Raw genomic sequence first — 72,089 nt, 5'->3', positions numbered from 1 at the left:
AAGGGATTCATTCAAGTTTAATCAAAATGAGACAGAACACAACACGATATCAAAACTACCACTCGGGGCAAACAATTTCCAATACTGGATCCTTTCAATTCCCATAATAAGTTTCAAGAAAACAAACTCATCAAAAGCTTACAATAACGTCAAATTACACAAAACAAGACTCGATTAACAACCCGAAAGTCGACCCAATAACGCACCTGATACACGCAATACGCGAGAATCAAGGTAAAGAACCAGGTGTATGAAACCCACTGTTGAACTGGTGAAAGAGGAAAAGAAAAACACCGACTGAAGGTTAGTGGCGGTCTGGTCGGAGGGTTTTCAGTGTTGGTTGAACGACTGCAAAGGTGGTGAACCGGAGATGGAAGGTGGAGGCGGGGGTGAGGGTGGTTTACGGTATAACGGTTACATGTATGGTGGTTTCTGGTGATGCGGATCGCGATGAAGGGTTTCGGGTGCGTGCAGGTGGTCGGAGGGTTAGAGTAGTGTTGGTTGCAGTTAGGGTTTTGCGAGTAGGCAGGTTTCGTGTGGTGGATGTAGGGTTAGGGAATGGTTGTGATGGTGGAGGGGAAAAAGATGACGGTGGTGGTTTGTAAGTTAAAAGGAGAGAAAGAGTGAGGAAAGAGATGGGGAGAGAGAATACAGATTGTTTTACACAATATTAAAACTGGGTTTTAATAATGATAAAAATAAACCTTTAATTAAAATAATTGACAAAATGACAAAAATACCCCTTGACTAACTGAGAAGTATGGATGAGGTTAAGCCAGTTGGACCAAAATGGCAACGATAAAACCTTTTTGGATCCAGATGCTAAAAATGAAACATTTAAACTAAACTGTCAAAATAACCCAAACCACAGGGACTAAATTGATATTTAACTCAAAAAATTGATAATTGTTTAGCGGTTAAAGAAAGAAAAGAAAATTAAAAGGTTAAAAAATACAAAAGGAAATTTGCAAGTTTAAGTTATAAGGTGAGAGAGAGTCAATGGTAAGTCAAAATCTCAATCATCATCGTTCTGTTCTGTTAGGGTTTTATCATCAGAAGTAATGAAGCTCGCATGGCTCCGATCTCTCGAAACTGCTCATCAAGACTGCGTCTGGGCTTGCACCTGGCTCCCTCCCACCGACAAATCTTCCGGCCTCCTCCTCACGGGATCTCTCGACGAGACCGTCAAGCTATGGAACCCGGAGGACCTCTCGCTCGTCCGTACAAACACCGGCCACTGCCTCGGCGTCGTCTCCGTCGCTGCTCATCCGTCTGGAAGAATCGCCGCCTCGGCTTCCTTGGATAGCTTCATCCGTGTGTTTGATGTTGAATCTAACAACACTATTGCTACTCTTGAGGCTCCTCCTTCTGAAGTCTGGCAAATGCAATTCGATCCTAGGGTAATAATAATAACAATATTCATCTTATTATTAATCTTTGCTTTTAGATTTGTTATCATTCATCTGTCTATTCAATATCCACTCCATGATAATTAACTGCCAAAACATGTCTTAGGTATCAAACAAGAACACAACTCGTTAAACTACTTTATATCATAATTGTATGTTTTATGTACGATAAATGTTGTAGCCTAGCCCTAGCCTCCTAAATTTGATTATTTAAAAAATATAAATGTACATAGTGTACTTTTTATTAAACCGGTTTAATCATGTCTTAAATATTAAATATGTCAGGAAAATACCATAATTTTTAGGTCTTAACTGGTTGCTTGTTGTTATACTTTTAATAATTTATAGTTCAGTTATGTGAGTTGTCATCATCATACTCACAGTAAATCCCATCAATAGCAAAGCTAAGGTAGGGTCTGAGGAGGGTAAGATGTAGACAGCGTTACCCCCCGTAGGAATAGACAGGCTGCTTCCAGTGAGACACCCGGCTCGATAGTAGTTTTGCATCAAGTCTTGGACACAAGGCACATAACTCTCAACAATCGAGAGTCGAGACAAAGGCCGATTAGTGCATGTACCCTTTTGTCTTTCGTCTATCAACGCCACCACATGATGCATGATTAACAATCCCCCTCTTTTAAAGTTATTTTCACGAAAGTAGTAAAATAACGTTAAAATTAGTGCACTTTAACTTTTGCCCCCTAAGCGTCTACACATATATACATTATATGTGCATACCGCAAGTAGGGCTAAGTTATGTGAGCTGTAATATATTTAAATGTGACTTCAGATTGCAGAATTGTTTGAATTCCTGCTTAGTTTGTTTACTATTGTGTTTTTTTGTAGATAAATGAGTGAACTTACTCAAATTCTTTAAATATGAGTGTAGATTTATCTAGATGATTACATATTTTTTTCGTATGAACGATGATCGCTTAGTTTTATTGTTAGCTTGATTATAATTGATTGGGTATGGCAGGGTACTACTCTTGCTGTTGCTGGGGGAAGTAGTGCTTCAGTGAAGCTATGGGATACTGCTGAGTGGAAACTGGTATCAACTTTATCAATTCCTCGACCCGAAGGGGCGAAGCCGTCTGATAAAGGCAACAGTAAGAAGTTTGTTCTTTCTGTTGCATGGAGCCCAAGTGGAAGACAGCTGGCGTGTGGGTCCATGGACGGTTCGATTTCTGTTTTTGATGTACAACGGGCTAAATTCCTTCACCAACTTGAAGGCCACACGATGCCTGTTCGGTCGCTTGCGTATTCGCCTCTAGACCCAAGAGTTCTTGTTTCAGGGTCAGATGATGAGTGCATCCACATGTACGATGCGGAAGGGAAGACACTATTTTCATCAATGTCGGGACATTCTAGTTGGGTTTTGAGTGTTGACGTGAGCCCAGATGGTGCGGCGATTGCATCAGGGTCTAGTGACAGAACAGTGAGGTTGTGGGATCCTAAGATGAGGGCAGCGGTTCAGACCATGACTAACCATACGGACCAGGTTTGGGGAGTGAAGTTTGAAGCTGTGGGTGGTGGAGCTAGGGGGAGTCTGCTTGCAAGTGTTTCAGATGATAAAAGCATCTCGTTGTACAATTATTCGTAACTTGCTGAGGCTTGTGTTTCTATATTTCACATTTGTTTTCCATTTGGTTTTCCTTATTTATTGTAAGCTTGGAACTGTTATTTGAGACTTGTTTATGAAAAAGGTCTGATTACGGTTGTTTTCTATGAATAATGTTAACTAACATATATCTTGAGAATTTATTTAGTACATACTATCATTGTTTATGCCAACCCCAACTGTGTATATACCTTATATGCTATGTGTGTGTGTAGATTTTAATGTCTGTGGTGACACTAGAAGACGGTTTATTTGTTTTTGTGATAATCCGAAATCTATCATATCGGGTTTGCATTTTACACATCAATGTATAGTGTGAATTGGTGGTAGATGTAAACAGTTACCATCTTCTTGCTATGTGAATAAGATACAGTGCAACTCAATATAAGTCTTCAACTTAGACTGCCATTAACTATGATAGGGCAAATCTCATCAAGACTCTGCAACTCAATACAAGTCTTCAACTTAAGACTGCCATTAACTATGATAGGGTAAATCTCATCAAGTACGATGAGCTTATTAGGGGGACGTTACAAAATAGTATCGGGTGTTATGAAAATCTTGCTTTTATTAAAGGACATGATAAATACTTGGTATATATTGAGCAACAACCCATCGCCCAGGGGCGGAACCAATGTAATGTTAGCCGTAGCACGGGCTACGGCTCAAGTTCATATTCCTAGTGTTTTTTTTTTATACAAACGATACCCCTAAAATAACACAAGTATACCCCTAACCGACCCACATTTATAAAATAAGGGAGCCCCAAAAAAAAAACACAACTACGTATGGCGGCAACCTGGAAGAAAACCAAGCGTCGCTCTGGCCTCTCACTCAGACGCAAACGCTGCATTCTTCGACCTTTGTTCTTGTTGTTTGCTGCTGCTGTTGCGATAATCTTGAGACTTGAATCATCATCATCTTCGTCCCTGCTGATTGTAGTTTGCTGCTGCCGTGCTGCGATAATCGTGACATCTTCATCCAATCGTGAATCGCCCCTGCTGTTTTGCTGTTGAAATCGGAAGGAAAATAGGAAATCACTGACTTGGTAAGTGGTAACTGGTTATGTAGATTAAATTTATTCATAACTCGTATTTAGCACCCCGCGTTGCGGTGGGGGCGAATCCAATGCCACACTACTGGCAGCGACCACCAACACTGAAGTTGCAGCGTGTTAATGCGAATAAATTAAACCGAAACGTAAAACATAGAATAGAATAATTAAGTCGATCTAGGACCCGCTCGGGATGAACCCACGTCTATTTTTTCCCGTTTGACAGGTTTATCGTAACGTGCGGGTCCTAGATCGACTTAGTTATTATTTTCTATATTTTACGGCTCGAAAAAAAGCTCGAATGAGCCGAGCTTAAACGAGCTCGAGCTCGAGCCGGCTCGCGAGCCTAAACGAGCTTTCTATTTATATATTTTTTATTAATATATTAAACATATATTTATATAATAATAATAATTACCATTTATATAAATATGAAAAAATAACTTAATTATATGTATAATAAGAATTATAATTAATATAAATTAATTAATAAATATTAAACGAGTCGAGCCCGAGCCGAGCTCGAGCTTGAAAAATTACCTTCGAGCCAAGCTCGAGCTTTATAAATAAAGCTCGAATTGTTTGCACCCCTACTCGGGATGAGTATTTTCAGAAACAAAGAAGATGGTTCTTTGACACTCTCTCAAGAGAAGTATATTGAGAAAGTGTTAGAAAGATTCAGCCTTAAAGATGCCAAAATTCGAAGCACACCTTTGGGAAGTCACTTTAAGCTTTCTAAAGTTCAGTCACCCAGATCAGATGAAGACAAAGCAGAAATGGCTAAAGTTCCGTATGCATCGGCAGTTGGTAGCCTCATGTATGCAATGGTATGCACGAGACCAGATATAGCTCATGCAGTGGGAGTTGTTAGTCGGTTTATGTCCAATCCAGGGAGAGAACATTGGGAAGCAGTTAAATGGCTGCTACGATATTTGAAGGGGACTTCAAAAGTGGCATTACAGTTTAAGGGGAAAGATGTTATTCTGAAGGGTTTTGCAAATGCTGACCTTGGTGATTGTAAAGAATCTTACAAAAGCACCACCGGATATGTCTTTACAGTGCAAAAAAAGTGTTGCTCTTTCAACCACAGAAGCAGAGTATATGGCAGCTGCTAAAGCAAGCAAAGAGCTTATATGGTTAAAGAATTTTCTCAAAGAGCTCGGCAAGGAACAAGTTGATTGTGCACTATTCTGTGACAATGAAAGTGCAATTCATCTTGCAAAGAATCCTGTCTTCCATTCGAAGACAAAGCACATACAGCTGAGATATCACTTCATCAGATAACAAGTTAGTGAGGGCACTCTAAAGTTGAAGAAGATCAAAGGAAGTGAAAATCCATCTGATATGTTGACTAAGGTTGTCAGCTTAGAGAAGTTGAAGCTTTGCATAGCTTCAACTGGCCTTCAGGATAATTGAAGAGAAGGTCGGGTAACTAGGAATGTATGAAGATCAAAGTTTTTACAGAGATACTGATGCACAGTTGAAGCACAGGTGAAGATTATTCCGTGGCTTCAAGTGGGAGATCGTTGAGTGTGAATCCACTAGAGCAAGTGAGCATCAGAAAATACTTTCTGATCAAAACAAGATAAGAAGATAAAAGGCTAAGATGATCAAATCTTCTCTGAAACCCATTTTTCACGGATCATGTTTTGGGACATTCTTCTCTTTCCTCAATCTTATATATATATATATATATATATATATGAGATTGTTATGTATCTATAAAATCGTACCAAGCTTAATAACAAATACTCCTAGTTACCGAGAGTGGATGTAGGTCTGAACCGGACTGAACCACTATAAATCTTTGTGTTCTTCATCAGAAAAGTGTGTGTGTGAGAGTTCTGTGTTCGTGTGTGTATTCTGATCTTAACATATACACCTGACAGTTGCGTATGTAAAACGGTATCTCACTTGTGAGGAAACTTCTTGTGGGCCTATACCAGTGGTGTGTCTATTAATCTTGTCTTGGCTCTTCTAACCGAGCCCTGAACGGACGACAAACATATAAATCTGTATACAAGATTATTTTATATAATTGTCCCAAGTTATAAAAGAATTTATGCCTCGTGCATCCAAACCAATTTTTATAAAAACACTTTTCAAAAGAGTCAGTTAATTGTATTTACCAGTGTAAACTGACGTATTTTTCAAAAAGATTAAAGTGCAGGTACTACACGTAATGAGCTGGAACTCCTGAGTATTAGATAAAGAGTCTTGCAAGCTCTTAATACTTAAAGTCTGTTGAACAATGTTTTACTTTCTGTTTTAGATCCGCCTGTGGATCCACTTACAACCATTGTGTAATATTTTATTATACTTTCAATTCGGTTTATATTATTACTTTAGACTTTCGCTGTGCATTAAACTGTGATTATTTGACTATGATGATATCAACTACGTCACGATACTCAATACTTGGCCCACTGATAATACGTGGAAATATCGGGGTGTGACACTCACTCACATTATACCATAAATAAATTAGTAACACAGAGAAAAGAAATCACCTTTGAAACCGTATATAAGTTATTTTTTAAATGAATTGTTGGTATAATAAAGAATTGTATATGAGTCCATACAATCAATCGGCACTAAAGTTAGTTTTTTCGACCAAGTAAGTTTGCCATATATATTGTTTGGTAATTGGTAATTCTATTAACAAAATTATTTTTAAAGAAACTATGAATAATTGGTTCAAATTTTTTAGATTTTTATTATAAAACTAGGTTAGAAACTCGTGTATTACACGGGTTATATAAAAATATATAAAATAGTTAGTAATGAAACTTTAGGTATACAATATTATTAAATTACCATAAATATATATGAACGCATTGTATAAAAATATATAAAACAGTTAGTAATGAAACTTTAGGTATACAATATTATTAAATTAAATTACCATAATAAATATGAAAGGTGAAATAAAAGAAGCTAGAAAAAAAAATGAGGCTTTCATACTTATAAATTATAACACTGACGCAATCAATTACCTATTTATCAGGTATATATTCAAAAATTGGTTTTCGGTAAAAAAAAAACAAAAAACAAAACGCCAAGAGTTTTTTTATATATATATAATTTTCATGTCTTTTGTAACACATGTAACATACGATGTGTTTATTGTTACACAAAGAAAATTTGATTAATAAAAAAAAAACATTCGGCGCCTTTTTAATATTTTTTGTTCAAAACGTTTGAAAACATGTTACATGCCCTAAAAGTAATAAGGGTCTGTTTGGTATGGCGTAATGGAATAGATAAGGGAATGGAATGGACGAGGTAATGGAATGGTCTAAGGAATGAAATAGATCATTACATTCCATAGTCTTGTTTGGTTACCATGCATGAAAGGAATAAATCATTACATTGTGTTGTTTGGTAGGTAAGAAAAGAGGAATGAATTAAATCGGTGATGGGAGGTGGCGGTGATCGGTGGCGGCTAGTGGCGGTGGCAGCGATGGGTGGCGGTGGTCGGTGGGTGACAGTTGTTAGCGGTGGCGGCGACGATGGTAGGGGTTGGCGGTGGTCTTCGGTGGCAGGTGGCGGCGATGGTGGTGGCGACGACGGTGGGTGGTGGTGGTTGACGGTAGCGGGTGGTGGCCACGGAGGATGGTGGTGGTGGTCGGCGGAGGGTGGCGGTCGTGGTCGGGGTGGCGGTTGTCGGTGGTTGCGGGTGGCGGCGATGGTGGTCGATGGTGATGGCGACGACGACGGTGGGTGGTGGTGGTCGACGGTAGCGGGAGGTGGCCGCGGAGGATGGTGGTGGTGGCCGGCAAAGGGTGGAGGCAGTTGTTGGGGTGACGGTGGTCGATGGTGGTGGCGACGGGTGGTGGTCGCGGCGACGACGATGGGTGGTGGTGGTCGACGGTAGCGGGTGGTGGCAGCGGAGGATGGTGGTGGTGGTCGGCGGAGGGTGGTGGTAGTTGTCGGGGTGGCGGTGGTTTGCGATGACGGGAGGCAGCAATGGTAGTCGATGGCGGCGGACGGCGGTGGCGGCGGAGGACGGTGGTGGTGGTCGGCGGAGGTTGGTGGCGGGTGGTGATGACGGTAGGTGGTTGTGGTAGATGGTGGAGGTGATGGGCGGTGTTTGTGACGTAGGCTGAGAGAGGGAATGGAATGGAAAAAAAAACAGGGGAAGTAGATGGAATGAATTTGAGGGAATGGAATGACTTATGTAATGGGTGATTCCATTACGTTGACCAACCAGACACATTTTTTTCATTCCCTCGCAATAGTTCATTCCATTCCACCATCCATTCCTTCATACCAAACACTACCTAAGAGTTTATTACATAAGACCATTCGGCGCCTTTTTAATTTTTTTTTTTTTGTTTATAGTCATTGTTTGTTCACAGTCTTGTGTTCATTGTTTGTTCATTAGGCTCACAGTCATGTGTCATTACTTGTTCTTTAGATTCACAGTCTTGGTTTGATTACTGAAGGGGTATGGTCCCAAAAAGTCGCGCAAACCTCCGCTCAGGTTGCGCGTGAGACCATACTCCTTATTCAGTAAACTTATTAATAAGACCCTCGTGCGGCATACACCACGTTCTGATCTACCCCGCGCGAGGCACGGCCCACAAGAGGCTCAGATATCAGCACTTAGCATAAAACAATGGAACAAATAAGCATACTAATCCCGCGAGAGTTAGTTTGCTGTCCAGCAAGAACCACACAGTAGGGAAGCGCACGGCTACCTACAGTGGTACACAAGGTACAAGTGGCAGTAAAAGGAGCCAATGAGCGTCCAGCAGGCTCTGGTCAATCGTGCGCCACGATCGCCTGACGAGAAGTACACAAGGACGTCTACGTGGCACCAATCAGAGGACGGAGACAACTGTCCCACGATCTCCACTTGTCTGCTGATGACAGAAGGACAACAAGGCCGACAACAATGACACGTGGCTCCAATCAAGGTGCGCCAGCACCGACGAACGTCTAGAAGCCACTAAGCGGTCGACGCCAGCGAGGCAAAGAGCATATCCGTTATGTTGTCCGTTTCCGGCCCAAGGCCCATCAGCCCATAACCTCTTACACCTCTTCGGCTATAAATAGAGACCTCATTCCACAGGTTAAACATTCTATCCCCTCTACTCTCACTCTTAGCACTTAATTATTCCCATAGCAGTTGCTTATTCTCACGCCGGAGCCTGGTTAAGAGGGAAACCCCCACATTCCCCTCTTAACGAGTAACGGTGTTCTGTTTTGCAGGATCGAACCATCAAGTCGGAGCTCAAATATCCATAAGAAGATTAACCACTATGATAGAAACATAAACCAATCTTAATTAAGTCCCTAATTAGATCAGTGTTTCTTCATTGGCGCCCACCGATTTTTTCTATAACCACCCTCATCTTCTTTTATTTGAGCCTTTGACATCTTTTTCATCCTTCGACTATGGCTGGTCAAGGAACCATTCCAGAGTTCGGCTTCGGAACCAAATCTAACACGGCGTTGGGTGAAGGAATCCAAAACTTCCAAGCCCAACAAATCGAAGAAATCGGCGAAGTTGAAATCACCAATACTGGGGGTCCGCGCGGGAGCATCACCCGCATCACCCAAGTGGTCACCCCAGGGAACAACGGAGAAGGACCTTCGAACACAGCGCCAGCTCAAAATGTATCGGCATTACTAGGCTTACCAGAAGGCGAAACCCCAGCCTCGTGGTATGCTAAGAACATCGCCACCATCAATGCAGCATACCAATCGCTGATCGCGCAGCAAGCAGTTTTGACGGCAGAACCGTCCTTGGTCACCCCTCAGAGTCAGGGGGTGCGCCAAGTGCCCCTGCCAGCCAATCTACAAGGCAGAATCAACAGGCCTCCCCCTACAAGACGTTTAAGTGTACAAGACACGCGCGATACAAGAGGGGAAACGGATAGTTACTACGACTATCCGTCGAACCTTCAACGAGGCCCTGTTCACAGCCGGCTCACGCCGCGCAACATGAACAACGAATGGGAAGAAACGGACCCGTATGATCCCACATGGGAAGGTGACGAGGAATCGTCAGTCTTTAATCGTTTACCCAAAAACCACGAGTACTACAAGCCAAGACAACACATCGGCTACACAGAAGAAGCTGAAAGAGATTTCCGCCTGGCATACCGACCAGCGGAAGCTGCGGAGCACTCCAAGTTCATCCCGAAAATCGCACTCGCGCCGCTTTCACGAGAGAAACTACCCCCGACTGTCGGGAAATTCAATGGATTGACTGATCCAGACGATCACGTCAGAACATTCACGAGTGTGGGCTGCATGGGAGGTTGGAACATGCCCATGTGGTGCCACTTATTTATCCAAACTCTTACCGGGGCGGCTCGCGCCTGGTTCGACAGCCTTCCGCCTGGGAAGATTAAATCATGGACAGATTTCAAGACGCAATTCTTGAGCTACTTTAGCCAACAACGTCGCTACCAGCGCGACACAGCCGAAGTAGAAGATATCTGGCGAAGAGATGGTGAAGGTCTTGAGGACTTCATCACCCGTTTTAACAAAGAATGTCTGGAAATAGGCGGCGTCAGTGAACAACTCATGCGTTGTCACTTCAAGAAGGCCATACGCTGCGATAGTCTCATTAGAACTATCACAGGTAAAGATGGAATGCCGAAGGAGTGGGATAAACTAATGGAGGCCGTAAAAATCGTCGCGCAAACTGAGGAGTCCCTTGCTGGTGGCAAGGGTTACTATTCTGAAGATCGATTCTCCAGAGGAAACACGCGCGACAACAACAACAAGCGTAACAAATACAAGAGTAATGACTGGAAGTCTGGGAGATCAAGAGGCCACGACGACAGGCCACGCTACAGAGAAGATGCGCGAGAAACAATTGACCGAATTGGTTACAAAAAAGCGGTCAGAGACTACAATCGTGACAAGCACTGGACTCCGCTCACAAAAACGCCAAAGGAGGTATTGATGACGGAGAATCACGATTTCAAGGCTCCCAGGCCAATGACAAACAAGAAAGGGCAAGACCCCAACTTGTACTGCGATTTTCACAAAGATTCAGGGCACCTGACCGACGACTGTTATAGCTTGCGCCAAGAAATCGAGAGAGCGCTCAAAAGCGGTAAGCTAAGCCATTTGGTGAAGAACGTACGCAAGGAAACCCGTCAACTCCAGCGCCACGATGAAGGGAACCACAAAAAGGTCCGACGACTAGAGACTCACATGGTCAACGGACCTAGGTATAGCGCGAAAGAGAAAGGCAAACGCCCCTATGAACCTTCTTGGCAAGAGCAGCAGGTCATATTTCCGGTAGTGCGCGGCGGACCTCGCGCCACACGTCCCGTCGTCATTACCGGTATAATCGGGCATTATGAAACTGAATACATATTCATCGACCCGGGAAGTACAGCCGACATCATTTACGAACAGTGTTTCAATCAGTTGGATGAAGAGGATAAAGCGAGACTCGAGCCAGTCGATTATCCTTTGTCTGGATTTTGCAACGAGATGGTTTTTCCACTCGGCCAGATCAGTTTCCCCGTCACGTTTTCTGACGGGAAACATTCAAGAACGACAAATGTGAATTTCATGGTGATGCCGGTAAAATCAAGGCATGATGTGCTAATTGGGAGGGAAACCCAGGGCGAGTTAAACATGGTAACCTCAACGCCCCATTCTGCGATAGGGTTCCCAACCAAAACAGGAGTGGCAATCATCTATGCGAAGAAGGAAGTGATGTCAACCGAAGAAATGCGCCCAACGAAAGCGGCGAAGGTCTCCACGACCGAGCCAGAGAAATGGGTTTTAAACCGCAGATACCCAGAGCAGACTGTGACAATTGGCCACGCCATTTCATCAGACATCCGAACGCGTTTAAAGCAATTATTGTTTCGAAACATGGATATATTTGCCTGGACCCCGGCAGACATGACCGGTGTCCCGCGCAACATCACCGAGCATTGCTTAAACACGTACCCCTCTGTCGAGCCAAAGGTCCAAAGAAGGCGCAGCCTAGGAGCAGACAAGACGAAAGCAATGAATGAGCAAGTATGTGAGCTGCTCAAAGCCGGGATCTTGCGAGAGGTAAGATATCAGAGTTGGGTTGCGAACCCAGTGATGGTTGAAAAGTCAAACGGCGGATGGCGCATGTGCGTAGATTACACCGATCTCAACAAGGCGTGCCCAAAGGATTGCTATTCCTTGCCTGAGATCGATAAAAAAATAGATTCTCTCGCACCATACCGATGGAAGTGCTTTTTGGATTGCTACAAAGGATACCATCAAGTTCAGATGAAGCTAGAAGATGAAGACAAGACAGCGTTCAGAACTGATCTTGGAATCTTTTGCTACACAAAGATGCCTTTCGGCCTGAATAATGCTGGCGCGACATATCAACGCTTGATGGACAAGACCTTCGCAGGTGACATCGGAAAGCATATTGAGGTTTACATCGATGATCTAGTGGTTAAAAGTCCCGAGGAGGACCAAATGTTGAAAGACATCGAAAAAACGTTCAACTCATTGCGCAGCGTAAATATGAAGCTAAATCCAGCCAAGTGTTCTTTTGGCATGGAAGAAGGGAAGTTTCTAGGCTTCATTGTCACAAACGGCAGTTTCAAGGTGAATCCAGAGAAAGTACAAGCTATAGAACGAATACCCTCACCGCGAAACATCAAAGAAATGCAACGACTGGCCGGCCGACTGGCCGCGCTTAATCGTTTTCTCTCCAATCACGCCGCAAAGTCGTATCCCTTCATTATCACGTTGCGCAATTGTGTGAAGAAACAAGAGTTCAAATGGACCCCGGAGGCCGAAACAGCTTTTCAACAAATGAAAGCGTGTCTGATTGAACTCCCTACCCTGACTGCACCATTTGAAAAAGAGCCCCTCGTACTGTACTTGTCCTCCTCGGATAAGGCAGTAGGGTCAGTATTATTGGTCGACAGAAACGGAGTGCAAACCCCGATCTACTATGTCAGCAGGGTACTCACTAACCCAGAGACAAGATATTCCACAATGGAAAAGCTGGTTCTTGCGCTACTACACGCCTCCCGAAGGCTGCGCCGATACTTCACAGGCCATGTGATAACTGTGCTTACAAACTTCCACATCGGCACTATACTGCAAAAGCCTGAGACATCGGGCAGGTTGGCAAAATGGGCCATTGAACTGGGGGGCCATAACATCTTGTACAGGCCACGCCCAGCCATTAAGGGTCAGGTCCTAGCCGACTTCATCACAGAAGTGCCGGCCGATAAAATCAAAGAGTGTGAGCTGATAGAGACTCCCGAGAAAGATGCAGCGGATGAAACTTGGATGCTTTACACCGACGGGGCATCAAATGAAGATGGCGCGGGAGCAGGATTGCGCCTGGTGAGCCCAGAGAATCACGAGTTTACTTATGCCATTAAGTTGGACTTCAAAAACACCAACAACGAGGCGGAGTATGAAGCATTTCTGGCGGGCTTACGCCTCGCCATCAAAATGGGGGCCAAAAGCCTACGCGCACATGTTGACTCACTCCTGATAGCTAGCCAAGTCAATGGCATATACGATGCGAAGGGAGAAGTCATGGCTTTGTATCTGGAGCAAGCAAAAGAATTGCTCCAACAATTCAAATCTCACAAGGTTATACACATCAATCGCTCCGAAAACAAGCCAGCTGATGCCATGAGCAAGCTTGCTTCGACTTCTTTCCAACATCTTGCCAAAGATGTAAGGATAGAAGTCCTCAAGAATCCATTAGTATTATTGCGACAAGTGAACGCGGTCGAAATGGGGCAACCATCATGGATGACCCCAATAATCCAGTACTTGCAAGAAGGGGTACTCCCTGAAAACAGAGCGGAAGCGAGGAAGATCCAAAACAAAGCCCTACACTATGAAATGAACGGTGGTATTTTGTACCGAAAATCCTTCCTGGGGCCACTTCTGCGCTGTGTGGACCCCCAGGATGCGAACTACCTGATAAGGGAGATCCATGAGGGGATCTGCGGCATTCACTCCGGACCACGGATGGTTGTCGCGAAGATCATGAGCGCTGGTTACTACTGGCCTGGTATGCATGTCGACGCACTGAAAGAGATCCGCAAATGTGACTCTTGTCAGAGACATTCTCCAAAAACACTGCGCCCTAAGAACGATCTTATCCCTGTATCCACTGCATGGCCTTTCCAGCAGTGGGGAATCGACATGGTGGGACCCTTCCCGGATGCTCCCGGCGCCGTCAAATTCATCATAGTGGCCGTTGACTACTTCACAAAGTGGGTGGAGGCCAAAGCCCTTGCTTCAACCACGGCTATGATGGTGCGCAAGTTCATCTGGGAGCACATCATATGCAGATTTGGCCTCCCGCTCAAGATTGTAACTGACAATGGCACCAACTTTGCTTCGGAAGACCTCAAGAAGTGGATGAAGGAGATGAAAATTGAACACACTTTCACATCTGTTGCGCACCCCCAAGGCAACGGACAAGTGGAAAGCGTGAACAAATGCATTGTCGAGGGAATAAAGGCCAGACTGGGCACAAGGCGACGAGGCTGGGTAGATGAGCTCCCTAGCATCCTATGGGCTCACCGAACCATGCCTAAAACGAGTACCGGCGAGACCCCTTTTAGCCTAGTCTATGGTTCAGAGGCGGTTATCCCGGCGGAGATTGGCCTACCCTCACCACGCATGACAACGGTCAACACAGTCGACAATGAAACGGAGAGACGCCTTGACTTGGACCTGTTAGAAGAAAGGCGCGAAATCGCGCGAATCAGAGAAGCCAAGTACAAGACCCAGCTGGAAAGGTACTACAACACAAGGGTCCGCATTTGTACCTTCACTCCAGGGGAATACGTCTTTCGCGACAATGAAGCGTCAAATGCAGAACGCCCAGGGAAGTTGGCACCCAAATGGGAAGGCCCGTATCTGGTCCACGAGGTGCTGGGCAAAGGGGCCTACAAGTTACGTACCTTAGATGGCCACATCTTACCGCGAACATGGAACGCGCAACAACTGCGCAAATGTTATATGTAATCTACTTCGGCCTTGCGCCCCTTTACTTTCCTACGTCGGCTATACGCCATTAGCAATCAATGTATGAAGGCCTAAGCGCCAATTTCTGATTTAATGAAAGCATACGACATGTTTTCTATTACATTTTTTCGTTACAAATGCATGCTAAACTTTTGATTAGCGCGAAAACACTCCAGCATTTCAGAGTTTGTTAAACAAGAACCGCCTCCAAGGTCCTCCGCGAACAAAGCGCGAGACCGGGCGGTCACCTTTTACTTAAAAGACACTTCCCTTTATTCGAGCTAATTTAACCTAAGTTTTGACAGCAATGCAATAATTGCAACGGAAAAAACGAAAATGATTCATATAATGTAAACATGCGCAACAGCGCAGCATTTTACAATCAAAGTTGCAAAAGAAAATTACAAGGCATAAACGCCTATCAACAGCCTACTCTATTCATCGCGTCGATCACCATCATCATCTCCGTCATCATCGCCATCATCATCGTTGCCATCATCATCACCATCTCCACCGTCATCACCAGCCGGCTCTTCATCGGACAATTCGACGGTAACTGGTGGATCGAGAACTGCTTTAAGACGCTGACACCAGTCGTCTTTCTTCAAAGATTCCACAACCAGATCCATAACAGGCAAAGTAAGGTTGTCATATGAGTTTTCAGCATGTGCAAGCGCGGCATCAGCCTGTTCAGTCACCGAGCAATGGCTCACATCAAATTCTTGCCCAAGCATCTGCTCAACATGACTGGCACATTCCAGGTAGCCCCCTCGATGACCCACCGCACGCGCGGCATCCGTGAGTGCAGCAACGGCGCGATCTAATTCGCCAGCATTAAGAATGGAGTTGGCAACCTGGAACAAAAGCGGAACATCAGAGGCAACTCGGACGAAAGTAGAAAGCACATAACAAAATTACAAACTTACCAGCACTACTCCACAAGTGCGCATCCACTCCGCCTCAGACACAAGCGTGTCAACGATGCCTTGGGCCTCGGAGTAGTTGGTCTGGGCCACATTAAGCGCGGCAGCGCTAACATCACGCGCCTCTTCAGCTGTGGCAGCCTTAACCTTCTCGGCCCCCAGGTCGATCTCCAAAGACTCACATTTGCCGATCTGCTCATTCAAGCGATGTTTGAGCTCAGCAATCTCAACGTCCTTGGCTCGGAGATCTCTGTCCTTGCTGGACAACTGCACCTTAGCCTCAGACAACTCAACCTGGAAATTGACAAGCAACTTAGGCTAGTTTGTAAACAACATAGCAAGAAAAAGTGAAAATAAATAAACTAACCTCCATCTGCTGCTTGGCAGCCTTCTCACCATGCGCCTCTTCAACCTTCGATGTCAACTCAGCAATCCTCGCTTCGAGGTCAACAATCTTCTGCCGAGCTGCGTAGGCGCGCTCGTTATCTTGGGCACAAATGCGCTTGAACTCGGCCTTCTCCTTGGCCAGTTGCTGTTCAGCATTTTGGAGTTTATTTTTTAGGCCCTCGCGCCCCCATTCTTCGGCCTTCTTATCAGCATCAAATTTGGCCTTCTCCTCATCGAAGTCAGCTTTCGATTTGTCAAAATCAGCAATGCGCTTTATCATGCGCTCGCGATAACCCTCCCAGTCTGCTCGCTCCCTAACCATCGTTCGCCACTCGCGAACTATCTGATGATTGGCAGCGCGAGCATTGGCCTCTCCAAGCACAAAGGTTCGATACAACAATTCATGAGGTTTCGCCCTTTGCCGGTTAACCTCTGCAGGGGTGAACGAGTTCAAGAACCACTCGCGGCAAGGGCCGAATTCCGAAAAGGTATCCTTTTGCTTCAAGCTCCAGGGAGCTCGGTGAGGGGCGTCACTGCGTTCTTCTTCGGTATAAGTTTTGTAATATATGTCACCAACAGTGTCCTTCGCCCCAATCACGTTTGGGTTATAACCCCCAGCTCCACCAGAGCTCGCGCCGCTAGAGGTATACCGACCCGACCCCTTAGAAGTAGTGATCTTGGATCGATCATGGGTCTCGACATGCGCGGAGTGGGTAGGTTTGGCGACCTCAGGCCCCTGAACATTGACAGGCTGATCCATAGCCTTCTTCTGTTCCAGCTCCTTCTCCAAGGCCCTCTTCTTCGCCTCTTCGGCTGCCTTCTCCTCCTCCGCCTTCTTCTTTCTCTCTTCTTCATCTTTCCTCCTCTTCTCCTCCTCAATTTTTTTTCCTTTCTTCTTCTCTCTTCTGATTCTCCTCTGCCTTTCGCTGCGCCTCGGCAGCCTTCGCAGCGTCCTGAGCAGCAGTATCAGAAGACTTGATGGTAATCTTCGGCCTCTTCGACCCTGGCTCACTGAACTTGACACCCTTCTCAGGGGTCTTCTTCTTGATCTCTGTGAAAATAGTACAAGTACATTAAGCAAGGAAAGTAAAAAGTAATGAGAAGCAAAAAACATACCAGGAGAAAACTTATACAACGAGCGCAGGTTGCTCGTTTTCCCAACCAAGGGAATCACAACAGCAGTAGCCGCGGAAGCCACACCAGTCGTGGCCTCGCTTCTACCCCTTTTCCTGCCAATCAACTGGGCAGCAACATCTTCTTCTTCTTCAGCCTCATCATCTTCAGGCACAGATGGGGTCGCGCAAGCATCAGGGTTACGAGAACCCGCGCTCCCAGAGCTTTTTGAGCCGCCCGCTCCAGTTTTTGTTTTAGCTGTGCGCGATAAGCCTTCAAGTGAGTCACTGATTATCACAAAATCGTCTAAGTCATTTTGTCGAAGGCGAAGAGTACCTTTAACAGCAGCAGCGGTTGCGCGACTAGTGCCAGTCCTCTTGCTGGTCACTTCAGAATCCACCTTTGTCTTCTTCTTCTTCAAGGGTTTCTTCTTCTTCTCTTCTGGGTCAATCCCCAGGTTGCGCAACACACCTGCAAAGATGTTAGACCATGAACTTAGCTTGCCGCTGGAAGACCCTACTGACTCCTCGCTGGAAAGATAGAGAATCTCTTTCCCAGCAGAAGTCACAGAGCGCAAAGGACGAGGTTTAGGAAATTGCGCACCTTCAGTCGTGGTTGGCGGCGAAGCAAAGGCACCATCAACCGGATACATGAAGTTGCCCTTGATCTGGTCATACCAGCTCTCCTCGTCATCGCGCAATGGGCGCACGACCATAGACCCACCAAACGTGGCGAAGGCAGCTTGATACAGTTGCGCCTCTACACGTAAATATACATAAGAAACAATTAAAGTAAATACATGAAAGAAGGAAAAGGAGATAACTAACCTTGATCGCCGATCTTCAGCACCGGAACCTCCTTGCTGTTGGGTGACCACCGGTTACTCATCTTGGCTGCCACTAACACGTTTTCCCCAAACACCCGATTTGGGGTTGGGTTCAACTGTTGGTACCACCGAGCATTCTTAGGGATCGGAAGGTCTTCTTTCGGTATCGCTTCAGTCCAATTCCTGAAGGGCATGGCGATCGGCAACACTTCCTCACGGATGAAGAAAAATTTGGGTTTCCAGTCATGGAAACTCTTTGGAGGGTTTAGTAGAATTTTCTTCGCTGCACCACGGCTTGCAAAGGAAAAGAAACCCATCGTCCTCTGCAACTGGTAGAAGGCCCGGAACTTCTCCACCGTTGGCTCAATGCCATGAGATTGGCATAAGAACTCGAAATGACGAACCCTAACCATCCCAGGTGGGCTCATCTGTGACAGATGGAAGTTGTAATGATGAAGAATATGCCCCATGAAGTTTGTAGCCGGCAACCTAAAGTTACCCTGAAGAAAGAAATCTTCATATAGGGTAATATAACCCGGTGGTGCATCAGCCGCGGTCTGGCCCTGAGCCGGATACCGGGCGTCCCACTCCGGTGGGAATCGAAAACTCCGAACGATCTGTTCGAAGAGCCCTAGATCCCATTTGAGGACTGGAACTGGACCTTCCTCAGCAGCAGCAACTTCTTGATGTTCTTCACTCATTATATCGAAAAAGAAATCTGGAAAAACTTGAAGAAAATCTTGAAGATTTAAAGAAAATCTTGAAGATGTGAAGAACTCTGAAGATTCAAAGAAGTTTGAGAGAGAAAGCAACGAAGAGAAGTGAGGATCTCTCACATCTCTTCGGATATATATACCCATCGCATTTAATGCGATGGGTAACCGTGCCGCTTTCGCCGCTAGGCTAGCCAACGAGAGGCTGCCACGTCAAGCGGAAAACCAGGGGTGACGGTTACCACGCGCGCGTGGGCCTCACTCTCCTGACACGAAGTGCAACCGTCGCAGTCGGCATGATGACATCCGTGCCAGGGGTCAACTCAAACGTCGCACTCAACGACTTCTCCCACCAACTTGTCAGAGTTCAAATTTCGAAGTTTCCCGCCATAAAAATTACAAGTAACTTTAGGCAAAAGTTACATGAGCCGCGCGAGCTAAACGTCGCCTTTAACAACCTTGCGCGCTTGATCGGACAAACAATAAATCCCTCAAGACCTGCCTTGGTAGCTGCGCAATAGGAAACAACAATTTCCACATGCGCCACACTAACCAAGATCAAAAGCACATTTCCTCTTTCACTTTTATTTCTCTTATTTTTATTAAGTCCAGAGCTCCAACCACTTGCGTTGCGCATGGTGCAGCACTGGACTGGGGGGACTTGAAGGGGTATGGTCCCAAAAAGTCGCGCAAACCTCCGCTCAGGTTGCGCGTGAGACCATACTCCTTATTCAGTAAACTTATTAATAAGACCCTCGCGCGGCATACACCACGTTCTGATCTACCCCGCGCGAGGCACGACCCACAAGAGGCTCAGATATCAGCACTTAGCATAAAACAATGGAACAAATAAGCATACTAATCCCGCGAGAGTTAGTTTGCTGTCCAGCAAGAACCACACAGTAGGGAAGCGCACGGCTACCTACAGTGGTACACAAGGTACAAGTGGCAGTAAAAGGAGCCAATGAGCGTCCAGCAGGCTCTGGTCAATCGTGTGCCACGATCGCCTGACGAGAAGTACACAAGGACGTCTACGTGGCACCAATCAGAGGACGAAGACAACTTGTTGGTGCAGTTGTCTGTCGACTACATCTTCGTTCGAGTCTTAGAGTCTTAGAATAAGATTGATTGTAAATATGAGAAATAGTGATTGTATAGGTTTAGATGTTGGATCGCTAATTAGGGCATTATTGTTTGGACCGCTCATACGGTAATTGTATGAACCGCTCGAGTGAACAAACAAGTGGATCGCTCGAACGACATCATGTAGGACCGCTCGAAGTGACTACTTGGACCGCTTATTGGGCCTGTCCAATAAGCGGTTCCCAAACAATATATATACCTCATCAGCGATCTGAGTTGTAACAGTTAGGAACAGTGTGTAGAAATCGTGCCGAAGCTTTGCCGGTGCGAGATTTGAGCTGTAAACATCTGATATTAGTAAAACAAGTAGTTAAAGTGATTTGCCTGCTGTTTCTACCTTAGTTTCTTGTTATTCCGCACCTGAAACCAAGGAGAAAGCCTCTGAACGACTCGTTCGGGTCAGAATACGATCCTACAAGTGGTATCAGAGCTCAGGAGGAGGTTCTCTGCAGAAATTAGCCGGATTTCATCACTTTTTCTTACTTCTACACCTTCTTTTTCTGATTCGAGAAGATTTCACGGTCGGAATTTGCTCAATTTTTCACAGATTGTGCGAAATAGTATCGAGATAAACCCTAGAAAGTTTGAGATCAAAATTCAAAGTCTAAGTGGATCAAAATTGGATTTGAATGTGGACCGCTCGTTCGAACATAGCCTGAACCGCTCGACCGAACAGTTCTGAACCACTCATCCGAACGGTTGGGAACCGCTCATTCGGACAATCTGATCTTGGACCGCTCCAAATTCATTGTTGTGAATCGCTTATTCAGATTTATTTGGATCGTTTATCCGGACCATTGTGAATCGCTCATTCGGTCGGATTGTTCTTGGATCGCTTATTCGAACTGATTTGGATCGCTCCAAATTCACTGATTGTGGATCGCTTATTTGGATCATTTCTGGATCGCTTATTCAGACAATTTTTGAACCGTTTATTTGTCATCCGGATTGCTTATCTGGACCGCTTATTTGGCTCAATTGCTGTTTGGTTCGCTTTTCTGTCACATTTAGATCGCTTATTCGTCAACAAACACGTGTCGTTCTGTTTTGCGAAACATGGCAATGATGTTTGATGAACAGGAGAACTATTATTTCGAAAGATTTAATAACTGGAATAACGGATTTCTAGATGAGGGGTATAGGAAAGTGAGCAAAGATGGTTGGGCAAAAAGGTTCAAATATTTTGTGTGTCTGAAAGACGAAACGTTGGATGATCTTAAAGACAGATATAGTGTTTTACTGAATTATATGAAAGATCATGAGATATACCCGTCAAATGTTGAAAAATTGGAGAAATTTGCAGATGCATTACCGATTGAATGGGGTGAATGTTTGAAGAATTTAAGGGAAAACTCAAATTTTTCAACATTACCTCTAAATCAATTCATCAGCAAACTTCAAGCTCATGAACTTGAAACCAGAAAGAAAAAGAAAGATTTGATCAAGGTTTTGGAATATAATGTGCTAGATCTAAGTTCAGATGTGATTGAAGAGATGCACAAAAGGGTTACTAAATGTATCAGGACAAAACATGTGCTGAAATACGATTTCAAACGAGGTTGTTATATTGATAATAATGGAAATCCTTTTGATTTCGTTAAATTGTTTTGTGCAGGTACATTGATAGCAAAGGAAGAAGAAACTTCAAAAGCTGAAGAATCGGTGAAGAATGAAACAATGTGCTCAACATGCGATAACTTTAAGACTGACAATGACAAACTCGTGAGAGACATAGAAAGTTTGGCATTTGAAGTCAAAAAGTTGAAAGATGAGAAGCACGTTGCTAAAAATCAGATTCTTTCTCTGGAAAAAGATTGTGAGAAGTTGAAAGCTGAAAATGACAAACTGTTGGTTGATTTTAACAGTTTGACTTTGAAAAATCAAGAATTTGAGGGGCAAGTGAAAATTCTTGAAGATGGGAGAAATGTGTTTAGTAAAAACAACATTGAAAAACAAAAGATGATAAATTCCCATCTTCAGAAGATTGTCGAACTTGAAAAAGAAGTTGAAAGCGCTCAAAAGAGAATCAAAGAGTTGGTAAAAGAGCTTGAAAGCAAAAAGAAATCGTCAGAAGATGAGGATTTCTGGATAAAGCTTGAAAACAAAAACCTGAAAGCGAATGAATCAAAATTTCAGGAACAGATCAAAATTTTGATAAATGAAAAGTCTGTTCTTGAAAATTTGAAAGTTGAGAATGAAAATTCCATCAAGTCTCATCTTGAGAGAATATCTCAGCTTGAGGAAGAAGCTAAGAATTCCAGGATCAAGATAGATAAACTTGAGAAGAAATTGATCAGTTTTGCGACTAAATCTGACAAGTTGAATATTCCTTGTCCAAAACCGATCAATTCAGTTCCGATAAGTGTAAATGCTACAAACTTTGACAAAGTCAAAGTCAAAGATTGTGATGATAAAACTGATGAGGAAAATGAGAAATTTTATTCAGCAGATGAGTCTGAGACAGAGTCTGATGATGAAAATGTTAAAAAAGAAAAACAAAAATTGTTTTTAAAGTTGAAAGAAAAATTTCAGAAAACTGTTCTACAATCAACTGAAAAAGGTGAATGCTCTAAGCAAAAACCTGTGAAGAAGATTGTAAAACAGAATCAAAACTTTAAAAATGAAGAAAAAAACTCATCAGTACGATCATCCAATCAAAAGAAAAAATTACAAAAAATAGAAAATGAAAATTCAAAATTTGTTGTGTGCAGGACAAACCACAGTGCAAAAGCGTCAAAACCAGCACATTTGAGGAAGGAATATCACCAAGCCAGACAATGTTATGATCTGAGCATTTGGTGTGAAAATGGTGATAGGTATGATAACAGGGTGTGCTACAGCTGCGGATATCACGGACACATTGCTGTTAACTGCCAATACTGGAGTTATGAGACCAGGAGGTGCTATAATTGCAATATCAAAGGTCACATTGCCAGAGATTGCCCAAGGAGATCGCATGAAAGATTGAGGGCCAATTCTCAGAAAATGGCAAAGAAAATACCAGTCGTTGTCAAGCCCAAAGAATTGAAAGCTTCGGGTCAAAACGTCAAAGAACAGAAAGTCAAAAAATCTAAAGTTCAAGAAACAAAAGTGAAGCTTTCTCAGGGGCAGAAAGACAGACTGAGGAAAAAGAGAAAGAAAGCGAGAGAATATCTCGAAAAGATTTTGTCCTCGGGTTCACCAGACAGATCGATTAAGAGTTCTGATGAATCAACTTCCTCGGCTGCAAAGTCAAGCAAGATGAATTCTTCAGATACAAATCTGAGGACTAAAGAGGATAAGAAGAAGAAGAAGAAAGTGAAGTTTTCACTTCCTGGCGATGAATCTGTTTCTTCGGAAACAAAGGAGCCACATGTCGGCGATGAATCTGACTCATTAAAGTCAGACAAGCCACATTCAGGCAATGATTCTGGAATGTTAAAGCCAGAGGAGCCATGTGTTGAGGTAAAGGTCGAGAATTCTAGTTTAACAATGGATGAGAAAAATTTTCCACCATTGTTGAACAAGAATTCAAAATCACCCAAGGCTGGTCAGGCTTGGGTGAAACTTTTCAAATAGAAAAACCTGACTTGCCGGAGCTCCCAGGTTTGTAAGAGTGGAGCATGAATCGGCATTTTTTTAAATCTGTGTTTGAAGATTTTGCAGGAATTGCCGGAGATCCCAAGATGGTATCGTGGATCATGAATCGGCATCTTTCTTGAATTTTATTCGGTAACGTCAATCATGCAAACGGTAAAGAGGTTTTGTTGTGTTTGTGAATGTTTTACAAGTGGTACAGAGGATTCTGGACTGCATATGGTAAATCAAGGACATTAATTTGTACTTGGATTTTCCTACTTTTGTGTAGAAAACAAGATGATGAAGTAACCCCGTACCTAAACTGTTTGGTAAACAAACTAAGTTTTCCGGAAAAGCCATTTTGATTAAAACAAACTTAAGTGTTTTGAAAACACAATGGGAAAATAGTTTGTTGTGAGGGGGAGTTCTGATTGTTTATGCCAGGTGGATAGAGAATTGAAGTGATTCTCATTAGGTTGTCAAGTTTGTACAGTTTGTTTCAAATTTTCCCAGAAAATCAAAATTGAAACATATTTTGATTTTAGGGGGAGAAAAATTTTAAAAAAAATTAGAAAATTTGAAAATGTCAAAATCATTAAAAATTTAAAATGAGTTTTGTTGTGAAAAAGAGGAAATGATAGTAAATCAGTGGACTATCACAGCATGCTAAAGAAATGTAATGTAAAATGTGATAAACGGTCTCACTGATGATGTGACGATAGGTTTTTGTACATTTAGTAGATTTATTCGGGATATAAACCTAAAATTTCAAACTTATGAAATTCGTGGGGAACACTACTTGGATATATAGGTAACCCCTGAAATCTCGTTTGAAAGGTCTCGTATTCTGATATACTAGGTGTTTATACTCTATGATGTCTGGGGTATTATTCCGGGACTTCTGCTGAACGGTAGTTCTGACCTAGTCCTTGGCTAATACTTTCCACAAAATGCTTGAAATATAGCATAAAGCCCTCAGTTGATTAGACAATAAAATTGATAATCATCTGTTGTAGCTGAAAAGATCCTCTAAAGGGGACACACTGCTAAGTCGAAGCTGATATCTCTCTGCTGAAAGGAAGTTCTGACCTGAGATCCCTCAGTTCTCGCATCTTTCCCCTAATTTATATACAGACATCATTGTAGTGTTCATACCTGTAAGACTGAATATTGGGATTCTGGATACGGGAGTATATTCAAGAGGTGGGACACATGAATTGAACTAAGATCATAAAATACCTAAATAGTATCCTGAATAGATTGAAAATTGTATGAAAATTTAAGAGGACAATTATATCGTCAATCTACGTGAATCGTTTAGAACTTAAAACGATTAAAAGCTTAACGGTGCTTGTGTTATGTCTCAAAAACTGATATGATCCTCTTGCACAAACTCACAAAAATATGTTTGTTTTGCATTTAAGTTTCTGTCTTTGCATTTATGTTTCATATTTTAAAAAACCCAAAAAGATTTTCGACAACTGATGGTGAAGAGCTGATTTTCAAAACCTCAAAGGCTAAACTTGATGAACATACAGGTTGGTTAAGTTGTTTGAAATGTTTAAAATGATTCATTAGGTTGAATCAGTAATTGAAATGTTTCAAATTTGTGAAGCAGTGGTTAATTGAAAACAGTATCACATGATTAGTTGATTCATTAAGTTAAATCACAATTTTTCTGTTTTGTGATAGAGTGGTTAAGTTTTGCAGGTTTCTGATCCTGTTGCTACAGATAGCCAGGAGACATATCAGAACCAGAGAAGAGCTTAAACAGAGAAGCCAGGAGATAATTTCGATGGTGGTAACAAAATCCCAGACGACTATCGTAGCAGAGTGATAGGGGGAGTCTGATGAAGGTTATAGCGAAAGAAAGATAGATCCAGGCAGAATTCTTGAAGAAGACCGAACTATATCCGAGAATGTCTTGTTGAAGACTCTCACTGAAGATTCCGTCAACATTCAAGGGGGAGTCTGTTGGTGCAGTTGTCTGTCGACTACATCTTCGTTCGAGTCTTAGAGTCTTAGAATAGGATTGATTGTAAATATGAGAAATAGTGATTGTATAGGTTTAGATGTTGGATCGCTAATTAGGGCATTATTGTTTGGACCGCTCATACGGTAATTGTATGAACCGCTCGAGTGAACAAACAAGTGGATCGCTCGAACGACATCATGTAGGACCGCTCGAAGTGACTACTTGGACCGCTTATTGGGCCTGTCCAATAAGCGGTTCCCAAACAATATATATACCTCATCAGCGATCTGAGTTGTAACAGTTAGAACAGTGTGTAGAAATCGTGCCGAAGTTCTGCCGGTGCGAGATTTGAGCTATAAACGTCTGATATTAGTAAAACAAGTAGTTAAAGTGATTTGCCTGCTGTTTCTACCTTAGTTTCTTGTTATTCCGCACCTGAAACCAAGGAGAAAGCCTCTGAACGACTCGTTCGGGTCAGAATACGATCCTACACAACTGTCCCACGATCTCCACTTGTCTGCTGATGACAGAAGGACAACAAGGCCAACAACAATGACACGTGGCTCCAATCAAGGTGCGCCAGCACCGACGAACGTCTAGAAGCCACTAAGCGGTCGACGCCAGCGAGGCAAAGAGCATATCCGTTATGTTGTCCGTTTCCGGCCCAAGGCCCATCAGCCCATAACCTCTTACACCTCTCCGGCTATAAATAGAGACCTCATTCCACAGGTTAAACATTCTATCCCCTCTACTCTCACTCTTAGCACTTAATTATTCCCAAAGCAGTTGCTTATTCTCACGCCGGAGCCTAGTTAAGAGGGAAACCCCCACATTCCCCTCTTAACGAGTAACGGTGTTCTGTTTTGCAGGATCGAACCATCAAGTCGGAGCTCAAATATCCATAAGAAGATTAACCACTATGATAGAAACATAAACCAATCTTAATTAAGTCCCTAATTAGATCAGTGTTTCTTCAATTACCGTCTAAGCATTGCTAATATTAGGTCAAAGCATTTGGTCACAGTCTTGATTGAAGTCAAGCATTTGATGATTAATTCACAATCTTGATTCACTAGGTTCACAGTCTTGGTTTATTAGGTTCACAATCTTCGTTTAATTCACAATTAGTTGCCTACGTTTTACATAAATTTTGTTCGAAAACGAGTTAGACAAGTATATTACGTTTTCATGATTATTTTTTTTATGTGTCTTTTCAGGTTAGTCTACCATCTAAGATAAGTTTTGTCTGGAAATAAGTTAGGTCAAATATAATATGTTTTCATTATTAATTTTCAAAAAAGATAACGTTTAACCTTAAAAGAATCTATATATATATATAAACATGTTAAATAAGGGCTGATGTGTCATGTTGTGAGGGCTTGGAAAATGAGGTGGCATCACCTTAGGCAATCTAGAAATTGGTTTTGGCTCCAAAAACTTCCGTGTGATTTCCCCTTTTTTCGTGGGATCCGAATAGCCAAAACCGACCCACAAAATCGGATCCTATAACACCCTTCTTTTTTTCTCATTCAGCTTCTCACTCTTCATATTTTCTCTGAAACCCTAACTACACTCTCTCCCTTTTCTCTATAACCCAAACTACAGCCGCCTTCACCAATCTTCCTATCATCATCAAGGTTTGTCATCATCATCGTTCAATCCCAGATCTTCATCATCCTTTTTTTAAACCCTAAAAACCAAAGTCGTATTTCAATAAATGGATGTTTGTTATTATTTCTATAACTTGAGAAGATTCTTGATTTTTCTAGATTATTTTTGTGAAATTGTTACAGGGTTTTAGTTTCTCAAATCATCCAAATCTCCGATTCAAGTCTCCGGTTATTATCATCGAGGTATCATCGAGATTCTGGTTATTAGTCTCAGAGGTTGATGTATGGAGTGTTTGAGCTGTCACATTTTGATTTGTGGTGGTTCGTCGTTTTGGGCAGGTATGATTCTCTGTTTTAATCGTTCTTGACGATTTTACTTTCTTAAGGGGTGTTCGGATTTGTGTTTTGAAAACGTATCTCAAAGAGAGATTATCACATCTGGAAAACCTCTACTTTCATAGGGCTAAGCAACCATCCGCTCTCCTTTCGTCCTAATGTAAATCCCAACACCAAGATCTTTACTCTTGTGAAGTCCCTGTTTTCTTAGGTACCAATTTCTACTTTTCTGTTTCAGTATGTCTTAATCAAGGAGTTTTTATTTATATTTATTCTTTTAGTTATTGTTAAAGTAAGGTAGACAACCACTAATGGAAAAATATGTTGTATACGGTGAAATAAGTTGTTTTTAAGATCATGTTCATGACATCAGTAATATTGTTACCATGCAGTGTTATGGGTCAGTTTGCATATTTAGAGGAACAAAGTGGGAAAATGGGCCTATTGTGCCTTCAGAAAGCAAGTATGTTTCCATCTCGAGGTAAGATATTGAAGTTTTTGGTCCTGTTCCCGGTGAAATGGGTCAAACAAGACGTTTTTAATAGCGGTGCATTGGACTGGGTTGTGTTAACCTAATTCACTTTGTTGAACGTTTGTAATATACATTGGTAAAGAATTAAATATGATAACAAAAATTTATATTATTATGATATAATATAAGTTTTCAACTATATCAACTAAAGGCTATATGCATTCAGATATACTACAACAGACTTTCAACCTTGCAACCCATATGAGGTTTTCCAACTTTTCATTTTCATTAAGTTGTTTGTTTAGTTTGTTTATGTGGCTACCAAATTTTATCCGAAACAAAAAGTAACCAAATTTAATAGGCTATTAGCTCTTTTCTTTAATGGGGACATATATAGATGGTTAAGGGGTGTTTGGATGTGTCTTTAAAAAGTTATTATCATGTTGATGTTAAAAAAATAAATAAATGATACTACAGATAAAGTTTTTGCATCATCTGCAAGGTTAGTGAATCTGGGACTCATAACCATAATGAGACATTTAATAAAGTGAAAGTCAACGTTGTTATTGTTAAGGCTTCTATGAATGGGAAAATCAAAACATTCACTAAAACATTTGTTTCAACCTAACCTAAGGCCAAAGTGGTTAGGAGTTATGTTATTACCAAATAGTAGATCCCTCTCATTGATAAGCTTAAACCAGTTGGGAGTTAAGTGTTAGGGGCAGTTGATCTGAATAAGTAAGTGGTGTTCAGTTCTAAGGTTGTTGTAGGCAAGGGACATACTTAGGCTGGAGCTAAAGGTTCTTATGATTCCTTTGTGTTTGGTCAAGCTACTTCTTCTCTTACTGAGGTTGTTGAATTCATACCACCTAAAATTTTAGAAAATGGTGAAAAAAGTTGTTATAGCCACTGAAGTTATTAAAGTGACTAAGGACATTTTGAAAGCCGATACAATGCACCACTGTCATTCCACTGCATTGGGTCGGGCAGTGCATTGCCTCAAATTCGCCGGTCCACTGTAGTCAGCATCCCGTCTGTCACATCGCGCAACCGCAGTTAGCCATCTCGCTTCAGGTAGTCTCTCTCCTATTCACTTACACATTGGCTCCATGAATCCATAGATGGTTACATTAATCAATATTGACTAAAGGATTTTAGGTTTCTCAAGGTATGAAAACCTACTAAAAAAATCAATTGTTCGGATGAATGGATGATATATCGAGGCATTAACTTTGCAATTATATGTGTTATTTTATGGAAAGAATAAAATTATATAACTAAAAGGCTTTGGAACTTTTTATACGTGCATCATGAAACATGATTCAACTTATTGTTTCGATTTTAATATTCATTGTTTCTTAAGGTGTGTGGGTTTGTAGGAACAGAGACTTTGTAACATTCTATTAGTTGTGCATGTATATATTTTTTTGTATAATTAATGGTACATTTTTTTGGTGATTAAGGCGAAGGTGCGAGTAGCGATGTTGGTCAGTGGTGGTACAAGGGACAAATGGCGACGACGGCTTCTACTCTTTCTTTGGGTATGTTCTACAAAGGTAAATATATGTGTATAGAACTTATGAATGATATGTTCAATTTGTTTACTGTTTAGTATGAGAATATTTTCCACTCGACAATTAATATTGTTAGATTAGATAATAGTCGTGTTATGAATTTACATCACATTAGTTGGTAAACGGGCAATAAGCTGTGCCGCTACCCTTTTTTGAAACTAAGTCTTTTAAAAATTACGTCCATAGATCTCGGGGTCATAACATTACTATGCATGACCCTTTGAACTCGACTAAGTAGGTCCACAACCTAGATATGTGCTTCTCTATAAAATAAGCATGCATTCTTGAAATCATCATTCAAACAAATAAAAAGCACATTAGCCATATGAGTAAATAAAGTGGTTTTCTGCTAATTGCAAACAATTTTCTTCATCTTGAGGTTAAATTTTGTAATTTTGAATCACATACACTTTACCTCATAGAATAAAAAACTCAAAAGTGGTTATCTACTGTTTAAAAAAATGCAATATGCAATTCTAAACACCACGTAAAGCTTCAATCATGGTCATGTATCATGTGAGCTTGCAGGATTCTACTTGCTTGGTTAGTGTTGACTTGAGTGTTTGCGGTTTTCAAAATAACATCATATAGTGTTTGATGTTTGATGATCATTTTGCCTAAATTACAAATGTCAACCATAAATTTCAAAATCTCGATTTATGACATCATGTCGTGCAGGAAGATAGTGAGAAGACGGGTATGGTGACATCAGTAGGGATGTATTTTCTGCATTTTCAAGTATACATAATGAATTTAACTGTTAATGGCGTAGGCTTTCGTCGACAACTTTAATACTTTCCGGTATTTAAAAATCATTTTGGGTTATTTATTTTGGTAATTAATTATGCACTTAGCAATGCCTTGAAGCTATTTTCTTTAAAAGGTTGGAAACTCTTCAACCATGTGATGTATCATAACTAAATCTAAGACTAAGACTGGTGTGTGAGGGCATTTTGGTGTGGGCGTTTTGGCCCTTTAACGTCGGGTGCTCCACCCCGGGTTGGCGTTTTGGTGGGCGTTGCCTGCTGGGCGTGGCAATATTGTTTGGCGTGGGGCGTTGGTCTGGGGTGACGTGGCTGGCAATGGTTGGTTGGGTGTTGATGATCATTTGGCTAGGTGCTAGGTGCCACATGCCACCCCAACGCCGGCCTGGCCACGCCCCTTCCACACCCCACTTTTTTTAGGTGTGGACTGGTGGAGCCCACACTTGACACGTGTCGAATAATGTCCCCAACCCAAACCCCTCCACACCCTATAGTCTAAGCTCAGACACTCACATATATGTTGTTTATTGTTAGAATCTTTTCTTTTTTACCTTCTTTTATATCTTTAATTCTTTTTTCAGATTTTTAACTTAATGGAGTATGTACTTTGTTTTGTTAAAGGAGATATTTTTTTTATAAACATATTATACAATAGAGGTTATCTGTGTCACTGCATATGAGGATACCATTCATACGTTTAAGTTTGTTGAGCAGCAACATTTTTCAAAAAAAAAAGCTACATTAGTTGAGACCGAATACAAACATGTATGGTTTTGAGCTGTTTACTTATATACAAATGGGTATGGTGAAATGGGTTAATAAAAGCTTAAAGAAGAAAAAAGGTTTGAAAGTTAATTAAAAGTATATTTTGAGACATGATTTAAATATTTAGTTACTGTTGGGAAAAAGGAAAAATTTAATGAGCATGATGTGATTATTATGATCAATGTTTCTCATTTGGTATTTGCAGGCTTTGGCACAGTCCCAAAAAGTGACCAACACATACATCCAACAAAAACATAACGTAAGTACTTACGCTTTTACATATATCTATTACACACTTACTTACCAAATTAGACAATAACAACCATACCCAGTAAAATCCATCGGAGGAAAGGGGTCTGGGGGTGGGATTTAACATGTTAATTAAAATTAACCCCTGTAATACTGTAACACCTCGAATTTTTGTGTCCAATGATGTGTTAACACGTGTCATTTGATTACACGTGGCATTGATATTAAATAAAGGACTAATTTTGACAAACCTTGAATGTATGTAAATTCGAGGGTTATAGATGTCAAGAAAGGGTAAATATACTGTATGGTAACCCTAGATGGTGCTTGTACCTTCAAACGAATAAATCATGGATCGTACGGACGCGAAACGCGGAAGAAAGTGAGAGATTACAAGCTACAGGAGTTAACTGTGTCAACATGTTTAATTATACCTCTGAGTGACCCTTTAACGCTCCCGAGGCTTTGTAACAGTATTATACGCTCACTAGAACATACTGTATAAATCCCGTGAAGTTCCGTTTTAAAACGAGAAAGTTATGATCAAATTCGTATGAGAAGGGTTAAAAGCGTCAACAATGAAAGTTAAGGCTTTCTGAATAATTAATAAACTAACCGGGGACTTAACAACGCGGGTAAATAACACGAGGTCCTTAGTTGTAATTAACCGAGGGCCAAACCGCAAAGTTACCCCTTCAAACCCGAAAGGTCAGGTTAATAATTACGAAAGATTTCGTTATTAATTACCAGATTCTCGTCATCATTACAAAAGATTTTAAAAACTTGAAAATCTAACCTCTCGCGACCCGCATTAGAGTTTGGGTTAAGTGAAAGCGGGCCGCGAGCCTTCTAATTATACGCGCCTGGATTTAAACTTCAGGCGGCCCGCGTTAAAACATGCATGGATCCTCCATGCGGGCCGCATGAGACGCCCAGATGCAGAAAGTTTGTAATTGCATGCCTTTTGAGCTTGTGAACGATCAAACATCAATAAATGAGGCATGGGCACCCTATACTCGACCCATAGCTCTATGGGACACCTGCCCATCATCCATGATCAGTTGTAGGGGTTGTGTAATGATCATAGGTGCCTTGTTTCACTATAAATAGCCACATTTGGTTCAAAACTATCACACAACTCAATTACACTCAACTGATCATTCTAAGAAGCTCTCAAGCATTCTTCTATGCTCTCTAAGCAAGACACAACTTCTGTAAGTCGTTCACATCCATTGTGGTCTTGTTTTTCCATAGATTTAGCTTATAAACCCAACCGTCGTAACTAACGGTTGTCATAGCGATAATTCACAAATGGTCCAGTAAATTGTCGGATCAAAAGTAGTTATGAGTTGGTATTTATGTGGGTAATAAACCCCAAAAAGGGTTCCCTCTGATCACCACTCTAACTATGTCAAATGTCGAGTCAAACGTGCACTTAAAAAGTCAACAGAAAGCTATTTTGCCGTTTTATACATAATCTGTAATGTATAAGCTATGAAATCTGTTTTAACACTCATAAAACATGATATTAAGTATATAAACTTGTTTACGCTCATTTGAATCGACCATTTGCTATATTGACCCGGTTCAGAGCCGAATGTCGCAAAAGTTTGACTTTTGCTTTGACTTCAGTTCTGACCCGTTTTAGTAAGGTATAGATATGCCTTAGGACTCTCCTAGGACCAGGTTACATGATGGTATAACCCTCTGTGACCGGTTCATGATTTGTCCGAGTCTTTTACGCATTTCCGTTAATCGCCTAAAAGTTGACCGTAACGGCCTTTTAAAAATAAAACGAGTATTTCGGACACGTGAACGGACCATAACCTTGCTTATTAAATTATAAACATGTCCTTAAAGTTTCACGTCAATCCGAGGTCTAGAATGAGAGTTATGCTAAATAGCGCATTTATAAGAAACTTTTGTAATAAACGGCGCAATTAGCATAACCCCTATCTAAACCAAGTTTCCGTCACCAAAACTTTTACCCACTGTTATAAAATAATATTTTTGGAATTTTAAAGATTTTTAATAATTTTTACCTTGCTCATAACCTGCGGTTATGGCTACGGTTCGGTAAATACCGAATATGCCCTTTTCGGCCAAAACGTGAGTTCTACAAGGTCTTTTGACCCGATTCCAGTTGCCACTGATTTTAAATAATAAATAAAGTATTTTAGACTTTATAAACTGTTCGGGAAACTCAGATTTCCTATAGAACTCGAAAAGCTCTTTAAAAGTCTTTAAAATGACCGAAAAGCCCCTACGGGGCGTAATACTAACTTAAACTCGTTACGGGCATCACGGAAGGTATCCTACTGATACCACAACCTCTTTAAGGCATATTGACTTAGGAAATAAGCGTAAGACTCTCATGGTTAACCGTTTCGCCTATTGCGCGCACGGTTCGGCTTATGAAACTAGTTTTCGTAAATTAGCCGATACGGGTCAAACTATATTATTTTGACCCCAAAATACAGAGTGTGAACATTGAACCCATATAAAACAAGTCTCTGAACTTGTTTGGGGCAGAATCACATTCCATTCTCGGTTTTCGCCTTTCACGCGATTAAACCATATCTATATATCGGAACCAACCGGTCTAGGCTACGGCTAATAAAAAGACCTGTTAGGATTCTAAGAGGTTAATTAAAACCTTCGTTCCAGATTAGGAGCCCCAGTAAAAGCTATCGGTGATTTAATCAAATTAAGGAATATACTTGCAAAGGTAAATACTTTTAACTTATTTCCCCTATACGGGCTTGGGATACGGTATAATAATACCGCTTGATTGAGCATCATATCTTCCATCGCTGAGGTGGTTAATTGAATAATGTGATCGGCTCATTTAAACAGTTTTGTTTCTTAAAAGCCTTTGTGGGGTTAATGACCGTTGTCCCGGATATCCTTGGCATCATTTTACGAAATGGCCACGACCTCGACATCCCGATGTAGGCGTACACCCGGTATATATTGTCGACACTTAATTAAAAGACGTAGCCGTTGGTTTCTATACTACGGTTTTACGCAATGTGGTGTGTCTATTAATCCTTAACCCGGCACGATCCGGGCTACTGAACGCATAAAAGAACATGTAATACGTTCACAAGATTTTAATAATTTTTCCAAGTTATAAAAGAGTTTGTGCCTTGTGCATTCAAATCAATTTTAATAAACATTTTCAAATGTGTCAGTTGAATGTATTTACCAGTGTAAACTAACGTATTTTTCCCCAAAAGATTAAGTGCAGGTACTATACGAAATGGGCTGGTAATAGCTTCCTAGGCATCACGAATAGTCTCGCAAACTCGATGCCGTATCTGAATGAACAATATTTTATTATTATTTTGATCCACTGTGGATACATTCGACTTCTGTAATACATTTGATATTACCACCAGAGGTTGAAGTATATATTTATCTTTAAAGCTTCCGCTGTGCATTTATATAATTGTGTGGTTTGACTATATTGTTGCCAATTACGTCACGGTAATCCCCCACCGGGCCCACCGGTGATACACGTGGAAATCGGGGTGTGACAGGTTGGTATCAGAGCCTTCATTGAGTGAATTAAACACGTTAGGCAATGTGTTTAATCTCAGTGACACAATTGCACATACTTGAGTATAGACAAGAACTTAGGACGAATTCGAATTGTTATTCCAATTTTGTCTTTTTCTTTTATTATTGGTATTTAAAGTTTTATATAGCAGGAAACATGCCGCCAGTGATATTCCGAGGAAGAGGAAGGGGAAGAAGAGGCAGAGGAGAGATCATTACTCATCACGATCACGAAGCCGGACCTTCTGGTACGCGACCTCCTTCAATGATAAGGAGCGAAGAACCACAACGACGAAGAGATCTTTACGAACCTGCGAGGCATTCCACCTCGCACAGCTCGACGCCGTCATACCGGCACTCATTTGGGCCAAATTCAGAGAATGATCCCAACAACCCGCAACCTTCCTTCATACCTCTACAACGTTCGGTATCGCACCGAAATTACGACGACCCTACTCCATACTTCATAGGTCAGTTTAATCCAGCTGACTATATACAGGAACCTTCAGGCTTTGTTCCATTAGGGCCACAAGATCACTTCTCCGAAGACCATATGGATGAAGATACTGATCCAACAGAACCTGCTCGTGGTACGCCCACGCATCCGATAGAAGTCTCTGATGGGTCATCCTTCCATGGCACACCCTATCAGGGACCAGATAGTTTCCAAGCGTTGTTCGACCGACATGAGTGGTACTACACACCACCTCAACAGACATCACAACAACCGCGACATCCACAGGATCCCTCTGAGGATTCACGCTTTGTGGCAGTTACGCCACCACCTCCGCCACCGGCGCAACCAGTAATGCCTGATCCGCCAAGGCGTAGGAGGACAAATGCTCGTATGTCCACACGAGGAGGAGGAGGTATCCACTTCAGCACCCCTCGACACTCTAGTAGTAGCCACTATCCGCCACTACAAGAAGAAGGACCTTCAAGTCCTATACAGGAGGCGAACTCCGCACCAGCTGCACCAAATTCGCCACCATTTGGGTATGACCAACCCATACCTGCTTACACGGGTCCAACGGCTTACAACCCGTTCGAACCGTCACAAGCACATTACAACTACAATTATGAGCGCGACCCATATGTGGTGTCGGCTAGATATAATGCACGCTACCCTGACGGAGCTCATGGGAACATGGGAGCACCGGACTACTCAGCTCATGGGTATCCAATACCTCCCAGACCTCCAGTTCCGCAACAAGCGCCACAACCACGTTTCTCTCCTCCTGAACAGGAAGAGATACTCCATCGACTAGATCGTGTGGAGAGAGAGTTCGAGGAAGAGAAAAAGAGCCACCGAGGATTTCTCAAAGGCTTGGCGAACCTACTAAAGGGCAAAAAGAAGAAACGTGACCACTAGCCCTTAATAGTTGTACTAATGTAATTTCTACTTTGAAATAAGTCCCTGCATGGACACTTATCGTATTTCAGTCCCTACGTGGGCTTATCTTTTAGTCCTTGCATGGACACTTATTTTATGTTAGTCCATGCGTGGACTTGTCACTTATTTTAAACCTCTATGGAGGTATGTACTATTTGAAAGACCCATTTAGGGCAATATGTGATTGTATTTGAATCTATGGAATGTATGTTATGAGTTTTTGTTTTAATAAATATGAAATAAATCAAAACCATTCCTTTTAATTGATCTGCCTAAATAAAGGATCTTAAGAGGTGAAACCTAGCCTGGTGTCTTTTAAGATCCGGCCAAGATGGTACGACCTAATTAAAAGATTCAGGTTCTCTGTTAACCTCTGCAAGCATGTTAACAATCATGGCAGATGTGGTTTGTTAAAAATCGCACGCGTCATTCTTATACGATAATCCTTTAAGGATTTCAAAGCCCAACTAAATGATTTATAAATCATGGGTTAAATCACCAATGAAGGTGATCAATCATATTAAACATCCATTTGTGGTGTAGTGCCTACGGGCCAACCTTATTAAAACATCCATTAGTGATGTAGTGCCTACGGGCCAACCTTATTAAAACATCCATTAGTGGTGTAGTGCCTATGGGCCGTAATAATTGTCTTATAAAGACAAAAGACAGTGGTGGTCTATGACTCCCTGCCAGGAAGGGGTAAGAGAACTACGATTCAAACCTCTATGCCTTTGATTCTCTGAAATCTCGGCCAATATTATAAAACATCCTCGTGATTAGGCTTTATGCCGCCAATATTATTGATATAGCTAAAATAGGATATATTCAAATCCTAAGATTTAATGACTAATAAGATTAACCAAATATGGTCTCTGTTACCATGGTTGACAAATTGTCATGAAAGACAATTGTATAATAATCTCCTGAATAAAATTTTGTCATCTTCTGTAACAGATTCAAGTTACAATGGCGGATCCCAATGGAGAGAATAGCCATACAAATGAAGATGACTACGACAATGCGCCAGTGCATTTGACAGGCGCACAGTTAAAGGCTCTGATTGACAACGCTGTTCAGGCAGCTCTGGATCGTCAATATACTGAGTCCCAAGGCAGAACCGTATCAAAACCACCCTCCAAACCAAAGTCACAATCCAAACCACTCTCCAAACCCAAGAAAGATGATGATAACCACTCGTCCGCTGAGAATAGTATTCGTCGTGAACGAGAATATACTGATGCGTCCGGTGCCAAGGGTTGCACCTACAAGTACTTCGTGTCTTGTAAGCCCCGGGAATTCACAGGGGAGAAGGGTGCTGTGGATTGTATCACCTGGCTGCATGAGATGGACACTATTGTGGACATCAGTGGGTGCGCAGAGAAGGATGTGGTGAAGTTCGTGTCCCAGTCATTTAAGGGCGAGGCCCTGGCATGGTGGAGAGCGTTGGTGCAGGCATCAGGTAAGTCTGCTTTATACAAGATGACATGGGAGGAATTTATTGCTCTCATTAAGGAAAACTACTGCCCTCAGCATGAGGTTGAGAAGATCGAGGCTGACTTTGTGTCACTGGTGATGACGAACCTGGACTGCCAGGCTTATTTGACGAGCTTCAATACGATGTCTCGCCTGGTTCCGTACCTTGTGACACCAGAGTCTAGAAGAATCGCCCGTTTCATTGGGGGCTTGGAGCCTGCGATAAAGGCTAGCGTGAAGGCCTCTCGGCCGACGACCTTCAGGTCAGTTACTGACCTCTCCTTGTCTCTCACATTAGATGTTGTCCGTCTGAGGACGCTAAGGAGCAAGGAGACAGAGAAGAGGAAACGTGAGGATGATACCTCACGAAGGTCAGGAAGGAAGCACCGTGGAAACGGTGATGGCAGAAGAGGGTCGGAGACGAAGAAAGATGGGCAAACTGGTGAAAGACCCAATTGTAAAATCTGCAAGAAACCCCACTCTGGGAAATGTAGGTTTGGGTCGAATTCACAGTCTCAGCCAAAGACTTTTGCCTGTGGACTGTGCAAGTCCAAGGATCATAAGACCGTGGATTGCAAGAAGATCAAGGATGCAACCTGCTACGGTTGCAATGAAAAGGGGCATATCAAGAGCAACTGCCCTAAGAATGCCAGGAAGGCGGAGGAGACCAAAAAGACAAATGCGAGAGTCTTCCGCATGGATGCAAAGGAGGCTGTGCTGAACGACAATGTGCTTACAGGTACTTTTCTCGTAAATAATATATTTGCAAGAGTACTTTTCGATTCAGGCGCCGATAAATCCTTTGTAGACCAAAAATTTTGCCAACTATTAAATATGCCTATCAAAACCCTAGATGTGAAATACGAGGTAGAGTTAGCAGACGGCACGATAGAAACCGTCTCCACTGTTCTAGAGGGATGTGAAATGTCCATTAAGAACCATTCTTTTCCTCTATCTCTACTTCCTTTCAAACTAGCCGGTTTCGACATTGTTCTAGGCATGGACTGGTTATCCCGTAATCAGGCCTAAATCATTTGCGGCAAGAGGCACATAGTGCTAAAGACTCCGAGTGGTGAATCGCTTACCATTCGAGGAGACACGCAGTATGGACTGCCCGAAGATGTGTCGATGCTCAAGGCTTCTAGGTGTTTGAACAGAGGCTGTGTCATTTACATGGCTCAGGTGATAATTGAAGAACCCAAGCCGAAGATAGAGGATCTTCCTGTCATTTCTGAATATCCCGAGGTCTTCCCCGAAGAACTACCTGGTTTACCACCAGATAGACAAGTGGAATTCAGAATAGATATCATTCCTGGAGCAGCTCCGATAGCAAGAGCACCTTACAGGCTAGCTCCTACTGAAATGAAGGAACTAAGAACCCAGTTGGATGAACTGTTGGCAAAAGGTTTTATCAGACCTAGTTCGTCTCCCTGGGGAGCACCTGTCCTATTTGTAAAGAAGAAGGACGGATCGATGCGGTTGTGCATCGATTACCGTGAGCTGAACAAGGTTACCATAAAGAATAGATATCCTTTGCCAAGGATCGACGATCTGTTCGATCAGCTGCAAGGAGCGAGCTACTTTTCGAAGATCGACTTGAGATCGGGCTATCATCAGCTAAAGGTCAGAGACGAAGACGTGCACAAGACAACATTTAGGACTCGCTACGGTCATTACGAGTTCCTAGTGATGCCATTTGGGCTCACAAATGCACCGGCTGCGTTCATGGATCTCATGAATCGCGTCTGCAAGCCGTACTTGGACAAATTTGTCATAGTCTTCATCGACGATATTCTTATATATTCTAAAAGCCAAGCTGACCACGAGAAACACCTCCGTTGCATTCTCGAATTACTACAGCGTGAGAAACTCTACGCCAAATTCTCGAAATGTGAATTCTGGCTACGAGAGGTTCAGTTTTTGGGTCACGTTGTAAGTGAGCGTGGTATCCAGGTGGATCCCGCTAAGGTAGAGGCAGTCATGAACTGGCAAGAACCAAAGACGCCTACCGAAATTCGTAGTTTCCTGGGATTAGCAGGATACTACAGGAGATTTATTGAGAATTTTTCAAGGATTGCTGCGCCCCTGACTTCCTTAACCAAGAAGAAAGAAAAATTTATTTGGGGCCCAAAGCAGCAAGAGTCCTTCGAAGTTCTGAAGCAGAAGCTAAGCAACGCACCTGTGTTGACACTACCTGAAGGTACAGATGAATTCGTAGTTTACTGCGATGCATCACACACAGGCATGGGGTGTATACTTATGCAGAAGGGCAAGGTGATTGCCTATGCTTCAAGACAACTAAAGGTGCACGAAAAGAACTACACCACCCATGACTTGGAGTTGGTTGCCGTTGTATTTGCACTGAAATTGTGGAGGCATTACCTTTATGGTATTAAATTTGTGATTTATTCTGATCACAAAAGCCTCCAGCACCTGTTCAACCAGAAGGAGTTGAACATGAGGCAGCGCCGTTGGATGGAAACCTTGAATGACTATGATTGCGAGATCAGGTACCATCCCGGCAAGGCGAATGTAGTCGCTGATGCCCTGAGCAGAAAAGAAAGGGTAAAACCTATTCGAATCAATGCCAAGAGCATTGAGGTCAAGAACAATTTAATTGAAAGGATATTAGCTGCACAGCGAGAGGCTGTGTTGGAAGCTAATTATCCTAATGAAAAGTTAGGAGTAACTGAGGAACAGTTGACTCTTAGCAAGGATGGAATCCTTAGACTGAACGGACGTATATGGGTTCCGATTTATGGAGGACTACGAGATGTTATCCTCCAGGAAGCCCATAGTTCCAAATATTCGGTCCATCCTGGAGCCGACAAAATTTATCATGACTTAAAGGCAAATTATTGGTGGATAGGCTTGAAAAAGTCTGTGGCCGCCCATGTAGCAAAGTGCTTGACTTGTGCTCAAGTCAAAGCCGAGCACCAAAAGCCGTTTGGCTTGATACAACAGCCTGAGCTTCCCGAGTGGAAGTGGGAATGTGTAACTATGGATTTTATTACCTAGTTACCGAAAACCAGGAAGGGAAACGACACGATATGGGTCATAGTCGATAGGCTGACTAAATCAGCTCATTTCTTACCCATCAAGGAGACGTATAGCTCCGATATGTTAGCCCAACTGTATGTCGATAAGATTGTAGCCTTACACGGCATACCTGTGTCTATTATCTCCGACAGGGATACTAGATACACGTCACATTTCTGGAAGAGTTTCCAGCAATCTTTGGGTACGCGTTTGAACTTCAGTACGGCTTACCATCCACAGACGGACGGTCAAAGTGAGCGTACTATCCAGACGTTAGAAGACATGCTTCGTGCATGTGCGATCAATTTAGGTGGTAACTGGGATAAGAATCTACCCTTAATCGAATTCTCCTACAATAATAGCTACCATACCAGCATAAAGGCTGCGCCTTTCGAGGCATTATACGGTAGGAAATGTAGATCGCCTGTTTGTTGGGCGGAAGTAGGAGAGGTCCAATTATCGGGACCAGAGATAGTTTTCCAGACAACGGACAAGATTGTGCAGATACGGGAACGTCTCAAGGCTGCCCGTGATAGGCAAATAAGCTACGCTGATCCGAAGCGTAAGGACCTTCACTTTAATGTAGGTGAAAAGGTGTTGCTTAAAGTGTCGCCCTGGAAAGGGGTGATGCGTTTCGGCAAGAAGGGCAAGCTGAGTCCGAGGTACATAGGACCTTTTGAGGTCATTGAACGTGTCGGGTCAGTCGCCTATAAGTTGAACTTGCCTGAAGAGCTCAATGGAATTCACAATGTGTTCCACATCTGCAATCTCAAAAAGTGCTTCGCCGATGAATCATTGGTGATTCCACACACAGAGGTGCATATAGATGAGAGCTTAAAGTTTGTAGAAAAACCCTTGTCGATTGAAGATCGACAAGTGAAGAAGCTTCGAAGAAAGCACGTACCGATTGTAAAGGTCAAATGGGATGCTCGTAGAGGTCCCGAATATACGTGGGAAGTCGAAGCCACAATGAAAGAAAAGTACCCCTATTTATTTGAGTAAATCTCGGGTCGAGATTTATTTTAAGGGGGTGAGGATGTAACACCTCGAATTTTTGTGTCAAATGATGTGTTAACACGTGTCATTTGATTACACGTGGCATTGATATTAAATAAAGGACTAATTTTGACAAACCTTGAATGTATGTAAATTCGAGGGTTATAGATGTCAAGCAAGGGTAAATATACTGTATGGTAACCCTAGATGGTGCTTGTACCTTCAAACGAATAAATCATGGATCGTACGGAAGCGAAACGCGGAAGAAAGTGAGAGATTACAAGCTACAGGGGTTAACTGTGTCAACATGTTTAATTATACCTCTGAGTGACCCTTTAACGCTCCCAAGGCTTTGTAACAATATTATACGCTCACTAGAACATACTGTATAAATCCCGTGAAGTTCCGTTTTAAAACGAGAAAGTTATGATCAAATTCGTATGAGAAGGGTTAAAAGCGTCAACAATGAAAGTTAAGGCTTTCTGAATAATTAATAAACTAACCGGGGACTTAACAACGCGGGTAAATAACACGAGGTCCTTAGTTGTAATTAACCGAGGGCCAAACCGCAAAGTTACCCCTTCAAACCCGAAAGGTCAGGTTAATAATTACGAAAGATTTCGTTATTAATTACCAGATTCTCGTCATCATTACAAAAGATTTTAAAAACTTGAAAATCTAACCTCTCGCGACCCGCATTAGAGTTTGGGTTAAGTGAAAGCGGGCCGCGAGCCTTCTAATTATACGCGCCTGGATTTAAACTTCAGGCGGCCCGCGTTAAAACATGCATGGATCCTCCATGCGGGCCGCATGAGACGCCCAGATGCAGAAAGTTTGTAATTGCATGCCTTTTGAGCTTGTGAACGATCAAACATTAATAAATGAGGCATGGGCACCCTATACTCGACCCATAGCTCTATGGGACACCTGCCCATCATCCATGATCAGTTGTAGGGGTTGTGTAATGATCATAGGTGCCTTGTTTCACTATAAATAGCCACATTTGGTTCATAACTATCACACAACTCAAATACACTCAACTGATCATTCTAAGAAGCTCTCAAGCATTCTTCTCTGCTCTCTAAGCAAGACACAACTTCTGTAAGTCGTTCACATCCATTGTGGTCTTGTTTTTCCATAGATTTAGCTTATAAACCCAACCGTCGTAACTAACGGTTGTCATAGCGATAATTCACAAATGGTCCAGTAAATTGTCGGATCAAAAGTAGTTATGAGTTGGTATTTATGTGGGTAATAAACCCCAAAAAGGGTTCCCTCTGATCACCACTCTAACTATGTCAAATGTCGAGTCAAACGTGCACTTAAAAAGTCAACAGAAAGCTATTTTGCCGTTTTATACATAATCTGTAATGTATAAGCTATGAAATCTGTTTTAACACTCATAAAACATGATATTAAGTATATAAACTTGTTTACGCTCATTTGAATCGACCATTTGCTATATTGACCCGGTTCGGAGCCGAATGTCGCAAAAGTTTGACTTTTGCTTTGACTTCAGTTCTGACCCGTTTTAGTAAGGTATAGATATGCCTTAGGACTCTCTTAGGACCAGGTTACATGATGGTATAACCCTCTGTGACCGGTTCATGATTTGTCCGAGTCTTTTACGCATTTCCGTTAATCGCCTAAAAGTTGACCGTAACGGCCTTTTAAAAATAAAACGAGTATTTCGGACACGTGAACGGACCATAACCTTGCTTATTAAATTATAAACATGTCCTTAAAGTTTCACGTCAATCCGAGGTCTAGAATGAGAGTTATGCTAAATAGCGCATTTATAAGAAACTTTTGTAATAAACGGCGCAATTAGCATAACCCCTATCTAAACCAAGTTTCCGTCACCAAAACTTTTACCCACTGTTATAAAATAATATTTTTGGAATTTTAAAGATTTTTAATAATTTTTACCTTGCTCATAACCTGCGGTTATGGCTACGGTTCGGTAAATACCGAATATGCCCTTTTCGGCCAAAACGTGAGTTCTACAAGGTCTTTTGACCCGATTCCAGTTGCCACTGATTTTAAATAATAAATAAAGTATTTTAGACTTTATAAACTGTTCGGGAAACTCAGATTTCCTATAGAACTCGAAAAGCTCTTTAAAAGTCTTTAAAATGACCGAAAAGCCCCTACGGGGCGTAATACTAACTTAAACTCGTTACGGGCATCACGGAAGGTATCCTACTGATACCACAACCTCTTTAAGGCATATTGACTTAGGAAATAAGCGTAAGACTCTCATGGTTAACCGTTTCGCCTATTGCGCGCACGGTTCGGCTTATGAAACTAGTTTTCGTAAATTAGCCGATACGGGTCAAACTATATTATTTTGACCCCAAAATACAGAGTGTGAACATTGAACCCATATAAAACAAGTCTCTGAACTTGTTTGGGGCAGAATCACATTCCATTCTCGGTTTTCGCCTTTCACGCGATTAAACCATATCTATATATCGGAACCAACCGGTCTAGGCTACGGCTAATAAAAAGACCTGTTAGGATTCTAAGAGGTTAATTAAAACCTTCGTTCCAGATTAGGAGCCCCAGTAAAAGCTATCGGTGATTTAATCAAATTAAGGAATATACTTGCAAAGGTAAATACTTTTAACTTATTTCCCCTATACGGGCTTGGGATACGGTATAATAATACCGCTTGATTGAGCATCATATCTTCCATCGCTGAGGTGGTTAATTGAATAATGTGATCGGCTCATTTAAACAGTTTTGTTTCTTAAAAGCCTTTGTGGGGTTAATGACCGTTGTCCCGGATATCCTTGGCATCATTTTACGAAATGGCCACGACCTCGACATCCCGATGTAGGCGTACACCCGGTATATATTGTCGACACTTAATTAAAAGACGTAGCCGTTGGTTTCTATACTACGGTTTTACGCAATGTGGTGTGTCTATTAATCCTTAACCCGGCACGATCCGGGCTACTGAACGCATAAAAGAACATGTAATACGTTCACAAGATTTTAATAATTTTTCCAAGTTATAAAAGAGTTTGTGCCTTGTGCATTCAAATCAATTTTAATAAACATTTTCAAATGTGTCAGTTGAATGTATTTACCAGTGTAAACTAACGTATTTTTCCCCAAAAGATTAATTGCAGGTACTATACGAAATGGGCTGGTAATAGCTTCCTAGGCATCACGAATAGTCTCGCAAACTCGATGCCGTATCTGAATGAACAATATTTTATTATTATTTTGATCCACTGTGGATACATTCGACTTCTGTAATACATTTGATATTACCACCAGAGGTTGAAGTATATATTTATCTTTAAAGCTTCCGCTGTGCATTTATATAATTGTGTGGTTTGACTATATTGTTGCCAATTACGTCACGGTAATCCCCCACCGGGCCCACCGGTGATACACGTGGAAATCGGGGTGTGACAGGTTGGTATCAGAGCCTTCATTGAGTGAATTAAACACGTTAGGCAATGTGTTTAATCTCAGTGACACAATTGCACATACTTGAGTATAGACAAGAACTTAGGACGAATTCGAATTGTTATTCCAATTTTGTCTTTTTCTTTTATTATTGGTATTTAAAGTTTTATATAGCAGGAAACATGCCGCCAGTGATATTCCGAGGAAGAGGAAGGGGAAGAAGAGGCAGAGGAGAGATCATTACTCATCACGATCACGAAGCCGGACCTTCTGGTACGCGACCTCCTTCAATGATAAGGAGCGAAGAACCACAACGACGAAGAGATCTTTACGAACCTGCGAGGCATTCCACCTCGCACAGCTCGACGCCGTCATACCGGCACTCATTTGGGCCAAATTCAGAGAATGATCCCAACAACCCGCAACCTTCCTTCATACCTCTACAACGTTCGGTATCGCACCGAAATTACGACGACCCTACTCCATACTTCATAGGTCAGTTTAATCCAGCTGACTATATACAGGAACCTTCAGGCTTTGTTCCATTAGGGCCACAAGATCACTTCTCCGAAGACCATATGGATGAAGATACTGATCCAACAGAACCTGCTCGTGGTACGCCCACGCATCCGATAGAAGTCTCTGATGGGTCATCCTTCCATGGCACACCCTATCAGGGACCAGATAGTTTCCAAGCGTTGTTCGACCGACATGAGTGGTACTACACACCACCTCAACAGACATCACAACAACCGCGACATCCACAGGATCCCTCTGAGGATTCACGCTTTGTGGCAGTTACGCCACCACCTCCGCCACCGGCGCAACCAGTAATGCCTGATCCGCCAAGGCGTAGGAGGACAAATGCTCGTATGTCCACACGAGGAGGAGGAGGTATCCACTTCAGCACCCCTCGACACTCTAGTAGTAGCCACTATCCGCCACTACAAGAAGAAGGACCTTCAAGTCCTATACAGGAGGCGAACTCCGCACCAGCTGCACCAAATTCGCCACCATTTGGGTATGACCAACCCATACCTGCTTACACGGGTCCAACGGCTTACAACCCGTTCGAACCGTCACAAGCACATTACAACTACAATTATGAGCGCGACCCATATGTGGTGTCGGCTAGATATAATGCACGCTACCCTGACGGAGCTCATGGGAACATGGGAGCACCGGACTACTCAGCTCATGGGTATCCAATACCTCCCAGACCTCCAGTTCCGCAACAAGCGCCACAACCACGTTTCTCTCCTCCTGAACAGGAAGAGATACTCCATCGACTAGATCGTGTGGAGAGAGAGTTCGAGGAAGAGAAAAAGAGCCACCGAGGATTTCTCAAAGGCTTGGCGAACCTACTAAAGGGCAAAAAGAAGAAACGTGACCACTAGCCCTTAATAGTTGTACTAATGTAATTTCTACTTTGAAATAAGTCCCTGCATGGACACTTATCGTATTTCAGTCCCTACGTGGGCTTATCTTTTAGTCCTTGCATGGACACTTATTTTATGTTAGTCCATGCGTGGACTTGTCACTTATTTTAAACCTCTATGGAGGTATGTACTATTTGAAAGACCCATTTAGGGCAATATGTGATTGTATTTGAATCTATGGAATGTATGTTATGAGTTTTTGTTTTAATAAATATGAAATAAATCAAAACCATTCCTTTTAATTGATCTGCCTAAATAAAGGATCTTAAGAGGTGAAACCTAGCCTGGTGTCTTTTAAGATCCGGCCAAGATGGTACGACCTAATTAAAAGATTCAGGTTCTCTGTTAACCTCTGCAAGCATGTTAACAATCATGGCAGATGTGGTTTGTTAAAAATCGCACGCGTCATTCTTATACGATAATCCTTTAAGGATTTCAAAACCCAACTAAATGATTTATAAATCATGGGTTAAATCACCAATGAAGGTGATCAATCATATTAAACATCCATTTGTGGTGTAGTGCCTACGGGCCAACCTTATTAAAACATCCATTAGTGATGTAGTGCCTACGGGCCAACCTTATTAAAACATCCATTAGTGGTGTAGTGCCTATGGGCCGTAATAATTGTCTTATAAAGACAAAAGACAGTGGTGGTCTATGACTCCCTGCCAGGAAGGGGTAAGAGAACTACGATTCAAACCTCTATGCCTTTGATTCTCTGAAATCTCGGCCAATATTATAAAACATCCTCGTGATTAGGCTTTATGCCGCCAATATTATTGATATAGCTAAAATAGGATATATTCAAATCCTAAGATTTAATGACTAATAAGATTAACCAAATATGGTCTCTGTTACCATGGTTGACAAATTGTCATGAAAGACAATTGTATAATAATCTCCTGAATAAAATTTTGTCATCTTCTGTAACAGATTCAAGTTACAATGGCGGATCCCAATGGAGAGAATAGCCATACAAATGAAGATGACTACGACAATGCGCCAGTGCATTTGACAGGCGCACAGTTAAAGGCTCTGATTGACAACGCTGTTCAGGCAGCTCTGGATCGTCAATATACTGAGTCCCAAGGCAGAACCGTATCAAAACCACCCTCCAAACCAAAGTCACAATCCAAACCACTCTCCAAACCCAAGAAAGATGATGATAACCACTCGTCCGCTGAGAATAGTATTCGTCGTGAACGAGAATATACTGATGCGTCCGGTGCCAAGGGTTGCACCTACAAGTACTTCGTGTCTTGTAAGCCCCGGGAATTCACAGGGGAGAAGGGTGCTGTGGATTGTATCACCTGGCTGCATGAGATGGACACTATTGTGGACATCAGTGGGTGCGCAGAGAAGGATGTGGTGAAGTTCGTGTCCCAGTCATTTAAGGGCGAGGCCCTGGCATGGTGGAGAGCGTTGGTGCAGGCATCAGGTAAGTCTGCTTTATACAAGATGACATGGGAGGAATTTATTGCTCTCATTAAGGAAAACTACTGCCCTCAGCATGAGGTTGAGAAGATCGAGGCTGACTTTGTGTCACTGGTGATGACGAACCTGGACTGCCAGGCTTATTTGACGAGCTTCAATACGATGTCTCGCCTGGTTCCGTACCTTGTGACACCAGAGTCTAGAAGAATCGCCCGTTTCATTGGGGGCTTGGAGCCTGCGATAAAGGCTAGCGTGAAGGCCTCTCGGCCGACGACCTTCAGGTCAGTTACTGACCTCTCCTTGTCTCTCACATTAGATGTTGTCCGTCTGAGGACGCTAAGGAGCAAGGAGACAGAGAAGAGGAAACGTGAGGATGATACCTCACGAAGGTCAGGAAGGAAGCACCGTGGAAACGGTGATGGCAGAAGAGGGTCGGAGACGAAGAAAGATGGGCAAACTGGTGAAAGACCCAATTGTAAAATCTGCAAGAAACCCCACTCTGGGAAATGTAGGTTTGGGTCGAATTCACAGTCTCAGCCAAAGACTTTTGCCTGTGGACTGTGCAAGTCCAAGGATCATAAGACCGTGGATTGCAAGAAGATCAAGGATGCAACCTGCTACGGTTGCAATGAAAAGGGGCATATCAAGAGCAACTGCCCTAAGAATGCCAGGAAGGCGGAGGAGACCAAAAAGACAAATGCGAGAGTCTTCCGCATGGATGCAAAGGAGGCTGTGCTGAACGACAATGTGCTTACAGGTACTTTTCTCGTAAATAATATATTTGCAAGAGTACTTTTCGATTCAGGCGCCGATAAATCCTTTGTAGACCAAAAATTTTGCCAACTATTAAATATGCCTATCAAAACCCTAGATGTGAAATACGAGGTAGAGTTAGCAGACGGCACGATAGAAACCGTCTCCACTGTTCTAGAGGGATGTGAAATGTCCATTAAGAACCATTCTTTTCCTCTATCTCTACTTCCTTTCAAACTAGCCGGTTTCGACATTGTTCTAGGCATGGACTGGTTATCCCGTAATCAGGCCCAAATCATTTGCGGCAAGAGGCACATAGTGCTAAAGACTCCGAGTGGTGAATCGCTTACCATTCGAGGAGACACGCAGTATGGACTGCCCGAAGATGTGTCGATGCTCAAGGCTTCTAGGTGTTTGAACAGAGGCTGTGTCATTTACATGTATGGTTTTGAGCTGTTTACTTATATACAAATGGGTATGGTGAAATGGGTTAATAAAAGCTTAAAGAAGAAAAAAGGTTTGAAAGTTAATTAAAAGTATATTTTGAGACATGATTTAAATATTTAGTTACTGTTGGGAAAAAGGAAAAATTTAATGAGCATGATGTGATTATTATGATCAATGTTTCTCATTTGGTATTTGCAGGCTTTGGCACAGTCCCAAAAAGTGACCAACACATACATCCAACAAAAACATAACGTAAGTACTTACGCTTTTACATATATCTATTACACACTTACTTACCAAATTAGACAATAACAACCATACCCAGTAAAATCCATCGGAGGAAAGGGGTCTGGGGGTGGGATTTAACATGTTAATTAAAATTAACCCCTGTAATACTGTAACACCTCGAATTTTTGTGTCCAATGATGTGTTAACACGTGTCATTTGATTACACGTGGCATTGATATTAAATAAAGGACTAATTTTGACAAACCTTGAATGTATGTAAATTCGAGGGTTATAGATGTCAAGAAAGGGTAAATATACTGTATGGTAACCCTAGATGGTGCTTGTACCTTCAAACGAATAAATCATGGATCGTACGGACGCGAAACGCGGAAGAAAGTGAGAGATTACAAGCTACAGGAGTTAACTGTGTCAACATGTTTAATTATACCTCTGAGTGACCCTTTAACGCTCCCGAGGCTTTGTAACAGTATTATACGCTCACTAGAACATACTGTATAAATCCCGTGAAGTTCCGTTTTAAAACGAGAAAGTTATGATCAAATTCGTATGAGAAGGGTTAAAAGCGTCAACAATGAAAGTTAAGGCTTTCTGAATAATTAATAAACTAACCGGGGACTTAACAACGCGGGTAAATAACACGAGGTCCTTAGTTGTAATTAACCGAGGGCCAAACCGCAAAGTTACCCCTTCAAACCCGAAAGGTCAGGTTAATAATTACGAAAGATTTCGTTATTAATTACCAGATTCTCGTCATCATTACAAAAGATTTTAAAAACTTGAAAATCTAACCTCTCGCGACCCGCATTAGAGTTTGGGTTAAGTGAAAGCGGGCCGCGAGCCTTCTAATTATACGCGCCTGGATTTAAACTTCAGGCGGCCCGCGTTAAAACATGCATGGATCCTCCATGCGGGCCGCATGAGACGCCCAGATGCAGAAAGTTTGTAATTGCATGCCTTTTGAGCTTGTGAACGATCAAACATCAATAAATGAGGCATGGGCACCCTATACTCGACCCATAGCTCTATGGGACACCTGCCCATCATCCATGATCAGTTGTAGGGGTTGTGTAATGATCATAGGTGCCTTGTTTCACTATAAATAGCCACATTTGGTTCAAAACTATCACACAACTCAATTACACTCAACTGATCATTCTAAGAAGCTCTCAAGCATTCTTCTATGCTCTCTAAGCAAGACACAACTTCTGTAAGTCGTTCACATCCATTGTGGTCTTGTTTTTCCATAGATTTAGCTTATAAACCCAACCGTCGTAACTAACGGTTGTCATAGCGATAATTCACAAATGGTCCAGTAAATTGTCGGATCAAAAGTAGTTATGAGTTGGTATTTATGTGGGTAATAAACCCCAAAAAGGGTTCCCTCTGATCACCACTCTAACTATGTCAAATGTCGAGTCAAACGTGCACTTAAAAAGTCAACAGAAAGCTATTTTGCCGTTTTATACATAATCTGTAATGTATAAGCTATGAAATCTGTTTTAACACTCATAAAACATGATATTAAGTATATAAACTTGTTTACGCTCATTTGAATCGACCATTTGCTATATTGACCCGGTTCAGAGCCGAATGTCGCAAAAGTTTGACTTTTGCTTTGACTTCAGTTCTGACCCGTTTTAGTAAGGTATAGATATGCCTTAGGACTCTCCTAGGACCAGGTTACATGATGGTATAACCCTCTGTGACCGGTTCATGATTTGTCCGAGTCTTTTACGCATTTCCGTTAATCGCCTAAAAGTTGACCGTAACGGCCTTTTAAAAATAAAACGAGTATTTCGGACACGTGAACGGACCATAACCTTGCTTATTAAATTATAAACATGTCCTTAAAGTTTCACGTCAATCCGAGGTCTAGAATGAGAGTTATGCTAAATAGCGCATTTATAAGAAACTTTTGTAATAAACGGCGCAATTAGCATAACCCCTATCTAAACCAAGTTTCCGTCACCAAAACTTTTACCCACTATTATAAAATAATATTTTTGGAATTTTAAAGATTTTTAATAATTTTTACCTTGCTCATAACCTGCGGTTATGGCTACGGTTCGGTAAATACCGAATATGCCCTTTTCGGCCAAAACGTGAGTTCTACAAGGTCTTTTGACCCGATTCCAGTTGCCACTGATTTTAAATAATAAATAAAGTATTTTAGACTTTATAAACTGTTCGGGAAACTCAGATTTCCTATAGAACTCGAAAAGCTCTTTAAAAGTCTTTAAAATGACCGAAAAGCCCCTACGGGGCGTAATACTAACTTAAACTCGTTACGGGCATCACGGAAGGTATCCTACTGATACCACAACCTCTTTAAGGCATATTGACTTAGGAAATAAGCGTAAGACTCTCATGGTTAACCGTTTCGCCTATTGCGCGCACGGTTCGGCTTATGAAACTAGTTTTCGTAAATTAGCCGATACGGGTCAAACTATATTATTTTGACCCCAAAATACAGAGTGTGAACATTGAACCCATATAAAACAAGTCTCTGAACTTGTTTGGGGCAGAATCACATTCCATTCTCGGTTTTCGCCTTTCACGCGATTAAACCATATCTATATATCGGAACCAACCGGTCTAGGCTACGGCTAATAAAAAGACCTGTTAGGATTCTAAGAGGTTAATTAAAACCTTCGTTCCAGATTAGGAGCCCCAGTAAAAGCTATCGGTGATTTAATCAAATTAAGGAATATACTTGCAAAGGTAAATACTTTTAACTTATTTCCCCTATACGGGCTTGGGATACGGTATAATAATACCGCTTGATTGAGCATCATATCTTCCATCGCTGAGGTGGTTAATTGAATAATGTGATCGGCTCATTTAAACAGTTTTGTTTCTTAAAAGCCTTTGGGGGGTTAATGACCGTTGTCCCGGATATCCTTGGCATCATTTTACGAAATGGCCACGACCTCGACATCCCGGTGTAGGCGTACACCCGGTATATATTGTCGACACTTAATTAAAAGACGTAGCCGTTGGTTTCTATACTTCGATTTTACGCAATGTGGTGTGCCTATTAATCTTTAACCCGGCACGATCCGGGCTACTGAACACATAAAAGAACATGTAATACGTTCACAAGATTTTAATAATTTTTCCAAGTTATAAAAGAGTTTGTGCCTTGTGCATTCAAATCAATTTTAATAAACATTTTCAAATGTGTCAGTTGAATGTATTTACCAGTGTAAACTGACGCATTTTTCCCCAAAAGATTAAGTGCAGGTACTATACGAAATGGGCTGGTAATAGCTTCCTAGGCATCACGAATAGTCTCGCAAACTCGATGCCGTATCTGAATGAACAATATTTTATTATTATTTTGATCCGCTGTGGATACATTCGACTTCTGTAATACATTTGATATTACCACCAGAGGTTGAAGTATATATTTATCTTTAAAGCTTCCGCTGTGCATTTATATAATTGTGTGGTTTGACTATATTGTTGCCAACTACGTCACGGTAATCCCCCACCGGGCCCACCGGTGATACACGTGGAAATCGGGGTGTGACAAATACATGACTCTATAATATGTTACATGTAATAGTACATGTTTTAGGTTGGTTTTAGCTATTAAGCGAGGAAATGAAGAGGAGCAAAATTCATACTAAAAGCAACAAGAGGCATATGCTCCTTATGTTGGTTTATTGCCGCATGATAAAATGGTCATTATTGTTATGCATACGGCCAATGAGGCATGATTTGCATGTGAGTGTGGTTTAAGCAGCTATTCAAGAGTTTTTATTATTTTTTTATTTGTTACTAATATATTTTCTTTCATATCATTTATTTACAATAGGTTTAGTGTTATTGGATTGTATGATATGATTCAAGTTGAGCATATTTCATTAGGTGTTAGGTGATGATTGTTTTTTTCAATTGGTCAAAAACGAATGCGAAGTTATTGGTTACGAAGCTTCAAAAAGCAGAAGTATTAGTTAATTGGCTTTCTATTGATATTTCGTACTACAGAAATGTAATTTCATCATTTATTTATCTTTTCATTTTATCTAAGTATTAGATTAATAGGTTGTCCATTTGTATTTCACACAAGAGAAATTTAATTTCATCATTTATTTATGCTTTTGTTTTAATTATATTTATAGTATGTGGACTGTTTTATTTACTTCATGAACCTTTTGTATTAGATAACAATTTCTTTTTATTTGTTAATAATATATTTTCTTTCATATCAATTATTTACAATAGGTTTAGTGTTATTGGATTGTATGATATGATTCAAGTTGAGCATATTTCATTAGGTGTTAGGTGATGATTGTTTTTTCAATTGGTCAAAAATGAGTGCGAAGTTATTGGTTACGAAGCTTCAAAAAGTAGAAGTATTAGTTAATAGGCTTTCTATTGATATTTCGTACTACAGAAATGTAATTTCATCATTTATTTATCTTTTCATTTTATCTAAGTATTAGATTAATAGGTTGTCCATTTGTATTTCACACAAGAGAAATTTAATTTCATCATTTATTTATGCTTTTGTTTTAATTATAGTTATAGTATGTGGACTGTTTTATTTACTTCATGAACCTTTTGTATTTGATAACAATTTCTTTTAAAGAATTTCGATATGTTCATTATAAACGTATAATGTTCTTTGTCAATACCTGGAAAACATATTATTTTGTTAGAACCGCGAAATTCGCGGGTATTAAATTAAATTACAAATTAGGGGTTTAATGAGTAGGTGCACATAAATTATCTCCCATTTAAATGATGCAGGTCTAAGATAAACTACAATATATTTTTTTTTATGTTTGGCATTTATGTATATTAAAGTGGTAAACTTTTTTTTTTTTAAACCATGTGTTACTGATCATCATGTTGTTACAGGACCAACATCATTTGCTCATGTCATTGAACAGGCAATATGCATCGCTAAGTAAATTGGGGGCAAGTATCATGTGTTTTTAATTATCACGTCACGAGTCCGAGACACTTCTATGCTTATAGAATGCTCGAAAACAAAGTATGTACTTTGTCATTAACTTATCTAATACGTCACATTATTTAAGTTTATTTTAATTATACAGTTGTGAGTATTTTTAAAATTAAATTTTCCTACCCAGGTTGCCATCAGGAACGGGCCATCAAGAATTAATGGAATCTTGATTTCATTTTTTTGATTTGATTTTTTAAATAATCAACTCTCTAACTAATCGGTCATCTATTAATTAATAATTCAATAATTCGAAAAATATGTTTTGTAAAAGTCAGTGAAATATTTGTAATAAATTAAAGACTACAAGTAACTTTAACTTTGCAATCGACTTATTCGTAATTAAATATATCAAAATATAAAAATCACATCTTTATATTATTGCTAAGATATAGATGGTTCAACATTTTGAAAAAGTGTAATATTTGCTATAATTTTGAATAAATATTTCAATGCATTAATTAATTATATTAAATAGTAATCACCCTTTCAATCGATGGATATGGTCTAAATTGAATTTATGTTTCAAGCCCATTTTCATTTTACTTTTATAAATTAGGTTATTAATCTATATGTTATACTCAGTAATCCATTATATGTTTCATTCATTCATACAATCCTTATATTCCTTTTGAAATGCTACTATTTGAGATTTTAACCAACCTAAATGCTATATCGATTTATCGCTTCAAATATGTATTCAGAGAATGGTTAGACGGGCTATCATCCTTTCATCTTGGTCTGAATCATTCTACATACGTAAAACATTATCTGTTAATATGTTAAAAATTATATGGTAATTGTTACCATTCATAAATCACATTGTTTGCATATATTATTATATACGATTAACATTGAATCATATTATATATATCCCCACAAATTTTATAAAACGGACCATTGTAATAAAATTAATAAAATATTAATATCTTTAAAAATAGAGCGACCCGTGGGTACCACGGGTTATAACCTAGTAAACATATATATTTAACCAACCATTTTTGAAAAAATAGAAAAAGTAGTATAAGACTATAAGTTGAATGAGAGAGATTCGAAAATTTGAATTTTAATCGTTGGTAAGATTTTTTTAACACGAAAGTGGCAAGCTGGTAAATAAACGGAAAGAGAGACCCTAAACCAAACACAAATGACTGCCTCATGTCTGATTTTGAGTCTTGAGCCGCTTCGTGTGCTCATGCTTTACATAATAATCTAGAGAGAGAAACTTTTAGAGCGAGAGTGCTTTGCTTTGCTGTGTGTACAATTATATTATACAAATAATAATAAACAAATATATACATATACATACAAACTTCTTACCTCATTTCAGAGATAGAGAGAGAAATATTCCAAAAAACCACTCCTCTCTGCAACAGCATCATCATCATCTTTGTGAATAATCTTCTTCGGCTTCTTGTTTATCACCGTCTAATTGTTATCATTATTTCCGATCTGAATTAGCCGGTGGTGTGTGGTTTCTCCTCCGACTTGTTTTCCTTTTTTATTGATGAGAAGGAGATCGATTGGGCTTTGTAGTCATCGTTAATGGTATGCTTTGATTCTTTGTTTTTGAAGTCAAATCTATTCAACTAAGTTTCAACATGTTTGAGATTTTGTTTTATTTCTTGTTAGTTGTTCGTACGTACTGATTGAATTAGGTTTTATTTTAAATTTAAGTTGCAATTGCAATTGTTGCTGCTGCTATTTCTAGTTGAAGTTTTTAGAGGTTAGATTGAGAGGCTAATTGAAGTAGAATCTAGGGTTTGTGGCTCATGAACTGTTCTGTATTAAACTATTATTATTGTGACCATTTCGAAAGACCTCAATGATTTGTTAATCATTTGAACTGAACAGGCATTTTAGTGTTCAAACTTCAAACCCTAAATCCAATTCTTCCGAACATTATCTTAGATATATTGGTGAATTGTAAACATGTCACATAATCATTTGATATAAATTAGTAATGCCTATGTTTAGGAAGCGTATTTCGGGTATAATAGTTTGGCTTCCTACTTATTGTTTCTCCATTTTGATGACTGATGAGGAAGAAAAATCAACAATATACTACAAACTTTGTTTAAGAAACCAAGGTTACAAACTTAACGTTACTAAAATGATATATGACTACCATTGGCTTCCTTGTCAGAGTCCATAGTATTCTATCGTTTTGACTTCTGAGAGTCCATATCCATTAAGTTGCTTTTGCCTCATAAGAATGTTTAAGTTACACGAACGTCTATTTTAACAATGGATAACTATACGTGTTGTAATTGAATTCTTCTTGAACATTTCATTATGTTCTTTTTTTTGTGTTAACAAGATAATATACTTGCAGGCGGCACCGGTTAATATTATTGTGGGGTCACATGTTTGGGTGGAAGATCGTGTGTTAGCATGGATTGACGGGGAAGTGACCCGAATTAATGGGCAAGAGCTTCATGTACATACAACAAAGGGAAAAACGGTGAGTTTTTATTTTTTATGTTACATTATATCTGTGGAAAACTACACGAAATAGAAACAAAACATACGTTTTGTTCTTTATGTTACCAACCAACTTTAAGTTAGACGCAACATAGAAACTTACTTACATGTTAGTATCAATATTAGTAACTGGCCTTATTTAACTGATCTAGCTGCCACATCCTGTCCTGTCACATACACAAAAAATGCTTATGTGAAAGTAGACTTGAAAATTTATCCGTTAACATGTTTGAAAGTGATATGTTTTCATGTAATCAATATATATGTAATATTTTAATTATAGTAATTTTACTTTTTTTTTGACTTACTGACTTGGGTTTGACTTAATGTGATGGCAGATTGTTACAAATGTCTCGAAAGTGTTCCCAAAAGATACCGAAGCTCCTCCTGGAGGTGTAGATGACATGACACGTCTTTCATATCTACATGAACCAGGTGTTTTACAAAATTTGGCAACCAGATATGAGCTCAACGAGATCTACGTGAGATATCAGACTTCACTTTTCTCAAAATAAAAAAAAGAGTGAAAATAAGAATTATCGGATTGCTTATAGTAGTTTTCCTTCTATGAATTTTGTAGACATATACCGGAAATATTCTAATTGCTATAAATCCGTTTCAAAGATTGCCTCACTTGTATGATACACACATGATGGAACAATATAAAGGAGCTGGATTTGGTGAACTTAGTCCCCATGTTTTTGCCGTAGCAGATGTTGCATATAGGTATGCTAATATATTGTCAATACATTTTTTTGTAATTTAGTTTAGTTAACTCTTTCCTGAGCTAATATTGTTTCAATCTAATAAATAGGGCGATGATAAATGAAGGGAAAAGTAATTCAATCTTGGTCAGTGGAGAAAGTGGTGCTGGTAAGACTGAAACAACAAAGATGCTCATGAGATATCTTGCACATTTAGGTGGTCGATCTGGTGTTGAAGGACGCACAGTTGAACAACAAGTTCTCGAAGTAAGATTTGAATTTACTTTACTATCCTTGACAACTTGTGTCTAGTTAGGGCTGCAGTTTGTTAAGAAAATATACGTGTTCACAAACTATTCATGTACACTTACCGAACGAGATTATATGTTCGTGTTCGTTTGTGAAGGAAATGAACGTTTTCGTGTTCGTTTGTTGATTTTAGGTAACGAACGTTCATAAACACAAATGAACACAAACTAATGCTCATGAACACAAATGGAAACAAACGAACGGAAACAAGCATTCATGAACTGAATATATATAACACTGATACCTATTAATTATCTTATTTGTCGGAATTTTGAAGTATTTAAATAAAATATAAAAACAAAAACCACTAATGAACTATCGAACACAAACGAACATACACAAACACGTTACCGAATGTCCATGAACATAAATGAATGAACACGGCCTTTGTTCATGTTCATTAATAAAAACCAAACGAACAGAATTTCTTTTTCATGTTCGTTCATTTATTTAAAAACAGAACACAAACGAACTTCCCGCCGGATGGTTCACAAACTGTTCGCTGAACGTTCGGTTCGTTTGCAGCCCTAAGTCTATTTATTGAAAAGCCATGAACAAATTTGTATTCAATTGCAGTCAAATCCGGTACTTGAAGCATTTGGCAATGCAAAGACTGTCAGGAACAACAATTCGAGGTGCATGATTGCTCTAGAACGTCCAAAATTCTGATTTCTTAGCGATGTTGTAACATTTAAATCTTTTTTTTTTATGAAACTAACTTTGAGATCGTTGATTTTGGCATGTGCAAAATAGTCGTTTTGGTAAATTTGTTGAGATACAGTTTGATAAAAGTGGGAGGATATCAGGCGCGGCTATTAGAACTTACCTGCTTGAGAGATCTCGTGTTTGCCAGATATCAGATCCTGAAAGAAACTACCATTGTTTTTATCTTCTTTGTGCCGCACCACCTGAGGTATTTTGCGAGCTAATTACGAAGATGGCCCCTTTAGTTTGGCAGATATTACAAAAATGGTCTTTATGCTTCGTTTTTTTCTTCATTTGCAGGATAGAGAGAAGTTTAAATTAGAAAGCCCACAGTCATATCATTACTTAAACCAGTCAAAATCATTTGCGCTTGAAGGTGTAAACGATGCTCATGAGTATCTTGCTACCAGAAGGGCAATGGACATTGTTGGAATCGGTGAAGAAGAACAAGTAAATATATTTCTCTTAAGTTATGTATATCTTATTATCATGTTTTCGGCCTCTTACATTTCAAAGATTTTATCAGGAAGCAATTTTCAGAGTTGTGGCTGCAATTCTTCATCTTGGTAATGTCGAGTTTGCAAAAGGAAAGGAAATTGACTCTTCGGTGCTTAAAGATGAGAAATCCAGGTTTCATCTGAATGTGACAGCTGAATTGCTTATGTAAGTTCAATTTTTTATTTATTATTTTACTATTTAATGCATGATTTCTTGCAATTTGAATTTGAATTATACGTCTTGTGGAAAAAAGGTGTGACGCTAAAAGTTTAGAGGATGCGTTGATTAAACGTGTAATGGTGACACCAGAAGAAGTAATTACAAGAACTCTTGATCCTGAAGCTGCACTCGGAAGTAGGGATGCTTTAGCTAAAACAATCTACTCTCGTTTGTTTGACTGGTAAAAATGGATCAAAATATGTAATTACATGAGTTTATTATTTATTGTTTCAGAATATAATGTTTTACTTTATATTTTGTAAACTAAATCTTGTAGGATTGTGGAGAAAATCAACAGTTCAATCGGTCAGGATCCGAACTCAAAATCACTGATTGGTGTTCTTGATATATACGGGTTTGAGAGTTTTAAGCATAACAGGTAGTATATTAGATTTGATTATTAAACCTTAATGCTTGAATTTGTAATGCTAATAATAGGTTTTGTTTGAAATAGTTTTGAGCAGTTTTGCATCAACTTCACAAATGAAAAACTGCAACAACATTTCAACCAGGTTTGATTTTATCAATCAAACTAGTGAATTACATACATGAAATTTATCGCCGCCTTATTATTATTTTTTTTTTTGCAGCATGTGTTCAAAATGGAACAAGAAGAGTACACAAAGGAAGCGATAAATTGGAGCTATATAGAGTTTGTTGACAACCAAGATGTTTTGGATCTTATTGAGAAGGTGTTGTACACCATTCTTGCTCATATGTACTCACGATTTATACATCGTATTTTGTAACGAAAACTAAGAAACTTTATTGCAGAAACCTGGAGGAATTATCTCACTTCTTGATGAAGCCTGGTATGACCCTATAAGTCTATATCAGTTTTCCTTCTGTTTTTTATATAGATGGAATTTAAAAATAAGGCTATATACTAAAAACAGAAATGGCTTATGTTAGAATATTTAATGCAGCATGTTCCCTAAGTCTACTCATGAAACCTTTGCTCAGAAGCTGTATCAGACATTTCCAAAAAACAAGCGCTTCATCAAACCCAAGCTTTCACGCACTAGTTTTACAATATCTCATTACGCAGGGGAGGTACGTTGGTGATTATCTAGTTAACTACTCTTCATCCTTATGGGATGGAGGTAAACATGTACAGAGGTTGTGTTTGGTATGAGGGTATGGGAATAGGGGAATGAAATGATGATGAAAAAGCTTTTGCGTTTAGAGGCAGGGGCGTAGGTTAGTAGGTGACCGGGGGTGCACCCGCCCCCTCCAATGTTTCGGTTAGAAGCGTATAATTTCCGATTTTTCGTCCGAAAATATTAAAATTATATAGGATCGCCCCTCCAATTATTTTGCCTAAATATTTACAAAATATATAAATCAAAGTAAAGTTTGTTACCATTTTAAATCTTAAAGGTCGTCGGGCTGAGTTGTAATTCTTCGTTCAGGTTTCATTTATCTCGTACCATTATATATATAGGGTAAAGTTCTTGTACAAATAATCTTAACATACAAATTGAAGGAAAACTCAAAAAGACAAGGTGGCATTTTTGTAATTATCAATAACTATCAAAGTTACTCTACAAATATACCTAAAAAAAACCTAACCACTCCCCCCACCCCCAAAAAAAACCTAAACCCCCCACCCCCCAAAAACCTAAAAAAAACCTACCCCCCCCCCCCCCAACCCCCCCCCCCCCCCACCCAAGCTAAAATGCTAAAAACTAAACCCCCCAAAAAACCTAAAAAAATAAAAAAACACACACAAATTATTTTATTTTATTTTTTAACATTTTTTATTAAAAAATCGCTACTTTTAGTAGCAGCCAAAAAAAAAAAATTTTTTTTTTTTTTGCTAACGATATGTAGCGATTTTTTAATAAAAAATGTTAAAAAAATTTGTGTTTTTTTTAGGTATTTTTGGTTGTAACTTTGATAGTTGGTGGTAATTACAAAAATGCCACCTTGTCTTTTTGGGTTTTCCTTCAATTTGTATGTTTAGTATGTTAAGATTATTTGTATTTGATCTTTTGCCTATATATATATTGGTCTTTTGTTTGTTAAACACTATCTAGTTTTTTATATGTAAGAACGGGTCCTTTGAATGAATAAAAGTTTTTTAGTTTTATTTGGAACTATCATTATTTGACCCGACCTGAATCGAATAGTCGGCTCGAAACATAACGATATGAAATTTTTTTTGGGTCCCATGACTTTACGCCCCCTCGAAACTTTTGGTTAAGCTCCGCCACTGTTTAGAGGATGTGGGTTTTAAGAAAGAGGGGGGATGCTCATTTTTTAACCAATAATATGTTGAGAACTGCGAGAACCTTTCCAACTTTTGTACTATCTGTTATACAAATTGACTAAAATGCATGTCAATTTCAATATGTTAAAGATTGATTTTAAAATTAATAGGTATTGATAATCTTTTGTCTAAATGCACATGTGCATATACACTATATGCAAATGTATATGCATAAATGTATATGCAACTTTTATTTTGTTTGGTCTATAAGGATAAAGTCTGAGATCACATATCTAACATAATGATACAAATTTTGTTTAATACTGTATTCATGGCCAAGCAAATGAAGGAATTTACTTCTCAATGTTTTTATTTTACATATTTGTTGAAATTACACAAACTTTTATCTTTTTACGCAACCTATCTATTTCAGTTGAATGTCGAAGGATAAAAATGAGCTTTTCCTGTATTTTTATTTTCAGTGATGACAAACTAAACAACAGATTTTAAGTAATCCTACTGGTTCTTATTCCACCATACTCTCTTTGTAGGTGACTTATTTAGCTGATCAATTTCTCGACAAAAACAAAGATTATGTGGTGGCAGAACATCAAGATTTACTAACTGCCTCAAAATGTCCCTTTGTCGTTGGTTTATTTCCTCCACTTCCTGTAGAGTCTTCCAAATCTTCAAAATTTTCCTCCATTGGTTCTCGATTTAAGGTATAAGTTCTGTTTTTTTACCTCGTCTGTATGCAAATTTAACACTTGCGTAAAAACATCTGACGAAAGATGAGTGTGTCTACTAATTGCAGCTGCAACTTCAGTCTTTAATGGAAACCTTGAGTACAACAGAACCTCACTACATTAGATGCGTGAAGCCGAACAATGTTCTTAAGCCTGCTATTTTTGAAAACTTAAACATTATCCAACAATTACGATGTGGTGTAAGTATTTTCAAGATTCTTTATGCTTAATCATCAAGTAAACTTCTATGTTTTAATTTGGTTAAAATGTACTTTTTAATGTAGGGTGTACTTGAGGCGATCAGGATCAGTTGTGCTGGTTATCCCACCAGGCGAACGTTCGATGAGTTTCTTCTTCGTTTTGGTGTTCTTTATCCGGATGTCCTGGATGGAAAGTATGGTTTTAAAGTCCTTTGTTTTCTGATTTTTTATTTATTATTTTAAATATAAGTTTTAGTTTTACAATAATGTTTTCTTATACTTTTTTTTTTCATGTAGCTACGATGAGAAGGTTGCGTGCCAGATGTTATTGGATAAAATGGGACTAAAAGGATATCAGGTAGCAACCTCACCATATTTTTATTGACTCAAATGCACTTGTGTATTGTATGCAAAAAACGGACCCTTTTAACATCGTTATAAATTCCATTAGTCTAGATGCTACACACATGGTATTTGTGAAATGTAATCTAGTGGAAACAAAATTTCTAATCTTAACTACTTTTGCAGATTGGCAAAACAAAGGTGTTTTTACGTGCGGGACAAATGGCTGAGCTGGATGCCAGGAGGGCTGAGGTTCTTGGAAATGCAGCTAGAGTCATTCAAAGGCAGATGCGTACTTATATTGCACAAAAGGAATATATATCAATACGCAGAGCTGCTATTCAGTTGCAGGCTTGCTGGCGAGGTATCTCTTATTTACACGCACACTTACATATTCCTAAACTCCATATATATATATATATATTATTTATCCGTACGGTTAATTACTTATAATTGTCTATTTCACTAAACAAGCAAGCAAGTTTTTAACCGTGATACTGTGAATCTTTTAACTCGTAACGTTCTCTTAACTTGATCAGTGAAACAACTGTGAATCTTTTAACTCGTAACGTTCTCTTAACTTGATCAGTGAAACAAAGTATTATAAGTCAACTGATTTTATTTTATGTACTTTTAGGTCAATTACTCCCACTTTTTATTTTTATCTTTTAGTTGTATTGGAGTTTGGTTGATATTTTCTATTATTTCATCAGCTTTATCTGCTTGTAAACAATTCGAACAATTAAGAAGAGAAGCAGCAGCAGTCAAGATTGAAAAGGATTTCAGGTGTTTTGTTGCTAGAAAATCATATCAAACACTTAGGGCATCTACAATTAAACTACAAACAGGATTAAGAGCAATGGCTGCTAGAGATGAATTTAGATACCGCAAGCAAACCAAGGCTGCAATCTTTATACAGGTAACATAATCAACATGGATTATAACTAAATTAGTTCCAATAAATATATGAGTTTTTAAGTTTATTTTTTGATGGAATTTGCAGGCTCACTACCGTTGCTACAAGGCATATTCTTACTACAGGAGTCTTAAAAAGGCTGTATTATATACTCAGTGTGGTTGGAGGCGAAGAGTTGCTCGGAAAGAGCTTCGGGAGCTCAAAATGGTATTTAAATCCTTAATGAAAAATTTATGTTTTCTGGTATAACAGATAGAATTGAACTATGCACCTTTTTCTATTTTGGCAACCAACTGTGAGTTAGGTGCAAAATAGAAACCAACTTACACTTATTACCAATTCTAGCTGCCAACTTATTTTATTACCGTTTGTGGCAAATGAATGACATGTTCAACCTATTGCCGCAGTATTTTATTTTTTGCTGATATTTTTAAAGTTGCTGACGTGGCATCCTATTTTTCATTTTAATGTATTATGCCACATGGCATCGGATGTGTCATTTTATAGTTATATATATATATACATACACACATATTAGAGATCATTTTCTCAAACGTGTATATTAATTTATTTTTGCTTATTTTTCAAATAAGCATTTTTTGCATATGTGGCATCTAAAGTGGCGGCTGAATGGCATTAACCAATGCCACATCAGCAATTTACATGTAAAATGAGGTTGGTTTCTAAAATGTAATAATATCTAATTTGGTTTCTATGGGCCTGCCTTGAAGTCGGTTGCAAAGTTTGGAAAAAAATGTATAGTTCGTTTCTGTTTTGTTCCATTTGCCCTTAATGATACATTTATATATTGTCAGGCTGCAAGGGAGACAGGCGCTCTTAAAGAGGCGAAAGACAAACTTGAAAAGCGCGTGGAAGAACTTACATGGCGTTTGCAGTTGGAGAAACGACTGAGGGTAATTTTATTTAACCACCCTTGCCCTTTGCCTCTATAAATTAATGTTTTTTTTTAATTCAAACCGTGGCTTAACTCTTATACAGACTGAATTAGAAGAGACAAAAGCTCAAGAAACCGCGAAGTTGCAGGAGGCTTTACGTTTGATGCAAATCCAAATAGATGAAGCAAATGCTAAAGTAATTAAAGAGTGTGAGGCAGCACGGAAAGCTATTGAGGAAGCTCCTCCAGTTGTTAAGGAAACGCCTATCATAGTTCAGGACACCAAAAAGATTGACACCTTGACTGCTGAGGTTGGAAGTTTGAAGGTAGGCACGTAAAGTAATTCATGGTTTTTTAGATTGTAACAAAACGCGAATAAATTAAATGATAATCAATTCAGTGGTGGTGGCTAACCTGATCAATATATTTGTGCAGGCTTTGATGCAATATCAAAAACAGGAGATTGAAGAGGCTAGAAAGTCTTTGATAGAAGCTAATCTGAAGAACGATGATTTAATTAAAAAATTTGAAGATGCGGAGAAACGAGCATATCAGCTTCAAGAATCCAATCAAAGGTTTGTGGTCATAGTTGATAGTAGTAAAAAAATAATAGACTAAAATGCCATTTTTCGTCCCTGAGGTTTGGCCAGTTTTGCGACTTTCGTCCAAAGGTTTGTTTTTCCTCATCTGGATCCAAAGGGTTTGAAACCTTGCCATTTTCATCCGGCTCGTGAACTCCATCCATTTTTCTCCATTAAGTCAGGGGTATTTCCATCTTTATTTTTAACTTAAAGGGCAATTCGGTCCTTTTCAATGGTATTTGGGTTTTTACATAAAGTGAAAAAGACTGAATTGCCCTTTAAGTTAGCAAAAAGACGGAAATACCCCTTCCTTAACAGAGAGAAATGGATGGAATTAACAAGCTGGATGAAAATGGCAAGATTTCAAACCATTTGGATCCAGATGCGTAAATACAAACCTTTGGATGAAAGTCGCAAAACTGACCAAACCACATGGACGAAAATGGCATTTTACTTAAAATAATATTTAAAGTGGATTTTTATGCTTAATAAAGGTTTGATCTATTAATGTGTATGTATTTTGCGCCAATGATACACTTGATTGTTTGTGATGATAAAGTGTTTCTTTTATAGGCTTGAAGAAAAGCTTTTGAACATGGAGTCTGAAAATCAAGTACTTCGCCAGCAGGCGCTGACCATGTCACCTACGGGAAAATCCATATCTGCAAGGCCGAGAACAATGATTATTCAGGTAACACAATACTGTATTTAAATTTAAATTTAAGTTTACTTTTTGCTCGATTTATAGGTATAATTATCTTTCTTTTAATGAACTTACAGAGAACTCCAGAGAATGGAAACGTTCAAAATGGAGAAACCAGGGTGGCTACACCTGTAAGGATATTATTTAATTTGCTTGAAATAAACTCCTTAAAAATATTAAAATGCTCAAAATGAATATTCTTTTATGTTTTGTCATGTTTTTCAGGAGACAACACATGCTATATCCAATTTAAGAGAGCCCGAGTCTGAGGAGAAACCACAAAAGTCCCTTAACGAAAAGCAACAAGTGAGTGACCATGATCATGGCTTTAAAATTGTAATTTAAAAGCCATTTGATATTTTTGTATTTTCTAACAACTTGATTTTCGTGTTTAGGAGAACCAAGATTTACTTATCAAGTGCATCACTCAAGATCTAGGGTTTTCAAGTGGCAAACCAGTTGCTGCTGTTTTGATATACAAAAGTCTTCTTCATTGGAGGTCATTTGAAGTTGAAAGAACTACGGTTTTCGATCGTATAATCCAAACCATTGCTTCAGCTATTGAGGTGATTTTTTTTTTTTTACCAAATTCTGGTTTGGCTTATACAGACCATATAGTAAAAACTGAATTTGACTTTTGTGTGATGAAGGTCCAAGATAGTAACGATGTGTTAGGCTACTGGTTATGTAACACTTCTACATTACTGACATTACTTCAACACACACTTAAAGCAAGTGGGGCGGCTCATATGACACCACAAAGACGGCGGTCATCATCAGCTTCTCTATTTGGAAGGATGTCACAAGTATGACGATCATAGTATTTCTTTCTTTTTTTTTTTTTTTTTTTTTTACTAAAGTGTAAGACAGTTATAATGCATAAAACTTCTTTAAATTTCAGGGATTACGTGCATCTCCTCAGAGTGCGGGACTTCCGTTTCTGAATGGTCGAGTTCTTGGTAAACTTGACGATTTACGCCAGGTGGAGGCTAAATATCCAGCCTTGTTGTTTAAACAACAACTTACTGCATTCCTTGAGAAGATATATGGAATGTTACGTGACAATTTGAAGAAAGAAATATCACCATTGCTTGGATTATGTATCCAGGTAAATTCTTCATCTTTATGTGGTTGGTGTATAATCATCATCCAAAACTATTATTAATATCGCTTAGGTTTTTGTGCCTAAAGTATGGAAGTTTACTTATTGCAGGCTCCGAGGACATCTCGCTCAAGTTTAGTTAAAGGGCGTTCGCAAGCTAATGCTGTTGCTCAACAAGCATTAATTGCTCATTGGCAGAGTATTGTTAAAAGCCTTGATAATTACTTGAAGACAATGAAAGCAAACTTTGTAAGTTCTAACCCTAAAAGTTAACATCAGTCGTTTCATAACATTTTTTTCTTGTTTACGCTTAAAAACATATTTATGTCTTGTGTTTACTGGATTTGCAGGTGCCTCCATTTTTGGTGCGCAAAGTATTTACACAGATATTCTCGTTTATTAATGTTCAACTATTTAACAGGTAAATGAAACATAAATAAGAATGCTTTTTATCCAAAATTAAATGCTATGAGTTTCTGACAGTTTATTTTTTTTATTTTGTAAATCGAAGTCTACTATTGCGACGTGAGTGCTGCTCATTCAGTAATGGCGAATATGTAAAGTCAGGGTTGGCTGAACTTGAACAATGGTGTTGTTATGCAACTGAGGAAGTAAGCCTTTTTCCTGATTGGAAATTTAAATTACTGGTAAAGGAATTTCTTTTTATTAAAATATATTTGATTTTCAGTATGCTGGAACTGCTTGGGACGAATTGAAGCATATTAGACAGGCTGTTGGATTTTTAGTTATTCATCAAAAGCCCAAGAAGACTCTGAATGAAATAACAAATGAACTTTGTCCCGTAAGAGTCTATTTTGAAATTCAACATTTCAAGTAAATAAAGATTTTTTTCCTTCTATTATTCTAAGATTTTGTGTGTGATTTGTGCAGGTGCTTAGCATACAACAATTATACAGAATTAGCACGATGTATTGGGATGATAAATACGGTACACACAGTGTTTCTTCAGAAGTAAGTTGCTTTACACCAAAAGTTCATTTTGTTGTTGTTGTTGTTGTTGTTGTTGTTATTATTATTATTATTATTTTTTTTTCTTTACTGTGAAGTTTATTATTGTTCCAGCATTCTAACAAAGGGCTGTTTTTGTAATTAGGTCATTTCAAGTATGAGAGTTATGATGACAGAGGACTCGAATAATGCTGTTAGCAGCTCGTTTTTGTTGGACGATGACTCCAGGTAAACGCTCAACAGCTTTTTTTTTTTTTTTTTAATCTTTGACAAAAGTCCTTAGGGTTGACATTTTCCCTTAAAGACTTATCACTGGTTTTGATCGATTTTCGGTCAAATTTGTATGAACCTTAAAAGCTGTTATTTAAAATGGCTACAATTTTAACTGTTAATGCAGCATACCGTTCTCTGTGGACGATATCTCCAAATCTATGCCACAAGTGGAAATAGGGGATATTGAACCTCCACCGCTGATCCGTGAAAACTCAAGTTTCGTGTTTTTACATCAACGGGCAGAATGATAGATGGAAAGAAGCCCCTTTTGATGTCATTATGGGAGCATGCATGCATACCTGTGAATACTGCATTTTTTTGTTTATTTTGGTGTGCAATTAATACCTTTTATCTTTTGTTTTTCTTTTCCAGGCAGTTTGGGTTTTTAGTAGTGTCTGGGGTTCAAATTATTTTGTGTCCCTTCTTGAGCCTTTGGGTTGGTTTAAAAAGGGATGATTAGATGTGATTTGGCAATTGATAATATTGCCAAAAGTGTGATGTTATTTAAAGGATTACGCGACGGGAGGGTGTATTTAGGGTTTATGTTTTTAGTTGCAAATTGTTAGGTTACAATTTGTAGTAGTGTCAACAAAACTGTATAGCTGCATTTTGTATACTGTATATGACACCTTCCCCTAAATACCTACTTTTGTGTTGAATCTACATTATCATACCTCTTTTTTTTCTTTCTTCACAAGAAAACATATGTTTTTCTTTGTGTTGCTATTTGTTGTATAAAAAATAACTTCCATTTAAATAATTTATTTATCTGACATTATTTATGTAATTATATACACACAATTACAAACTAATGTTTATAATCACTGTATACATATATTACCTGAGAGTAGTGTTTTTTAAATCTCCACTTTTCACATCAACTAGAACAAGAGGTTTTTTTTTTTAATTATTATTATTCTTATGGCAAGTCAATTTTTTAAATTAAGCCTTTTTTGGTTATTTTCTTAATGCTCAACGAAATAAAAGCTCGGCTACCCTAGGTAACCCAAGAGCAAAAAGCGGATCCAATATGCCTCCTACCACATACAAGCCTACCATCTCTAACTGCGTCTCAAATACAAATCTTCACCTTCCCTCTGATGCTTATTGAGTTATAGCTCTCAAATACAAATCTTCACTTCCCCTCTAAAGCTTATTGAGTTGTAGCTCTAGGCTGAATTACGTCTCTTATTAAATATGTAGTTTTAAGTAGAACCCTTTCATTCGCCTAAAATAAAATGTGAAGTTAACTATGGTTATTAATTTTATGGCACTTCTATTAAAAAATAAAAGTAAATATTTAGGCATAATGTTTTAATTTTTATCTGTTGTGTTTTAAATTTTATTATTTTTTTTAAGCGTGGTGTCACCATGCTTAAAAAATTTGAAACACCATTCCTTGTACTATTGAACATATATGTGAATGTGAATTTATTAAATATAAAGAAATATTATAATTTGAATTTTAAGATGTATATACATGCCACGTTATTCACAAATGAAGAAAACTTAAATGTGACTATTTTTAAGACAGTTCTATACTGTTTTATCTTCCATTTATCTTATTAATAATAATTTTTTTATACGTCAGAATATTTAAATTATACACAAAATGACATTATTTCTTTATGAAACACCCCGTCACGCGAAATGACAAATTGTGGTACGCTCCAAAATTGAATATGCTACAAAGTGGGGCATATATGTTTAGGAATCTAATGTAACTTTTGAATATGTTACAAAGTGGGCTCATGGATTGGTGTCACGAACTCACAATTGCAAGGTGGAAAATCTTATACAAAGTTTAAAATTTGTAACTTATGGATTGTATACCTCGAAATATATTTAAACTATGTTTAGTGAGTTAAAATACAATTATTTGTTATTCAAAATTCGTTATTTTTTTAATCTTTCGTGTATTAAATTCGTGTGTTTTTTAAAACCTTACACTTGTTAACTTACTTTTTAAGGTTTTGTTTTTTATAAACGTCATTTTTTTAATCTTTATTTTTTAAACCACTCGTTTGTTTAAAATAGATCTTTTTTAAATTTCTTCAATTTTTGAAATCGTTCATTTTCTTATTCCAATACTTTGGATTTTCCAAATATACAGCACACACATCATAATCATAAGTATGATCACGACCGCAACAGAAACATCGTCCATCCGTCCTTGGCTCATAATAAGCATCCTCGTCCTGATCCCATCTGTCAGAGTAATAACCATCCTCCACCGTTGTATCAAAATCATAGAAATAAGGTGGATGGGAAGGATTCTCAGTGGTTCCCTGTACAACTTGCATGTAGAAGAGCTGCAAAATATAAATAAAATCTGTCATCCTGCACAAACACAACTCAACTACCTACGTAAATCACGAACAAACAAGTTAAAAATAAAAATAATACAAAAATTCTTTTAGGGTTTTTTTTTAGAAAAGCTAACTAAAACAAGAAAACTAAACTAAGCGCACTAACTCCACGGAAACGACGCCATTTTGATCGATGTCGCAAGGTCGGTCAAAAATATAAGTGTCCTATTCACCTTTTACTAGTAAAGGGCAAGTAGGGTGTCCAATCCACGGGGAATCAGTGGAAAGTATGAAAGCTCGTTGTTTTAATTATCATCTAGGTCTAAACTAATTGCTTTTTGCAGTTTTGAGAATGATTATGAAAACAAACGTAAATTAAAGTTGTAAACAATTATGAGAAAAGGACCAATCTCCGGGTTTTCAGGTTATGTAGAAAATCGGTTTACTTAGTTACTACTAACTGGAAATCACATAGACATGATTCGTAAAACTTGTTTTGATAAATAATTAACGGATAATATATTTGATTACAATGATTCACGATCGAAACCGAAAGATTGATGCAAATGAATAGTAATCCAATTAATTACCAATTTCAGATTTCTTAAACATTAACCGATTCAATGATTAAAGGTTTAAACAATGACAACCTAAAATTTAATCCCGGTCGTTGATGAAACAAACCAAATAATTGATGAACAAGAGTGAATATGATAATCAAATATTGTTTAACCGAAACAAAAACAATATAAACGACTAACCGAAAGTTTAACCGAATCCTAATCCAAAGAGTCCTAACAATAAGCAAACCAATGTTTCGTACAAACCCTATTCCCGGAGACGGTCACGGGACGACTAGCCGCTCATGATGTTCGTACGATCTTCCGAAGCTTGATAGAGAATCGAGTTCATCATGATTCGGATCTTGGTATGATGTGGATGATGATGAGTGATGTTGTTGAAGATGTTATGAGAGCTAGAAATCTTGAATGATGGTTCCATATATTACTTGATTTCAACTTCCATTTAAGTACCCGAACATCTACCGAATGGTATCTTTCGCATTGTTTATCATTTCCGGTAATTCCGCTTTATCAACACACGCCCTAACTTCCCGAATTAAGCGTTTTACCTGTAAAACCACAAACACACATAATTAACATATTCAAGGGACATTATCACTTAAAACACAATAAAATATGTAATATAACGCACTTTAAGGCATGGGTTTCACACTCTCCATCAGTTATTATACTAACGCA

The 72,089-nt window shown here is 39.6% G+C and overlaps 2 protein-coding genes and 1 long non-coding RNA gene across 32 annotated transcripts; all 3 read left to right on the top strand.

Moving 5' to 3' along the window:
- The first annotated feature begins 997 nt into the window (after positions 1 to 997).
- Positions 998 to 3,137, top strand: LOC110928678 (WD repeat-containing protein VIP3). Its single transcript, XM_022171713.2, has 2 exons — positions 998 to 1,400; positions 2,389 to 3,137. The coding sequence occupies exons 1-2, from the start codon at positions 1,062 to 1,064 to the stop codon at positions 3,010 to 3,012; spliced, it is 963 nt and encodes a 320-aa protein (XP_022027405.1). The 5' UTR covers positions 998 to 1,061; the 3' UTR covers positions 3,013 to 3,137.
- Positions 3,138 to 27,195: 24,058 nt separating this feature from the next.
- Positions 27,196 to 53,648, top strand: LOC110928679. 30 transcript variants are annotated; one of them, XR_004888115.1, is made up of 9 exons: positions 27,196 to 27,339; positions 27,496 to 27,651; positions 27,774 to 27,859; positions 28,041 to 29,194; positions 29,584 to 29,661; positions 30,373 to 30,495; positions 31,429 to 31,482; positions 49,635 to 49,688; positions 53,266 to 53,648. It is a non-coding gene; the product is annotated as an uncharacterized LOC110928679 (long non-coding RNA). The 30 variants fall into 30 exon arrangements; XR_004888106.1 differs by lacking the exon at positions 30,373 to 30,495 and having other exon boundaries at positions 27,197 to 27,339; positions 29,584 to 29,676; positions 53,266 to 53,414; positions 53,506 to 53,648; XR_004888101.1 differs by having other exon boundaries at positions 27,197 to 27,339; positions 29,584 to 29,676.
- A 2,335-nt stretch (positions 53,649 to 55,983) lies between these two features.
- LOC118490101 (myosin-17-like) lies at positions 55,984 to 69,200 on the top strand. Its single transcript, XM_035987314.1, has 38 exons — positions 55,984 to 56,208; positions 56,996 to 57,124; positions 57,483 to 57,626; positions 57,725 to 57,870; positions 57,959 to 58,115; positions 58,734 to 58,792; positions 58,911 to 59,070; positions 59,163 to 59,312; positions 59,389 to 59,525; positions 59,614 to 59,760; positions 59,857 to 59,958; positions 60,034 to 60,091; positions 60,170 to 60,271; positions 60,354 to 60,391; positions 60,506 to 60,632; positions 62,343 to 62,513; positions 62,606 to 62,737; positions 62,822 to 62,931; positions 63,035 to 63,095; positions 63,266 to 63,443; positions 63,793 to 63,998; positions 64,083 to 64,202; positions 64,811 to 64,909; positions 64,995 to 65,216; positions 65,326 to 65,465; positions 66,045 to 66,162; positions 66,252 to 66,305; positions 66,400 to 66,480; positions 66,570 to 66,740; positions 66,825 to 66,980; positions 67,076 to 67,282; positions 67,388 to 67,525; positions 67,627 to 67,697; positions 67,788 to 67,887; positions 67,965 to 68,078; positions 68,168 to 68,248; positions 68,391 to 68,473; positions 68,643 to 69,200. The coding sequence occupies exons 1-38, from the start codon at positions 56,206 to 56,208 to the stop codon at positions 68,764 to 68,766; spliced, it is 4,596 nt and encodes a 1,531-aa protein (XP_035843207.1). The 5' UTR covers positions 55,984 to 56,205; the 3' UTR covers positions 68,767 to 69,200.
- Positions 69,201 to 72,089: the final 2,889 nt, after the last annotated feature.

This window comes from Helianthus annuus, chromosome 3, assembly GCF_002127325.2.
Source record: "Helianthus annuus cultivar XRQ/B chromosome 3, HanXRQr2.0-SUNRISE, whole genome shotgun sequence".
Classification (NCBI taxonomy): Eukaryota; Viridiplantae; Streptophyta; class Magnoliopsida; order Asterales; family Asteraceae; genus Helianthus; species Helianthus annuus.
Note: the sequence above shows the minus strand (reverse complement) of the source record. Positions and strands in the feature narration are given on the sequence as shown.

Coding starts and splice junctions, on each gene's coding strand:
- LOC110928678 (XM_022171713.2), top strand. CDS start 1,062: ATGAAGCTCGCATGGCTCCGATCTCTCGAAACTGCTCATCAAGACTGC. Junction 1,401..2,388: donor AAATGCAATTCGATCCTAGG/GTAATAATAATA, acceptor TGGGTATGGCAG/GGTACTACTCTTGCTGTTGC.
- LOC118490101 (XM_035987314.1), top strand. Junction 65,217..65,325: donor CTGAGGTTGGAAGTTTGAAG/GTAGGCACGTAA, acceptor ATATTTGTGCAG/GCTTTGATGCAATATCAAAA. Junction 67,283..67,387: donor TGCTTGGATTATGTATCCAG/GTAAATTCTTCA, acceptor TACTTATTGCAG/GCTCCGAGGACATCTCGCTC.